Source organism: Triticum urartu, chromosome 2 (assembly GCF_003073215.2).
Source record: "Triticum urartu cultivar G1812 chromosome 2, Tu2.1, whole genome shotgun sequence".
Classification (NCBI taxonomy): domain Eukaryota; kingdom Viridiplantae; phylum Streptophyta; class Magnoliopsida; order Poales; family Poaceae; genus Triticum; species Triticum urartu.
Genome location: NC_053023.1, coordinates 723,346,148 through 723,417,328, shown reverse-complemented (window position 1 = coordinate 723,417,328; position 71,181 = coordinate 723,346,148). Strand labels below are relative to the sequence as shown.

At 48.2% G+C, this 71,181-nt stretch overlaps 4 protein-coding genes and 3 pseudogenes across 4 annotated transcripts; 3 read left to right on the top strand and 4 right to left on the bottom strand.

The window, feature by feature from the left end:
- Positions 1–23,045: 23,045 nt before the first annotated feature.
- On the bottom strand, positions 23,046–24,424 carry LOC125540139 (annotated as a pseudogene).
- Positions 24,425–35,963: 11,539 nt separating this feature from the next.
- On the top strand, positions 35,964–40,580 carry LOC125538222. Its single transcript, XM_048701496.1, has 4 exons — positions 35,964–36,238; positions 36,575–36,620; positions 39,952–40,026; positions 40,125–40,580. The coding sequence occupies exons 1-4, from the start codon at positions 35,964–35,966 to the stop codon at positions 40,578–40,580; spliced, it is 852 nt and encodes a 283-aa protein (XP_048557453.1).
- A 4,540-nt stretch (positions 40,581–45,120) lies between these two features.
- On the bottom strand, positions 45,121–47,498 carry LOC125540135 (phenolic glucoside malonyltransferase 2-like). The gene is made up of 2 exons (XM_048703726.1): positions 46,646–47,498; positions 45,121–45,901 (listed from the first exon to the last, which is right to left on the bottom strand). Exons 1-2 carry the CDS (start codon positions 47,294–47,296, stop codon positions 45,227–45,229), a joined length of 1,326 nt encoding a protein of 441 aa, XP_048559683.1. The 5' UTR covers positions 47,297–47,498; the 3' UTR covers positions 45,121–45,226.
- Positions 47,499–48,159: 661 nt separating this feature from the next.
- Positions 48,160–50,009, bottom strand: LOC125540136 (phenolic glucoside malonyltransferase 2-like). Its single transcript, XM_048703727.1, has 2 exons — positions 49,238–50,009; positions 48,160–49,154 (listed from the first exon to the last, which is right to left on the bottom strand). The coding sequence occupies exons 1-2, from the start codon at positions 49,886–49,888 to the stop codon at positions 48,480–48,482; spliced, it is 1,326 nt and encodes a 441-aa protein (XP_048559684.1). The 5' UTR covers positions 49,889–50,009; the 3' UTR covers positions 48,160–48,479.
- Positions 50,010–50,357: 348 nt separating this feature from the next.
- On the top strand, positions 50,358–51,061 carry LOC125538221 (annotated as a pseudogene).
- A 1,758-nt stretch (positions 51,062–52,819) lies between these two features.
- On the top strand, positions 52,820–55,251 carry LOC125538220 (annotated as a pseudogene).
- An 11,203-nt stretch (positions 55,252–66,454) lies between these two features.
- On the bottom strand, positions 66,455–67,836 carry LOC125534372 (FK506-binding protein 5-like). Its single transcript, XM_048697624.1, has 2 exons — positions 67,005–67,836; positions 66,455–66,902 (listed from the first exon to the last, which is right to left on the bottom strand). The coding sequence occupies exons 1-2, from the start codon at positions 67,620–67,622 to the stop codon at positions 66,795–66,797; spliced, it is 726 nt and encodes a 241-aa protein (XP_048553581.1). The 5' UTR covers positions 67,623–67,836; the 3' UTR covers positions 66,455–66,794.
- Between the last annotated feature and the right edge of the window lie 3,345 nt (positions 67,837–71,181).

Below are 71,181 nucleotides of genomic sequence, written 5' to 3'. Positions count from 1 at the left end.
CTTAGCCCCGTGTCCCTCCCAGCCCGACAAACATCTATCGAACCTGATGCGAGCGCATCACCTCGCGGGAAGAATAAAGCACCAACAGATCGTAAGGTGGAAACAGTTAGATGTGACATCCTTAAAAAACATCTAGATGTGAATTAGTCATTCTGTTTTGTTAAACAGTGAACTACCGAAACTACCCCTGATCGCAAAATATACTACCAGAAATCTGGAGTAGTATTTCCATATCTGGGCCATTCATAGAGAAAAATGAACGGCCAATATTCATCTGATGCACCGTAAAATGTCTCTAGATTTATGGGCCTCGCGCACTAAATCTTCTATCTTGACCGAGTTTAAATTCTGAAATCTTCCATATTATATGGCATGTGTACTTTCAGTCATATACTGCTATAGTAGAATAGAACAATCATCAATGTATAACGTGTGTCATTCTCCTACTCCTTGTAGTACGAGAAAACGGTGCAACGAAGCGCGCCCTCACGTATTCACTCATTCGAGTTCGCTTTACTTTGGGGAGCGTCTCAGCACGGCTGCTTGCTCAACTTGAGTACTTACTTGACGTTCGTCTTCCTGCTTTCTCTATGACGGACAACCACCATGGCCGCTGCTGCTGCTGCTGCACATGAGTTTCTGATGAACTCGTATGAATTGTTCCCTACTCTCTCTTGGCATGTGTCTTTGGTCCGTATGCACGGGTGAGGGAGTCCTGAATTAGGGGGTCTCTGGATAGTCGGACTATATCCTTTGGCCGGACTGTTGGACTATGAAGATACGAGATTGAAGACTTCGTCTCGTGTCCGGATGGGACTCTACTTGGCGTGGAAGGCAAGCTTGGGCAATATGGATATGCATATATCCTCCTTTGTAACCGACCTTGTGTAACCCTAGCTGTCGGTGTCAAAACCGGCGGATCTCGGGTAGGGGGTCCCGAACTGTGCGTCTAGGCCAGATGGTAATAGGAGGCAAGGGACGCAAAGTTTTACCCAGGTTTGGGCCCTCTTGATGGAGGTAAAACCCTACGTCCTGCTTGATTAATATTGATGATATGGGTAGTACAAGAGTAGATCTACCATGAGATCGGAGAGGCTAAACCCTAGAAGCTAGCCTATGGTATGATTGTTGTTCTGTATGTTGTCCTACGGACTAAAACCCTCTGGTTTATATAGACACCGGAGAGGGTTAGGGTTACACAAAGTCGGTTACAATGGTAGGAGATCTACATATCCGTATCGCCAAGCTTGCCTTCCACACCAAGGAAAGTCCCTTCCGGACACGGGACGAAGTCTTCAATCTTGTATCTTCATAGTCCAGAGTCCGGCTGAAGGTATAGTCCGGCCATCCGGACACCCCCTAATCCAGGACTCCCTCAGTAGCCCCCGAACCAGGCTTCAATGACGATGAGTCTGGCGCGCAGATTGTCTTCGGCATTGCAAGGTGGGTTCTCCACCAAATTCTATGTACCTGTTGAATAAAGTCCGGCTTCTTGTAAATGTTGCGCTCCTTGGCTTCTACGCCCAATAACGGCCGTCTCCCACATGTCAAACGAATATGAAAAGTCTGAGTGTTTTTACATCCACACCCCTAGCCGCGTAAATGGGCCACCCATTTAAGGGGACGAGGATTTAGATCCATACCACACCTTCTCCTCCTCGCGAGTGTTCATCAGAGCGCATCCGACAAAGGTCCATACCACCATGGCCAGCCGTCGCAACTCCTCCTTTCGGCCTTCTAGCCCTTAGCCTGGATATTGGGAGAGATGCTCCATCCCGCATAGCGAGCTAGTGACGCTCCAGACCAAGGGATTTCTCCCCCCGGCCTATATGGTCCCAGTTCGAGCCGGTCTTGCCATCTATAATGGCGGAGAGCAAGCGAAGAGTGCCCCTAATCCCTCCAAAGCAGAGCGGGTATGCCTCGTCCCTTATTTAATAAGAGGGCTCGGATTTCCAATCCATCCGTTTCTCCGGGGGCTCCTGGAGTTCTATGGCCTCCAGCTACACAATCTTACGCCTGCCTCCGTACTGTATATCGCGGGCTTCGTAGCCCTCTACGAGCTGTTTTTGGGTGTTGAGGCTCATTTTGGGCTGTGGAAAGAGCTATTCTGCCTTGTGTCCCGTTCTCAGAAGGGGTCAATATATCAAGTGGGCGGAGCCGAAGTGTGGCGCATCGCCGGGACCGGATATCTATCCGGAACCCCAAAGAAGGCGCCCGAGGACTGGCCTTCGGAATGGTTTTACATAGAGGACGTCCCGCTGCCAGATCCTGTCCAGATCGGCCTCCCTGAGTTTGACGGTGCTCCGCTAAAGAAGCGCCTAAGTTGGCGTCCACGGAGCCCTCAGAGGGAAAGTGACAAGGACGTCCTTTACCTGATGGGCCGGATAAGATTGTTAGCTCATTCCGGACTGACCATGATCGGGGTCATGGCCGCATGCATCATGCGAGGGGTGCAGCCGCTACAGTATAGAGGCCACCCCATGTGGGATTTCAACGGGGAGGACGACGCCACCCGCTACGGCCGTAAGGGACCGGATTCGGCTGCGGCCCTAACAAAGACCTTGTCCGCTTTGTACAAGGGAGAAGAGGAGGAATTTCTCCGCGTAAACCCACAGGGTGGATTTTCTATGTACAATCCCCCAAGCTGGGTAAGTGGTCACATTTACTTGCACATCCATTTTATATTCCCATTGTTAAATATTCAGTCTAACGACTTCAACGCAGGAACTGCGCCAGGCTGTTAAAGAAATAAACAGCCCTCCTCCACAACCCGAGGACCCAGGACGGTCCCTCGACCCGGCCTCTCAAGAGGATCCAGACTTATCTGTGGAGCTGATTGATGGAGTGTTCCATCAATTGAGCAAGGATAATGCCTTGGTTGCCATTACGGCCGATTACCCAGGGCTAATCCCGGCCTCCCAGGTAACTGAGATCGAAGTCCCAATACCCCGAATAGGGGTCCGCCCTCTCATGTTTTCAGTTTCCTGATTACAACCGAGCTTTGCAGGGGAGGTTTTTGAGACGGGAGGTCGAACCTGCGGCGACAAGCCAACGAGGGGCCGCAGGGCCCCGTGGGCAGAAAAGAGGTAGAGTCTGGACCGAGGCGTCAGCGCAAAGGTATGGCGCGCCCCCTTATCCCAAGTGTTATACCTTCAAGGCATATTAACACTCGTGCTCTCTTCAGGACAAAGAGACCTTGCCGGACTATATCCGGAGAGGCTGCCAATCGCGCCTCCACCAGCCAGGCTCCAAAGACTGGTCCGGAGGCGGAGGCGAACACAAGGCACGCACCGGACGCTCCTCCGATGGAGGATGTGGACAGGTTGTCTGCCACCAACTCTGAGGTGGAGAGTGCCATGAACCACAGGCGTCGTCGGACAATTCTTCGCGACGCGTGTTTCTCCCGAGAGGCATTAGATGCCTTCAATTCGGGAGATGCGTACCTCCGTGCCGCTCAAAATGGTCTAGCCAGAGCCACGGAGCAAAATGTAAAAGACATACGGGTAAGAAAATTTTGGTAATTATATATATATACCAGTAGCCCCCGAGACTTGAAACAGTTAGAATAACTGATTTAAGGATCATTTGTTATGCAGGTTCTTATAGAAAATAATTCCCTACTGTCCCAGGAGATGGAAGAGTGCAAAGCCCAACTTGAGGCCGCACTAGCCGCAGCAGGGGAGCCCAAGGAGACCCCCTCTGGTAATATACACTTCGAAAGATAAGTATTTTGCGAAGCACGGCATGGGTGCGAATCTGACAAATGAAATTGCAGATGGCGCCGGATTGAGTTCGGAAAGGCAACAACTCCTACGCCAGCTGAAGGCTAGTGAGAAGGTGCTGACAAAGGTGAGGCGGGAGAAGAACGATCTCCAAGATGCCAACACCAAGCTGGGCGTCGACCTGAAAGATGTTCGTGCCCATCTGTCAGACTCCGTTAAGGAGAATCAGCGGCTTCGGCGCGGCATATTTAGTAAGTGCTTGAACGAACCTTTGAAAAAAAGTTCGGCGGGGAAGTCGACTAACAAAGTAATGTCTGTAGGTGTGCTAAGAAGTCGTCCTGCAGAGGAGATGCCCGGTTCTACGGGTGACCTTCTTCCCGAGCTCTTGCAACTGCTCGAATGAGTTCGGCAGGCGATGCAAGGCGCCGCCCAGGCCTTGTGGCCATCCATCTCCATGCCCGAAGGTCTTGGAGAGCTTGCGGAGAAGCTAAAGGGAGCACGGCGGCGCTTCCGATTGTGGAAGATATCGGCCTGCTGTCAAGGCGCTAGGGAGGCCTGGGCCATGGTGAAGACGCGGTACACAAAGGCTGACCCCAACCACATGGCCGAGGTCGATCCTGTGGGGCCCGATGGGAAGGAGATCCCTGTAAGCTTAGTATACGGCCAAGTAGAATTGGCCGCAAAGTATTCCCAGCAGGACTGTAAATTAGACAGCCTGTTAGATGGTATTGAAGAGGAATACAATCAATCAGAATGACTATGTAATTTAATTGACATTTATAATGCCTTCTAGCCGGATTGTAGATCGTTTGTCATGGCCGACCTTTTTGCTTCAGCCTCGGGACCTGACGGTCTGGAGTGTGTCCGAATTCCCAGGCGGTTATATAAGAACCGGGGAATGCATGGAGACCACGCGTAGGGGTCATTAGTGCGTGAACAGACAAGTGCCCGACTAGTTATGTTATATTACATGGTTAGTAAGAAACATCTTCCAGGGAGAATAGTTCCGTTAGGGATTCCTTTCCCTGGGAGGCATGCCCTAAAGTGCATGCCCATTCTGCGAAAAAGACGCGGGAAAAAGCATCTGGGGGCGCATAAATAAATAAGTGAAAAGATCATCTTTTAGGTCACCAACCGAATATTCCCTTAAGAACGCTAGCTTTCGGCTTCACCCAGTCTGAGGTACACATCCGGCTGATCCGGCAGTAACAATCGCAGAGGTGCTCCCTTTACCGCCTAGACGAGTAATCGGGAACGTAGGGGTAAGCACAGGAGCCAGGCAACCCAGCTTGGCCAAAACTTAAGTCATATCGATGCATATAATGGTGAAATAAAAGGTACATGCGGAAGTGTAACACATGTGTTGGGCATGAAGCCCGTATAAATAAGCTTCTGTTAAAAGAAGCCCCCAGGTTTAATGAGTGCGAATAGCACGTCATTTGATGAGCCTTTAAAGGCTATAAGAGAAAGGAAGGGGAGAAGGAGAGAAATGTAAGACAGACAGTATATAAAAAATGGACAGAGGAAGGAGACGAACACAGAGTCCGACGCTAGGCATAGAATCTTCGGAGACGGGCTGCGTTCCATGGGTTCGGCTCGAGTCGGTTATCCGATGCATATCGCAGGCGGTACGCTCCACCAGTCAGGACTTGGTCAATTATGAAGGGACCTTCCCACTTGGGCTTGAGTTTGTCCTTTTTCTTGTCCGGCAGGCGTAGAACTAATTCGCCAACGTTGTAATTTTTGGCCCGTACTTCTCTGCTTTGGTATCTTCGAGCCTGCTGTTGATAGAATGCGGAACGGGCTTTTGCCACGTCACGCTCCTCCTCCAATGCGTCCAAACTGTCATGCCGATCGAGCTCGGCTTCTTTTTCTTCGTACATGCGCACTCGAGGTGAGTCATGAATTATGTCGCAAGGAAAAACTGCCTCTGCGCCGTACACCATAAAGAATGGTGTGTATCCGGTGGTGCAATTCGGCGTGGTCCGTAACCCCCAGAGTACGGAGTCGAGCTCCTCTACCCAGTGCGTGTTAGATTCCTTGAGGGACCGCACTAATCTGGGTTTGATGCCGTTCATGATAAGACCATTTGCATGTTCGACCTGGCCGTTAGTTTGTGGGTGATAGACGGAAGCATAATCGAGCTTGATGCCCATGTTTTTGCACCAGAGTTTTACCTCGTCGGCCGTAAAGTTCGTGCCGTTATCAGTGATGATGCTGTGGGAGACGCCGTAACAGTGTACAACCCCGGATATAAAGTCTATCACTGGTCCGGATTCGGCCATCTTAACAGGCTTGGCTTCTATCCATTTGGTGAACTTATCCACCATGACCAGTAAGTATTTTTGCTTGTGGGTTCCGCCTTTAAGGGGTCCAACCATGTCAAGCCCCCAGACCGCGAAGGGCCAAGTGATGGGGATAGTTTGGAGGGCGGTGGGTGGCATATGGCTTTGGTTTGCAAAGAGCTGGCAACCGACGCATCGTTGGACTAAGTCCTGGGCGTCTGCCCGGGCCGTCGGCCAATAAAAGCTTGTACGGAAGGCCTTGCTTACAAGGGACCGAGTTGCAGCGTGATGACCGCCGAGTCCGGCATGAATTTCAGCCAGGAGGTTCTGCCCTTCCTCTTCGGAGATGCACCTTTGAAGGACTCCGGTAGTGCTTTTCTTATAAAGCTCTCCCTCGTGGACTTTGTAGGAATTGGATCGCCACACTATGTAGCGTGCCTCATTTTGTTCCTCGGGGAGTTCCTGCCTAGTAAGGTAGGTGAGGAATGGTTCTGTCCACGGGGCGATGAGGGCCATTATTACGTGGGCTGAAGGTGTTATTTCATTGGCAGAGCCTCCGATTGTGTAAAAATGTTCGGTGTCGGGCAGTGCGGTTGGGTCCGGGCTGTTATTGTTCGGCTCCCCTTCCCATACTACGGATGGCTTGAACAGCCTTTCCAAGAAAATGTTGGCGGGGACTACATCGCGTTTTGCGCCGATGCGTGCCAGGACATCTGCCGCCTGATTATTTTCCCGGGCTATATGGTGAAATTCAAGCCCTTCGAACCGAGCTGACATTTTTAGGACAGCGTTGCGGTAAGCTACCATTTTTTGGATCCTTGGTCGAAGTCTCCATTTATTTGGGATATTGTGAGGTTCGAGTCCCCGCGCACTTCTAGGTATTGAATGCCCATGGATACTGCCATCCGGAGACCATGTAAAAGGGCCTCATATTCGGCTGCATTGTTGGAGTCTGTGTACATAATCTGGAGTACGTATTGAACTGTGTCTCCTGTGGGGGACGTCAAAACGATGCCAGCCCCTAGTCCGGCCAACATCTTGGAGCCGTCGAAATGCATGATCCAATTTGAATATGTGCCGTACTCTTTAGGGAGTTCGGCCTCCGTCCATTCTGCGACGAAGTCGGCCAAAACTTGCGACTTGATGGCTCGCCGTGGCTTATAAGTTATGTCGAATGAGAGGAGCTCAATGGCCCATTTTGCAATCTGGCCCGTTGCGTCATGGCTGTTTATAATATCATTAAGTGGTACTTCCGAGGCTACTGTTATTGAACACACTTGAAAGTAGTGTCGTAGCTTCCGGGATGCCATGAATACCGCGTAAGCAATCTTTTGATAATGCAGGTACCGTGATTTGCACGGAGTGAGGATAGTGGACACATAATAGACCGGCTTTTGAAGGGGAATTCGTGTCCGTCCGTTTCTCGTTCGACGATGAGCACTGCGCTTACAACCTGATGTGTTGCTGCAATGTACAATAGCATTGGTTCGCCAATGTTTGGCGCGGCCAAGACTGGGTTTGTTGCCAATATGGCTTTTATTTCGTCGAGTCCGGCCGTGGCTGCATCCGTCCATTCGAAGTGTTCGGTGCGCTGAAGGAGGCGGTAAAGGGGTAGGGCCTTTTCTCCCAAGCGGGAGATAAAGCGGCTTAGAGCCGCCACGCATCCGGTTAACTTTTGTATTTGTTTGAGGTCCTTTGGGATATCCAATTGTGACAGAGCTCGGATCTTGGCTGGATTTGCTTCAATTCCTCTACCGGATTGAGCTTGATGTCGTATGTTCGGAGGTTATCAAATGTGAGCCTCAAGTCGTCTACTAGAGATTCGACATGTCTTGTTTTGACGACCACATCATCTACATATGCCTCCACTGTTTTGCCGATCTGGTTTGCCAGACATGTCTGAATCATGCGCTGATATGTTGCGCCGGCGTTTTTGAGCCCGAAGGGCATTGTGTTGAAGCAGAATGGGTCGTATGGTGTGATAAATGCCGTTGCGGCTTGGTCTGATTCTGCCATCTTGATTTGATGGTAGACGGAATATGCGTCGAGGAAACACAACAAATCGTGTCCTGCGGTAGCGTCGATCATTTGATCGATGCGGGGGAGGGGGAAGGGATCCTTTGGGCAAGCCTTGTTAAGGTCTTTAAAATCAACGCACAGGCGCCAGGATTTGTCCTTCTTTGGTACCATCACCAGGTTTGCCAGCCAGTCCGGATGTTTTATATCTCTGATGAATCCGGCCTCTAATAGCTTTGCTAGCTCCTCTCCCATGGCCTATCTCTTAGGTTCGGAAAAAAGCCGAAGAGCTTGTTTGACAGGTTTGAATCCTTTTAGGATATTTAAGTTGTGCTCGGCCAGCCTGCGTGGGATTCCTGGCATGTCTGAGGGTGCCAGGTGAAAATGTCTCAGTTCTCTCGTAGGAACTCTCGCAGTGCGGCGTCTACATCAGGGTTTAACTGTGCCCCGATGGAAGCTGTTTTATTGGGGTCCGTTGGATGGACCTGGAATTTGACTATTTCGTCCGCCGGTTTAAAGGAGGTGGACTTGGATCTTTTGTCGAGTACCACATCATCCCTATTCACTGTGGAGCGCAACGCAGTCAGTTCCTTAGCCGCTAGGGCTTCAAATAGTGCCTCGAGGGCCAGTGCGGCTGTCTTGTTTTCGGCGCGGAGTGCTATGTCCGGATCACTAGCGAGAGTGACGATCCCGTTAGGCCCGGGCATCTTGAGCTTCATGTACCCGTAATGGGGTATTGCTTGGAAGATTGTAAACGCTTCCCACCCTAGCAGAGCGTAATAACCGCTGCTGAACGGAGCCACATGGAACGTGACCTCTTCGGACCTGTAATTATCCGGCGTGCCGAACACCACATCTAGTGTGATTTTTCCTATACAGCGCGCTTCCCGACTAGGGATTATTCCTCTAAAGGTTGTGCTGCTTCGCTCAATGCGGTTCTAGTCTATTTCCATTTTTTGAAGGGTTTCCTCATAAATGAGGTTCAATCCGCTGCCGCCGTCCATGAGTACCTTGGTAAGACGAAAGCCGTCCACTATTGGACTGAGGACCAATGCGGCTGGTGCTCGGGCTGTTCGGAATTTAGGTTCATCACCGGCGTTAAAGGTAATAGCCATGTCACTCCATGGGTTTATTGTTGCTACTTGGTAGACTTCGGCAAGGCTGCAGAGTGTCCTTTTTCGCATATTATTTGATGCGAAAGTCTCGAAGACTGTTAGTACTGTATTGGTGTCTCTGGGGTGGCTTTCTGTGGCCTCCGGAATTAGGATATCTTCGCCAATTTTGGCCACCTGCCGAAGTATCCAACATGCTCTAAGGCTATGAGTTGGTGTGGCGTCCTCTATACTATGAATTTTACAGGGTCCATTAAGCCATCCTTCCAGTACGGTTCCATGCCCTGTAGAGGGTTTTTGCTTTTTGGTGTTTGACCCGGGTGTCTGGCGATGATGCACCCTTTTATTTCGGACTGGGTTTGTATTCAGGGCCGGATCGTCCCAAAATTTTATTTCGGTTTTCCAGGCGCTTTCCATCGCACAGTACTTTTGTACAATGGACGCTAAGTCAGCGAAGCGTGTAATATCACGGCGACTTATGGCATTGAAGATTCCCTTGTCCGTGCAATTATTGCAGAAGATTGAGATTGCGTCTTCCTCGCGGCAGTCCCTTATCCTGTTCCTAACCAGGAGGAATTTGGCCCAGTAATGATGTACTGTTTCATCGGGCTCTTGCCTGATTTGGGATAGATCGCTTATGTTCGGGTGGGTGGGTGGAATTAAATCCGAAGCCTCACCCAATCTGAGGTTCAGAGGCCGAGGAATTTCTGAACTCGAAAATTTGGATTCCTGGATGTTGTCCAATGAATCCAGCCCGTCGTCTGACTCTAAGTTCAGGTCTTGAGTGATATCCTCCCCTCCGCGGGTATCTGGCTTGGAGGGATCGGGAATCCGGACGTAGCTAGTCCTTAAGATAGATGAAGGGTCGGCGCACTGTCCCTCTACCACGGCAACGTGATGGGTGACTTGGGGAGAGTTAATCTCTCTCAGATCGGGTTTAGGCCCAATCTGTCGTAATCCGTAGCGATTCCCAGGGCGGCGATGCGATCCAAGAGCTCGTTTATGGAGGAGAGCTCCATTGGATCTAACTGCTCGGCGAGTTCCGAGATGACATGAAGATTGTTTTCGATGGCTCGAGAGGTCATCGTCGGCGTGGAAGCCGAACAGGCGGTCATAAGAAAATCACCTAGCCGGAGGGTTTGGCCGATAGCCAAAGCTCCCTTAGCAACGGTGCCGTATTTAAAGACGGGGCGAGGCATCCTTCCTTATGGCGACGACACAGAGGAACTCTCAATGAAAGCACCAATGTCGGTGTCAAAATCGGCGGATCTCGGGTAGGGGGTCCTGAATTGTGCGTCTAGGACGGATGGTAACAGGAGGCAAGGGACATGAAGTTTTACCCAGGTTCGGGCCCTCTTGATGGAGGTAAAACCCTACGTCCTGCTTGATTAATATTGATAATATGGGTAGTACAAGAATAGATCTACCACGAGATCGGAGAGGCTAAACCCTAGAAGCTAGCCTATGGTATGATTGTTGTTCTGTATGTTGTCCTACGGACTAAAACCCTCCGGTTTATATAGACACCGGAGAGGGTTAGGGTTACACAAAGTCGGTTACAATGGTAGGAGATCTACATATCCGTATCGCCAAGCTTGCCTTCCACGCCAAGGAAAGTCCCTTCCGGACACAGGACGAAGTCTTCAATCTTGTATCTTCATAGTCCAGGAGTCCGGCTGAAGGTATAGTCCGGCCATCTGGACACCCCCTAATCCAGGACTCCCTCACTAGCCCCCTCCGTTGTCTATATAAACCGGAGGGTTTTAGTCCATAGGACGACATACAATCATACCATAGGCTAGCTTCTAGGGTTTAGCCTCTTCGATCTCGTGGTAGATCAACTCTTGTAATACCCATATCATCAAGAATAAATCAAGCAGGACGTAGGGTTTTACCTCCATCAAGAGGGCCCGAACCTGGGTAAAACATTGTGTTCCCTGCCTCCTGTTACCATCCGCCTTAGACGCACAGTTCGGGACCCCCTACCCGAGATCTGCCGGTTTTGACACCGACATTGGTGCTTTCATTGAGAGTTCCTCTGTGTCGTCACCATTAGGCTTGATGGCTCCCTCTATCAACGATAGCGATGCAGTCCAGGGCGAGACTTTTCTCCCCGGACAGATCTTTGTGTTCGGCGGCTTCGCACTGCGGGCCAACTCGTTTGGCCATCTGGAGCAGATCGAAAGTTATGCCCCTGGCCACCAGGTCAGGTTTGGAAGCTTAAAATACACGGCCGATATCTGCGTAGACTTGATCTTCAACAGATTCGAGCCTCTGCCTTGTGCGTCACGCGGTCACGATGAGTACGATTTAGCTCTACCATCAGACAGTGTTCAGGAGATCGCACCGGCAGCCGCTTCGACCCTCAAGTCGGAGCCAGTTGCACCGTCCATGGACGGGTGGATGGACCCCGCCACGGAGGCCTTACCCTCAGCGGCGATCGAGCCGAACATCGACCTTACCCTGCGCGAGAGCCGTGTTGTCAGACTGCCGGACCCTTCTCCGGCCACGGACTCCGAACCGCTTGCGCCCGTCCTAGCGAATCCGATTGGGCGCCTATCATGGAGTTTACCTCCGCGGATATTTTTCAGCACTCTCCCTTTGGCGACATACTGAACTCATTAAGGTCTCTCTCCTTGTCAGGAGGATCCTGGTCGAACTATGTCCGGCAGGATTGGGATGCGAATGACGAAGAAATTCGCTGCCCACCCACCACCCACTTAGTAGCCACTGTCGACGACTTAACCGACATGCTCGACTTCGACTCTGAAGACATCAACGGTATGGACGACGATGCGGGAGACGAAGAGGAACCACTGCCCACACATGGCATTCGACAGCCACCTCATCATACGATATATACATGATGGACACACCCAAAGAAGGTAATGGCGACGAGACAGCGGAGGATGACCCCTCCAAGAAGCAACCCAAGCGCCGACGTCAGCGGCGCCGCTCTAAGTCCCGCCAAAGCAAAAGTGTTGATACCGGCACAGGAGATAATAACACTCTAGATAGTGCCGAAGATGGCAACAATCCCCTCCCGCAAGATTTAGAGCAGGAGGATGGAGGAGCCAGCCCTCCAGAGAGAGCGGCAGATGGAGAGGCGGAGGATGATAATTACGTGCCCCCCTCCGAAGACGAGGCAAGCCTCGGCAACGATGAATTTGTCGTGCCAGAGGATCCCGTCGACCAAGAGCGCTTCAAGCGCCGGCTTATAGCCACGACAAATAGCCTTAAGAAAAAGCAGCAGTAGCTTCAAGCTGATCAAGATCTGCTAGCTGACAGATGGACTGAAGTCCTCGCGGCCGAGGAATATAAACTCGAGCGCCCTTCCAAGAGTTACCCAAAATGCAGGTTGCTACCCCGACTGGAGGAAGAAGCGTATGACGCGGCTGATCGGCCACCTCGTGGCCGTGATAGAGAGGCATTCCAGCCAAAAACTCAACCTGCACCCGACGCCATTCAAATAAAAAGGCATGGGGAAATACGCCAAACCTGCGAGACGTATTGGAGGACAAAGCAAAACATGCAAGATCGATCTACGGATCGCGAGGGCGCGCCACTATGGAAGACGATAAACGTCACGCCGGATACAGTAAAAGTAAATCTGGCCGGGCCGAACACAGCGGACAAGACCCATTCGAGCTGCGTCGCGATATAGCCCAATACAGAGGCGCCGCACACCCCTTATGCTTCACAGACGAAGTCATGGATCATCAAATCCCAGAGGGTTTCAAACCCGTAAATATAGAACCATACGACAGCACAACAGATCCTGCAGTATGGATCGAGGATTTCCTCCTCCACATCCACATCGACCGCGGTGATGACTTACACGCCATCAAATACCTCCCACTAAAGCTCAAAGGACCAGCGCGGCATTGTCTTAACAGCTTGCCAGCAGAGTCCATTAGCTGTTGGGAAGATCTGGAGGCCGCATTCCTCGACAACTTTCAGGGCACTTATGTGCGACCACCAGATGCCGATGACTTGAGCCACATAATTCAGCAGCCAGAAGAATCGGCCAGGCAATTCTGGACTCGGTTCCTAACAAAGAAAAATCAAATCGTCGACTGTCCGGATGCAGAGGCCCTAGCAGCTTTCAAACACAACATCCGCGACGAGTGGCTAGCCCGGCACCTTGGTCAGGAAAAGCCGAAATCTATGGCAGCCCTCACGACACTCATGACCCGCTTTTGTGCGGGAGAAGACAGCTGGCTGGCTCACAGTAATAACAAATCAAAGAACCATGGACGGCAATGGCAGGTCACGTTGAAATAAACATAAGCGCCGCATTAACAGCAACAATACCGAGGATACGGCAGTCAATGCCGGATTCAAAGGCTCTAAACCTGGTCAGCGGGAAAAGCCATTTAAAAGAAGCACTCCGGGCCCGTCTAGTTTGGACCGCATACTCGATCGCTCATGCCAAATACACGGCACCCCCGACAAGCCAGCCAACCACACCAATAGGGATTGTTGGGTATTCAAGCAGGCCGGCAAGTTAATTGCCGAAAACAAAGATAAGGGGCCACATAGCGATGACGAGGAAGAGCCCCGGAAGCCGAACACCGGAGGACAGAAGAGGTTCCCCCCACAAGTGTGTATGGTGAACATGATATACGCAATCCACACCCCCAAGATGGAGCGGAAGTGTGCGCTCAGGGACGTATATGCGTTGGAGCCAGTCGCCCCAAAGTTCAACCCATGGTCCTCCTGTCCGATCACCTTCGATCGCAGGGACCATCCCACTAGTATCCGTCATGGCGGATTTGCCGCACTAGTCCTAGACCCAATCATTGACGGATTTCACCTCACTCGAGTCCTTATGGATGGAGGCAGCAGTCTAAACCTGCTTTATCAGGACACAGTGCACAAAATGGGTATAGACCCCTCAAGGATCAAACCCACAAAAACGACCTTTAAAGGCGTCATTCCAGGTGTAGAGGCCCATTGCACAGGCTCAATTACACTAGAAGTGGTCTTCGGATCCCCGGATAACTTCCGAAGCAAAGAATTAATCTTCGATATAGTCTCGTTCCGTAGTGGCTATCATGCACTGCTCGGGCGAACCGCATTTGCGAGATTCAATGCGGTACCGCATTATGCATACCTCAAGCTCAAGATGCCAGGACCTCGGGGGGTCATCACAGTTAATGGAAACACAGAGCACTCTCTCCGCACGGAGGAGCACATTGCGACCCTCGCAGCAGAAGCGCAAAGCAGCCTCTCAAGGCAATCCACCAGTTCGATGTTTCAAGACCCGGACACCTTCAAGCGCGCTCGGAGTAATCGGCAACTAGACCGCCTGGCACGACCTGAGCTCGCGTAGGAATGCGGCCCCCACCCCAGTCCCAGCCAAATGGCGAAATCCGTGCCACGCGTACATAATTACGCGTTAAAAATACCATGGGCACAGGTGGGGGGCACAACTACGACATGCCCCAAGACGCGGCTTAAACCGCACTAGGGGCTTCCCTCTTTACTATCTTTCTCTTTTCAGGACTTTAATCTCTGGAAACCCTGACCGGTAGCATGATTGTCGAACACATGATGCAGCAACCAAGGAGGCAGAAAGCTACGTCACACCACGGAACTCCCAGGTAGATTACGATAACGAGTGAAATATTTGCTTTAATACTAGTCCTACTTTTTGCTTATCGCACTATCTGTATCATTCTGCTTTAACGCACCTTTTTGAATAAACAATGCATAACATTACGACTATTATTGCATTCTTGTTTTATATATGTGTGTGTTCATTAATGACGCCTTGCAACCGTACACTTTGGTACGACCAATACACCAGGGGCTTAAGTACCCCACATTATGGTGTGAGAAGTCCGAACACTTTCACAAGTGCGGCACCCCGAACTTATAGCATTATATGCATCAGCTCCGAATCATGTCTTTGGTCAAATGTTGGGTTTACCCGGCTCCTATGTTTTGGTACCTTACGTTCCGCTCTATCGGCTAAGGTAGCACTAGGAGAACTACTGCGATTGTGCCCCGGTTCTGCTGGGCTAAGCACCTCAGTAGAGAAAGCTAAAACTGACTGTCATGATAAGGCGAGAGACTGGTCGCTGTTCGGCGAGGTTTCGAGTCCCTAAAGACTTATGCCGCTTAGAGCGAGGAGCCGGTCCTGTCCGGCTTAAAGGCGTGTATCGCGCCCCGAATTCGGCCTTCCGAATACCAGGGGCTTCGCCGAAATTTGAAGTTATAGAATTCTATGGCTAAGTGAGAGCGATAAAGCATTATTAGTCCGGTTGCCTTGTTCGCTGTGCTGAGCACCTCCCTCGAAGGACCCAAAAATGGGAACAAGAGTGCTCAGGTTTATCCCGAACACCCCAGCACTCGCGACATGGGGGCAGAAGCCGAGGACTAGCCATCTCTCAGATTGGATAAACGGCCAAACAGAAGGTAATATTTTAAATTCAAACAAGCGTTGCATAGCGCATATGAAACAAGTTTTCATCATACAGGATTACACGGGCAAGTTTACTCAAATATTACATCCTTTGGACGTTCGTCCGCTACAAGATGGGCACCCTTCAGGACACCCTCATAATAAATTTCGGGGGTGTGATGCTCCTTGCCCTGCGGCGGTCCATCCTTGATCAGCTTCACGGCGTCTAGCTTGGCCCATTGCACCTTCACACGGGCGAAAGCCCGGCGTGCACCTTCGATGCAGACGGACCGCTTGACGACTTCCAGCCATGGGTAGGCATCCACAAGCCGCCTCACCAGGCTGAAGTAGCTGTTCGGAAGGGCGTTGCCAGGCCACAGCCGGACTATAAAGCCCTTCATGGCCTGTTCGGCCGCCTTGTGTAGCTCGACCAGCTGCTTCAGCTGGTTGCTCATAGGCACCGGGTGTTCGGTCTCAGTATACTGAGACCAGAACAGCTTCTCCGTTGAGCTTCCCTCCTCGGCCTGGTAAAACTGTGCGGCATCCGACATGCTGCGGGGCAAATCTGCGAATGCTCCTGGAGAGCTCCGGATTCGGGTAAGTAATAGGTAATTTATTTTCACATGCTTGCTTTGCATATAGAATGCCTTACCGCCGCTATTTTCTTCATCGCGTCAATCTCCTGGAGGGCCTTTTGGGCTTCGGCCTTGGCACTCTTTGCGCTCTCAAGGGCCGCGGCAAGCTCAGACTCTCGCGTCTTCGAGTCAAGCTCTAACGCCTCGTGCTTCGTCACGAGAGCCTGGAGCTCTTGCTGCACCTCGCCCACCCGAGCCTCTTGCCTTTCCCGCTCGGTGCGCTCCTTGGCCGCTTTATCTTCGGCCTCGGACCGCGCTTGCTTTAGGGTCGCCACTTCGGTCGTGGCCCCTGGCAAATTCATGATGATCCCGTCCTTTTGCAATCGCATTCTTTTTATACATATCCATAGACTAGGTACTACTTACCTTTGTTCTCCTCGAGCTGCCTCTTGGCAAGGCCGAGCTCATCCTTGGACCCTTTAAGGTCCTGCTTCAGTGCGGCGACCTCCGCAGTCAGTGCGGCAGATGCCAGCAGCGAAGCCTGCATACGCATATTGACATACTTATATTAAACTCCTGCGATATTGTTTGATCCTCGGTTCGGCTTTTCTTTGTGAACACCGAACAGAGCATCAGGGGCTACCGTCTATGCGGTAATATTTTTCCTATATTTTAAACACTTACCTCAAAGCCTGTTAGAAGGCTGGCACAGGCTTCATTCAATCCTCTCTTGGCGGACTGAACCTTCTGGACCACCGCACTCATAATAGTAAGGTGCTCCTCGTCGATGGAAGCGCTGCGAAGTGCTCCCAGCAGATTGCCCGGCGCCTCTGGATGGATAGAGGTCACCGGCATAGGTGTCTTGCCCCTCTTGGAAGGAGGCCGCCTGCCCGAGTCCGGAACCACTGGAGGTTCCGGCGCGGTGTTCGGCTGAGGGCCGAACTCGGAGCCCTCAGGGGCCTTGTTCCCTCTGCTCCCGGAGTCCGGAAGGTCGCCTTGAGGCGCCTCCGGGACTGTCTCCCCTCGACCCGGTGCCTCTTGAGACAATACCTCGGTGTCGTCCGCAGGGCAAGGGGAGGTGGCGGTCGGAAGTGGATCGTTGTCCATATCCGACGAGCCCAGGGAGCCGTCCGATGATACATCGATACGGGCTCGTGGCGGCCTGCATAATCATATTCGGCGTTAGGGGAAGCAGTGCGACAAAGGAATTCTATGAGTTACTCTGGTATCCGAATACTTACGACTTCGCCAGGGGTTTGGCCCTGAGAAGCCACTCGTCTTCGCCTTCGGCGGCGGTGGTGGAACTGTCCAGAAGGAGAGTCCTTCCCTTCTTGGACCCTTCGGCCTCCCCAGTTGGGGCGCCCTTCCTTTTCTTGTCTCCCCCAACTGAAGGGGGAGCATCTTCTTCTTCCTCCTCGTCTTCGGGGAGGAGTGTGTCGCAGAGTTATCAGATGATGGAGTCCGATGACGCCTGGCGTCGGGAACTCTTTCGGGTTCCCTTGGCCTTCTTGGTCTTCTCCGGCACCTTGTAAGGAGCCGGAGTCAGCATCTTCGTCAGGAGAGCGTCTGCTGGGCCTTCGGGCAAAGGAGCCGGACAGTCAATCTGTCCGGCCGTCTGCTGCCAGTCTTGTCAAAGGTACGGGAGCTTAGATCCCGCATAGAGTCAAACTATGAAAAAACAAGTATCCTGTGAGAGGTAAAACAGCTTACCGCGTTGGCTTGGCGCTTCGCGCAGAATCCGCGATCCTCGGTAGTAGGAGGGGGAACCTCGGCACCCTTGAATAGCACCTTCCAGGCAACCTCGTGAGTTGTGTCGAAGAGCCTGTTCAGAGTTTGGTGCTGGGCCGGGTCGAACTCCCACAAGTTGAAAGCCCGTTGTTGGCACGGGAGGATCCGGCGGATGAGCATGACCTGGACTACGTTGACGAGTTTGAGCTTCCTGTTCACCATGTTTTGAATACATGTTTGGAGTCCAGTCAGCTCTCCGAACTACCCCAGGATAGGCCTTTCTCTTGCCAGGAGGTGAGCCGCGTGGGGATGCCAGATCGAAACTCGGGGGCCGCTGCCCATTTAGGGTCACGCGGCTCGATGATGTAGAACCACCCCGATTGCCACCCCTTTACGGTCTCCATGAAGGAGCCCTCGAGCCATGTGACGTTGGGCATCTTGCCCACCATGGCGCCTCCGCACTCCACCTGGCGGCCGCTCACTACCTTCGGCTTGACATTGAAGGTCTTCAGCCATAAGCCGAAGTGGGGCTTGATGCGAAGGAAGGCCTCGCACACGACGATAAACGCCGAGATGTTGAGGATGAAGGTCGGGGCCAGATCGTGGAAATCCAGGCCGTAGTAGAACATGAGCCCCCGGACGAATGGGTGGAGAGGGAATCCAAGTCCGCGGAGGAAATGGGTAAGGAACACTACCCTCTCATGGGGCCTGGGGGTGGGGATGAGCTGCCCCTCATCTGGGAGCCGGTGCGCGATGTCGTCGGGCAGGTATCCGGCTCTCCTCAGCTTCTTGATGCGTCCCTCCGTGATGGAGGAGACCATCCACCTGCCTCCCGCTCCGGACATGGTTGGAGAAGGTTGAGGTGGGAAGTGCGGACTTGGGCGCTGGAGCTCGAGTGCGCGAAAATGGATGAGCAAAGGAGGAAGAAGGCGTGGATGAAAAGGTGAATCCCTATCCCTTTATATGGGTGGACGAAACTATGCGTCCTCACTAGCCTGGTAAAACTCGCTTATCCCCCAAGCGCCGTAATCGATGGCGCGGTTGGGTTACCCACGCCCGTATTGATGAGAATCCCGTAATAAGGGGGACACGATCTCTACTTTGACAAGACGTGTCAAAAAAAACTGCCTCGCGTTATGTGCGGGGCTAATTAAAGGAAACGGTTCGAATAATCATCGGGCCATGGCATAATGTCGTGTTGCCAAAACAAGTCAGCAAATTGGAATTATGGAAATACTATTATCTCTACGGTGGTATGTGGAACTTATTTTACAGGGTTGGACACTATCCTTGTATTCAAATTATTCTGTGATGTGTTTGGAGGAGGAACCCGCCTTGCAATGCCGAAGACAACACTGCGCACCGGACTCATCGTCATTGAAGTCTGGTTCAGGGGCTACTGAGGGAGTCCTGAATTAGGGGGTCTCCGGACAGCCGGACTATATCCTTTGGCCGGACTGTTGGACTATGAAGATACGAGATTGAAGACCTCGTCTCGTGTCCGGATGGGACTCTACTTGTCGTGGAAGGCAAGCTTAGGCAATACGGATATGTATATCTCCTCCTTTGTAACTGACCTTGTGTAACCCTAGCCCCCTCCGGTGTCTATATAAACCGGAGGGTTTTAGTCCGTAGGACGACATACAATCATACCATAGTCTAGCTTCTAGGGTTTAGCCTCTTCGATCTCGTGGTAGATCAACTCTTGTAATACCCATATCATCAAGAATAAATCAAGCAGGACGTAGGGTTTTACCTCCATCAAGAGGGCCCGAACCTGGGTAAAACATCGTGTTTCCTGCCTCCTGTTACCATCCGCCTTAGACGCACAGTTCGGGACCCCCTTCCCGAGATCCGCCGGTTTTGACACCGACAACGGGTTAGATGTTTCTAGTCCGTTGTATGTCATTTGCCATGTTGGTAATCTTGTGATGATGCTAGGCTGGATTAAGCTTAATCGAAAACCTTCCAATTTTCTAACAATCCAAAAGCCTTATCCATTCAGGCAATTTTCATTAACTGGCTTTGCTACTACTATGAAATCAAGCCCATTTAAGGGTGCTCACTTCAAGAGATAGCAGACCAAAATTACCATCTGGCTCACTGCTACGAATGTGTAATGGGTTTCAGCTAGCACTCTGATGGGGGCACTTACTCCTGAACAGGACAAAGCTTTCTCAGATGCCACTATAATCTTTGTGGATGTCGTCATTAGTGTGTTGGGTGATAGGCTGATTGATGCATATTTACATATGTGAAATGCCAAAGGACTGTGAGATGCACTTCAATCCAAGTTTGGCACCACATATGCTGTTGTGAAATGTATTCTGTAGACCAGTCTAATGACTATAGGATGATTAAGAACCGTTCTATGGTTAAACAAGCCCATGAGCTTTAGTGATGGCAAAAGAACTTAAACTCCTTACTTGTGTGTTGTCTGATAAGTTTATTGCCGGGAGCATTGTTGTTAAGATTCCTCCTTCACGGAGGAGCCACTTCTCTAAAACACCAAAAACTAGAGATCTCTGTTGAATTTTCATTGAATCTTTTTTCGATGAAGGGCGCTTTTATTAACTCATAATGTAGCATCAAGTGGATACAAAACATAATGGGCGACACCCGACCTCTGCATAGCTAAGATGCACACAACCTTAACGAAGAGTCTAGCAAAGTATATATATATATAAAAACGACAAGTTGGCAACAGTAAAGCCATATGAGTCCAAAACTATGCCAATGTCGACGAAGGAGGTGGACCGATCCGGAGATTATGTTGCCACCCATGTTGGGTAAAAACCAATGTTTTGAATAGCGGGCTATGGAAAATAGCGGCGGGCCTGTAAATCAGTTATAGCGGAGCTATAGCGGGTTAAAGCGGACTATTTGTGAAGGCGACCATTTAGCGGCACCTTGCTGAAAAGGCTATAGCGGGCTATAGCCGGCTATTTAAAACTATGGTAGAAACCTCCTTGGCCACCCGCTCCAACCGCATACACACCGCGTTGAACAACGATTCTCATTGAATCTTTGAATGTTGAAGAGAAGGTTAACATGACACACGAGCTAAGGGATACAAGTTGCTCCAGCCGTAGCAAATGATTTGTAAAAACATGGCGATATCAGAGGGTGACTAGCATCACCAGCCGTTGGAACTGAACTGCTCGACACAACATCACAAGTATGACTGGACTTGAAAGAAAAGGGGAAGAGAAGAGAGGACATCATACCTCGGACCTGTAGGCCGTCCGTCGGGACTGGCTCGGAGATGTCACTGGAGACCGAGGCGACCAGCAGTCCGCATGCATCAACAAGCAGCAGCTCCCATCTCCTCGGCGTCAATGGCAACCATAGCACCGTGTCTCTCTTGCGCCATGTCGGGGCAAGAGAAGGGGGTGGATCGGAATCCACCCGATGCGACCTCCATGGCGCTACTGGCGCTGCCGCCGCCGTAGAAGGATGAAGACCGGCCGTAGTTTGTGCCACAGTAGATTAGGGTGCAGCCGCTGGAAGCACCGACGACAAGGGTGGAGTAGTCACTGGGAGTGGGCGATTTGCATCTGCTGACGTGGTAACGCCTCATCGGATGGAACACATAGCATGGTGCGCAAGCTACCGAGAACAGACTCCTAGTCTGTAGAAAATTTTAACTTTTTTCAACCGAAAGAAAAAACATACATTGATACGAATGATATTAACGATAAATCTCAGTCGACTTAGGATAATCAAATCCACGTAGGAACATCTCAAAAAAAATGGCGCCTGCTAAGCGTCATCCGGTTGGTAACCAAGAAAAATCACCCGCCCTGTTCGCCCTACGATCTATGGGAATCGGACCGCTCAGATTCACGTGGGTGCTGAGGCGTAGGCTTTTCACACATTACGTGGGCGCTGGGACTACAAGGCTGGTTATACACGTCGTTACTCGCCTCCATGACCCAACCAGCTACTACTAAGGCATCTACGTAGTCAATGTAGAAAAGCCTCCCATTCCGTTCAGCTAGGGGTCGTCCACTAGTATCCATGCAGCCTAGTTCTTGCGTACATATTTGACACTTTGGATTGGAAGTCAAACGATAGAGCAACACGAGCTGTTGCGGCTTCATGTTGCGACCGCGGCCTGACCTCCTCGACGACCAAGGTGATACTACGAGGCGTGTTGCAATTGTGGCTCGACTGCTTCAACAAGCACGGAGATGCTACGAGCCGTGAAGTGACGGCGGCCCGGCTGCTTCGACGATGTTGCGACCACATGTTTCAAAAGACATGGCGATGTAGCAATGGCCTTCTTTGAACAGTCGTGGTGTGCTTCAACGACATGCGTCGACGGACATGGTAATGCTACAATGGCAGCCTGGTTGCTTCGATGATGTTGCAACGGCGTGCTTGGACGGGTGTGTGGGTGCTTCGACGGTCGTGGCAGTGGCGTGCCTTTTGAACGGCCACGTCAATGTCGCGACGACGTGCTTTTGACGACCACCTGGTTGCTTCGCTGTTGCGATGGTGTGCTTGGATGCCGTGGTGGGTGCTTCGGCAGCCGTGGCGGCGGTGTGCTTCGAACAGCCACGTCGATGTTGCGTCGGCGTGCTTCGACGGCCACCCGGCTACTTCGACGATGTTGCGACGGCGTGCTTCGACGGCCGTGGTGTGTGCTTCGGCAGCCGTGACGACGACGTGCTTCGACGACCGCCTAGTACTTTGACGATGTTGCGACGGTGTACTTCGACAGTCGTGGTGGGTGCTTCGGTAGACGTGGCGGCGGCTGCTTTGAATGGCAGCGATGCTGCGACGAAGGCTCGGCTGATTCGATAATACTGCAACAGCGGTCCGGCGACTCCGATGATGTTGCGTGGCGACGACAAAGATGATCACTGGCCAAGCATGCATTGCTACTGGAAGTGTTTTGCTATACATGTGTAGCTATACATGGCAAAGCACTACGTGTGCACAAGTAGGAGTAAGAAAATGAACATTTAAATTGACACAAAGAACGCTCAGCTTCAGGCCCTGAGGCTGGATACTACCACGGCTACGCGGTCGTGATGGTATGGCCTACTATCGCGGGTGGTGGGCAGAGAGGCGCTCCGAGCCACACGGTTGTCTGGAATCGGACGTCACCAGGCACGGATGACAAAGCCAGGAAATCATCCGGCTGTTTTGAAGCGTTTTCCCAAAAAATATCCACATAGGAAAATAATCAATTGATTTTTGTTTAACTAAGTAGCTCGAGGAAGTGAGACTTGAACAAGTCCATTTGCGCCGGTTGCAGCAGTGACACGGACACCTGCACCCCGTGGCCGTCTCCGGCACACATCAGCGCGATCTGACCGTCATGGTTCATCCTGATCGGCTCCGTCCGCCTCGGCTTCCCCCACCCGAAGTCGGCGTCCTCGTATGCCCTGAAGCGCGGCGAGCCTGACATGTTCATCAGGCGGTCCGTAGGGCGGCCCGCCCACCTCTCATCTTGCGAACCTCCTCCCGGACTGCCGATGCTGCAGCCGCGAGGGCGAACTCGCCGCGGAGCTCTCGTGCGGGGAGGTTCACGAAACACGGCCAGAGGCACACGCCGATGTACCCCTCCCCGACGGGAGGGTCGAGGCGGTCGCGGGCGTCGGTGAAGAAGAAGAGCAGCACGTCGTCGTCCGAGGCGAACGGCTTGCACCGGATGAAGCAAGTCCATGCCAGCGCGGCGACAGCGGCGAAGGTGGACGGGGGGCGAAGCAGGGGCGACGCGCCGTTGGCTTCGCCGAGACGGACGATGTGCTGCTTGAGGCGTTGGATGTCCCGTTCATCCAAGGTGAACGTACGTCGGGTGAACCGTGTGCGTTCATCTTCGAACCACGCCGGCGGCGCCGTCTGAAACGCGTAAGATTTGTCACGTACGTCACCTACGAAACACTAAAGCACAAGCCGAACATTTGAAATGGCATACCACCGGTAGATTCGGCGCGAACTTTCTCAAGACGTTCCTGGCCAGATCTTCACCACCGGGGAGTTTGACGAGCGAGCGGTCGAAGCACGGTGTCTCAGCCGGTGTCTCGCCCCAACACGCCGTCGCCCACGCCTTGACGAACGTCCACAGCGACCGCCCGTCGACGACCGCATGGTGCACCGTCAGCCCGACCGCCACACCGCCCTCGAAGCGCGTGGCCTGCACGGCCAGAACGGGGGTCGGCAGCACGCCCATGTCCACCTCCGGCACGAGCCGCTCAAGCAAATGCAGGTCGTGCTCCTCGTCGCCGGCGAGGCGGCGGATGTCGGCGTCGGACTCCGCGACAACGAACCTGACGCCGTCGGTGGCCGAGCAGCTGATGGCGACGTCCCCCGTTTCCTCGAGGTAGACGAGCTTGCCGGCGAGCGGTGCAAAGCTGCCTAGAGTCGCGGAGAGGGAGGACCGGAGGGACTGGAGAACGGCGTCAAAGGGCGGCATGTCGGCGCCCACGTAGAGCAGCACGTGCTGCAGCACGGGGAAGACGACCCACCGCGCCTCCAACGCTGTGAGCTTGATCGGCTCCGGCGGTGGCGCGTCCGTCTCCGGCACACTGACATAGTTTGAGTCGATAATTGTCACCGGCGACATGGCGCGTCTCCCTGTGCAAGCAGCGGCGCTAGCTTGTTCCAGTGGATGATAGGAGCTGAGGAGTGAGGAGAGAGGACGGGTACGTGCACGGCGTCTCTTATATTTGCTCCTGTATACTCCCAAGCCGGTGAACCAAAATGAACAGGATGCACATTTCTATTTTCAGTCGATCGACATAACGCAACTTAATTGTGGGGGACATACTCTTTTGAAACTATGTGCACCTGCAAACTCTCATATATATACGGCTCGCGTAGCAGAGGTACTTCGAGAGTGAGCTGTGTGGTCACTCGAGAATCATTATACAAAACTAAATGCAAAAAGGAAAAAAAAGAAATTTCCCAGAATACCCACGAGTGTGCGTATCATATAGTATTAAAGAAGAGAGGAGGAAGAACCCTTCACAGTTATGTTACAACGCTTGTGACAATGCGTTCCGCGGCCATCCACCTATGAACTCTGACTACTCGCCATTCGCCCACTCCTGCGTCGTCGTGAAGGCCAGGCCAACTCTCCTTGCAGTACACCCACCTGCCTCCATACCTTGACTTCGCTCGCAATCCGGTCCAGCAGTTGTGCGAGACAAACTGACGCCCCATCAAAGACGGATGACGTTTCCATGCTTCCACAACTCCCACATGGTAAGAAGGCAAATGGGGCGGATCGTCTTCGAGTGCCGCCCACTTGCGCTCACTATCCTGCAGTGCCTCGTCCGGAGTTGGCGCGCCATGCAGTCCGGAGGCCTGCCCAAAGATGCGAAGGATGGCCTCGCATGCGACCAAGTCTTGCTGCTCGGGCTTGATGAAGATCGTGACGTCGTCAGCAAACATTGAGAGCCGCTGCTTCAACCCCGATCGTGCTAGGGGTGTGAGAATGACTGCCATTGTAGCCTTCCGAAACAGTCTGTGGAGCGGCTCCATGCATAAGATGAACAACATTGGGGAGATCATTTCCCCAGGTATTCCATTCACTGCAATCCTCGTGGTCGATGTTGACAGGATGCCGCAGACCCAAGCTCTCCCCCGTGGTCCAAATCCCATGTGCTCCAATACCTCCAGAAGGAACGGCCACCGTATGGTGTCAAATGCCTTGGATATGTCGAGCTTTAAAAGCACTATGGGCTCTCTCAGGGCATGCATACGACGTATCGTGCACTGCACAAGCATGAAGTTGTCGTGGAGAGACCGTCCGCCACAAACGCACTTTGATGGTTCCCCACTATATGTGGCAGCTCCGCCGCTAATCGAGTTGCCAACACCTTCTCGAAGATCTTGACTGCTCCATGGATGAGTCTCGCCGGCCTATAGTCCTTCAATTCCGCCGCCCCCATCTTCTTGGGCAGGAGGGAAACGATCGCCTTGTTTATTGACGACAGACCGCACATGTCACCACGGAAGAAGTGCTCTAATGCCCGCATGAAATCGTCCTTAATGATGTGCCAACAGGAGGCATAGAACCGCCCCGTGAATCCATCCGGCCCCGACGCTTTATCGAGTGGCATCCCCTTCACTACTTTCTCAACAGGGCCGGCCCTGGAGCATGGGCAGAGGGGCGAAGGCCCAGGGCCCAGGTCGGAAGGGGGGCCCATGATGTAGTACACATATAGTATAGCCCAGTAAAAAAATAGACAAGGGAAAAATTATGATAGGAAGAAAACAAGATGGGCTCGGCCCATCAGATCGCCTGGTAATGCGTAGCGAAGCGTCGCGCACGCAAGTCACAGCCGCTCGATGCACGTATACGTGTGAAACAAATCAATCGGAATGTCTGGCTTTTCCTTTCTTCTCAAAAATAAAAAAATGTGACTTTTCCTATTCGTCGCTCGTCGGTTCTTCTTCGTCGTCTCATTAGCCCGTCGCTCCGTCGTTCCTCGCTCGGTGCCTCAGCCGCTCGTTGCCGCCGCGGCACGTAGCAATCCGACAACTCGGCCTTCCAGCAATACGGCAATACATATGTATGCAAACGCAGGTCCGTACCCAATATCCATGTTCGGATGTTCCTGATCCATTCATCCATCCCCAATTTCAGTAGTTTCTTTAATACGTATATTAAACTATTTATCCATGAGTTCATCCCATGAAGTATCTATTTTTTTATGTATAATTTTCTAATTCAACCTTTCATAGTATGTATTCAACCATCCTAATTTTTTGTCATTATGTGTACATGTTTAGGGTTCTGATCATCCGATCTATAAATTTCTAATTCGTTGTCTATTCTTTGCTTCGTAATATTAAGACATTAGCATGCCATGTTGCTTAAGAAGCATTTGTCGGGTGCTGAAAAAAGAAAAAGAAAGAAAGAAATACATCTAAAAATTCAACCACTGAAGGGCTCTTTGACAAACCATTTTACATCTTCAAGTATTGTTGATGTCAGTGAAGAACATAGGCAAGGAAGTTAATCTCGAGCATGAAAATTCAGATGTTAAGGTCAATGAAGATTGTGAAAGTATACAGAGGAGCAAATAAATTTGTTTCCTATTTGAGATAATCATGTCATGTTTGTTTTATTTTCCATTATCCAACAACTATTGTAGTCAAATTTCAAACTAAAGATGTGTGGTTGAAAGTTTACATTTAGTATTATGCAAGTGAAGTTATATATATATATATATATATATATATATATATATATATATATGTATCACGCAAACACATACATATACAACACACACACACACACGCAAACACATATATATAGGAAAATGGTTGTGTACTCCTGGGAGTACGTACTCCCGCTCCTCATATACCATATAGATGAATCTTTTATATCTTTTTATTATTTTTAACATACTTCATTAATAATTATTAGATACCCAAAATGAGTTTCATGAAAAAATTTAAGTGAGTCTATATATTTTTAAATGTTTACGTATATATTGATATATATTGATGTGTTTGTACGTGAAAAAGGTATATTACAAAAAATACGTCGCAAATGCTATTTTTTTCAACAAAACTCGTATTGGGGTATCTTAGAATATTTAATGAAGTATATTGAGAATAATAAAGAGGTATAATTAATGCGTAAACATTTATGTATATATATATATATATATAGGACTCCTCTTCTGTACTCCTGGGAGTATGTACTCTCATCCTCAATATACCTCATATATAGGACTCCTCTTCTGTACTCCTGGGAGTATGTACTCTCATCCTCAATATACCTCATATACGCATTAATTATACCTCTTTATTATTCTCAATATACTTCATTAAATATTTTAAGATACCCCAATATGAGTTTAGTTAAAAAAATATCATCTGCGACGTACTTTTTGTAATATACCTTTTCACGTACAAACACATCAATATATACGTAAACATTTAAAAATATATAGACTCACTTAAATTTTTTCATGAAACTCATTTTGGGTATCTAATAATTACTAATGAAGTATGTTAAAAATAATAAAAAGATATAAAAGATTCATCTATATGGTATATGAGGAGCGGGAGTACGTACTCCCAGGAATACACAACCATTTTCCTATATATATATATATATATATATATATATATATATATATATATATATATATATATATATATATAGGGGCCCATGTCATCGAGTACGAGTCCACTTCTTCTGCAATCTCATCATGGCTAGTCAGCATCCATCCCTCTGCCTGCAGTGTCAAAATGGCATTCTTCCTCTGCCTGTGGCATGCCTGCCTATGAAAGTATGCCGTGTTTGCCTCCCCTTCTTTTAACTGTAACATTTGCGATCTCTGTCGCGCAATCATGCGCTGCAACGATGCAAGGCCGAGCAATTTCTTCTTCAACAGTTTGCGTAGACTATGCTCCTCCCTTGAGAGTTCTCTACTGTCCATGGCTTGGTCCAGCCTCGCAATGACCTCAAGGGCGATTAAGGTTTGCAACTTCGCATTGCCAATCCACCGATCACTCCACCTTTGAAGGGCCTTGGCTGTGGCCCGCAGCTTGTTGTCTAATGCAAGAAAAGCATTCCCCATCCCGGCAACCCAGCAAGCCGTCTCAACGGTCTCGAAAAAACCCTCCGCCTTAGGCCAAAATGCCTCAAACGGAACCGATTGCCCATGGCCATATCCGCGTGCAAGTCAACTAAGAGTGGGCAATGGTCCAAAACTGCCGATCCTAATGTTGTGAGGAGGCACGCTGGGTGGAGGTCCTCCCAGCAGCTCGACGCAAACACATGGTCGATCTTCTCAAGTGTGGGTCTCTGCCGCTCATTAGACCACGTGTATCTCCTCCCGTTCAAGTATATCTCTCGAAGCTCAAGGCGATTTATCTTGGACCAGAACCTGGCCATCATCCTATGGTTCACCGCATCGTTGCTCTTGTCCTCGGGATTGATCAAGAGATTGAAATCCCCTACCACCGTCGAGGGACCGACATGCAAGTCTCGGATGTCGAGCAGCTCTTGCATGAATTCCACCTTAGCGTCACTGCCCTGTGGCCCATAGACCCCGGTGAGCCACCACTCGGTTCCCTCGATCGACTTCACCAGGGCCGTCAGCATGTTCGTAGTTTGGTGCGGGTTGGATACCGCCACCACCGTGGTGTCCCAAGCGATCAAGATCCCCCCTCGTGTGCCGACGGCCGGGAGGTAGAAAAAGCTCTCTAGTCTATTACCAAGGCAATGCCTGATGATTTCGGATGATACAATTTCTAGTTTGGTTTCTTGGAAGAAAACGATGGAGGGGCACACACTTGCGGCGACTTGGAAGATAGCGTTCCGCCGCGCCGCGGAGTTCAAACCCCAGACATTCCATGCCAACAACTTGGACGGTTGTGAAGCCATCTGGAAGGCCCACCAAGCCACCCGTGCGAGGCAATCAGTGCCCCGCCTCCACCTCCGCTTCGTCGTCCTGCATCGGCAAGATGGATGCATCCCAGCCAAAAAGGGCTAGGATCGCGGCGATCTGCTCGGACGTGAGTGGCTTGGTGAAAAGCTCCGTGTACATGAGAAGTGTTTCATCTGATATTTCCTCGCATTCGTTCGCTAACCACAACCTGCGCATCAACACCCGCTGCTGCTTACAAGCCGCAGACTCCTTGCCGACACCCCTGGCTAGGCGCGCACTCCTCCTACAAATAAATAAATTCACAAGTACATACACTTTCAAACTATTTCACAAGCCTCAGAGCCATATTACCTACAAATATGATTGTCCCCAATGCTACCGTCACGTGTAAAGAATTACATAGACACATTTCACCCAAAAATATTACATAGATACATGTACTACAATAACTACACGAGGAGTTGATGGATGATTCAGTAGTTGCTGCTGCCACTACTGACTTTTCTTTTCTTGAGATGGTATTAGCGAACTGAGACTATCTCACATGATAATGTTCTTTGTGGTGAAATTAACAGTTTTTTCAGCGATGTTCGTTCAGTCGGAGAAGACATTCCCATTGGCTACGAAGGTGCGGGAGAGTATCTTGTGCTACCGAGGCTCAGGTGCTACCATGATACGGGCTCCTGGTCCGTCGGATTCTCATATCGGACGGAATTTGGAAGTTGTTGGATCTGCTGGACCTATGTGTAATTTTTGGACTCTTGAGAGGCTTTTTTGCAATTGTTGCAGAGTTACTGGAGCAATGGGCCATCTGATATGAGAATCTGACGGGCCAGAAAACCGTATCACAGTAGCACCTGAGCCTTGATAGCACTAAATATTTTCCCACGAAGGTGCCTGTATCTTGAGATGATGTGCCAGCCTAGTCTCTTGAATATGCTCATAGGGATAGGATGTGCGTGTGTTCGTTCATATGATGAGAGAATTCTTTATTTAACACTGTCTTAAAATTTGTTGCCTTATTTGACACTCAAAACTTTTTTCTTCCTTGTATAACACTGTGTCTAAATTTTATGCCTTTTATGACACTTCCATCCATCTAAAGCCATAACGGTGTTAAATGACACCTGAAAAGACCTATTTACCCATCGTGTGATAGATGACCTAAATTTGTGTGTATTCAGTGATAGAGGGAACGAACACTTTCAAACTGCTTGTGTGGAGCGTCGCGGTAGGCAACGAGGCTGTGCCTCGGCTTCGACTGGACGCTGGCCGCCTGGCTCCTCTGGATGAGATGGAGTACAACACATAAGCAGATGAGCAATACGTGTGTGCTCGTCGATGCGCGAGGATGGACTTATGCGAGCGATACATGCGTGAGGATGGGCTTGTGCATGCAACATTCCTGAAGATGGTCCTACGGCAAGCTGCTGATACATGGGTGGCCAGCACGCGGGTATTTCAATATGTACGCGTACTTTCCGGCTACAGGCTAATCAGACTGTACGGTTGCCAGCACCCAAAAGCCACGAGCCCAACTAATATGCATGCAAATACTAGCACCAGGCCTGACTATCACGTAAGAGTACGTGAGCAACCTAATATGTATGTACCTGCTCCCACCTACCATGGTTTATTTTGGTACCTGCTTCCACCTAACGCTGAGCCGCGTAGAATCAAAAAACCTGGTTCTCAAAAAAAAAAACCTCCTGCCGAGTCCCCCACCCGCCCCCACGCACTCCAGGGCCTAACCTCCCGTCGCACCCAAGACAAACGAACGAAAAAAATCTATGAAAATAAACCAGCGAAAACAAACCGGCGAAAATTAACCAGCAAAAACAAACCATAATATCTATATTTGTATACAAGGCCACAAACTCAGATTACAGGTACCAATGTAAAATTTAATACCTGCTTTACAAGTTAACTTTTCTTCTTGTTTACCAGGATCATTAATACTTTACATGCATGCAAAGAAACTGAGTGAAGGAAGTAGCTGGCTATCATTATGACTACATGCATGCAACTATTAAACAAGTTGTTAGTACGAAAAAATATCATTAACTTTGCCTCGATTACTGTTGGTGGCCTTGTATAGATGCAAAATGTATATTTCATAGTGACCTTGTATATAAAAATGGAGGGAGGACCATATTGTCACCCCGCAACGCCCTGGTTGACACAAATCAGATTGTTATGATAGATCCATACAGCAAGGGTTCCAAGGGGAAATTTAGTAAGTTTGAACACACCGTCAAATCTATGAAACACAATCTTCCATTTTGGTGATCTTCCATTTTGCATCATTACTTGTTGAAAGTTTTTCACAGAACCAAAGAGATGCACTATGCATTTTGGATCAATGGTTTAAATTATAGCAGTTGCGCTTAAAAGAACATAATTAATTCAAGACCATAATATCTGACAATGTATTTAATTCAAGGTAGATCCTATTAGCTATAGTGTCAACCAAAAAAGTTTTTCACAGAACCAAAAAGATGCACTATGCATTTTGGATCAATGGTTTAAAATATAGCAGTTGCGCTTAAAAGAACATAATTAATTCAAGACCATAATTAAGATCTGACAATGTATTTAGTTCAAGGTAGATCCTATTAGCTATAGTGTCAGAACAAAAGGCAAATCAGTAACCTGTTCCATAAAAGGTAGATGCAAATTATATGGCTTTCACAGAACTGAAGAAAAGGTTTGGTTACATTGAAGTGAGCAACGAACACATACCAGAATTATATGGCCTTCAATCAATCAGATTTGCACCATTTCTCAATCAGATTCGTACCTATCAATGATATGACAAAGAGCAGTTTCACCACCCTACAGAAGAGATGGTGCAGAAGCAAATGGTTAAACGATTATGATAAGACAGTGTAAAGCAACTGAATGATAAACTATGATAAAACTTCAAGTAAACTACCATCGTGTGCATGCGCCATCTCTCTTGCTTTCATCTTGCATCAACTCTCTCCATCGGAGTCAGGTTTTCTTTATGCTTCTTCCAGACCTCAAAAACACCATGGCCAGACACAAATAGGAAATTATTAATCATATGGTCCCACCAATTTCTTAAAGATACTTCCAAAATTTAGTGATGATGCAAAATTATTCATCATCAACTACCCCCCAAACCTGCTATTCCAAAAATTATTGAAAACAGGCAACAGTCATTTCATGTCAGTTCTCTGCCATTCCATAGGTGCGTATGGGTAATTCAAAAAGCAAGGCCGGTGAACATCAACGAGAAGAGGACGTAACTACAGGTATGAAGCACTCTACCAGTGATACGTGCATTTCTGACAGTGACAAACTTTATGCATAATGTGTTGCAGGCCTTACGAGCGGGAAAAATGTTGAAGAATACAATGCAACCATCATACCCGTAGATGAAAAAGTTGACGATAGTTACGCGACGGAACCCGGTATAATTCTGTGTGAAAAATACTAAGAAGTGGTGCCTGACGTGCATTTCTGACAATGACAAGTTGTATGCATAATGTGTTGCAGGCCCTACGAGCGGGACAAATGTTGAAGAATACAATGCAAGCATCGTACCCGTAGCTGAAAATGTTGACGCTATTTACACGACGGAACCAGGTATAAGACTATGTGAAGATTTCTGAGAATGTTGCCTGCATACTTTGTCGCCTATGTATCATTGGTCTTGTATTCATCCTGACTACAACTCTACAGATGGATCAAGGCCTGGAGACCATCATGATGCTTCGTTGTCGACTCCGAGTAATCTAACACTCAATTATGGCACTTATGTAGCACAAGATTCTTATGGTGCAGACTCGTCCGCGTTTCATGTGACATAGTTAATAATTGAGACCGTTCACCTTCATGTACAACATACAACATTATTTGTTGATTGGTAATTTGTAGGGCGGGAACCTTTAAACGGCGGGATGCGGTCGTATTATGAGAATAATAATGATGGTATGACGAAGCTACGAGATGATACTCAAGGTATTCCTAGGCATGCTTATCGACCTTCCAAACCGACGTCTTCGGTAGCGGATCAGTGAGGTTTATGGGCTTTCTGATTTTTACTTATAACATGATGCAGACGACACAACTTCCGAGCAGCATGAAACTAGAGCTGTATTTAATGAACGCAAAAAATACACTGTGGAAACAAGGGAGCAGTTCAACGCACGGAGGCGTGCGGCTTATCAGAAGAAAAAAAGAGGAGGATATTGTCAGGTTATGAGAGGATCAGCCTTCCCTTGCAAAATCTGGTGAGTTGTTTAACGTAAGTTTGCTGGCTACTCTTAGGTTGATGTGCAGAAGTATAGTATGGAAGGTATTCGTTGTAGTAACCTGAATGTGATCTAAGTGATTTGTAAACCCCACCCGAATATATCTGGCCTGAGTAAACATAACCTGAATACGCATAAGATGAACAGATAAACCTATTGCTCATAATTTTTTTTGTTCACTAACTCTCATACTTGTGGTACATATGGTAGACCATAGGGATCTTATCAATGCACGTAGGCGGGCGTCTTATCGCAATAACAAGTCAGATGGTTTAAATAACCAACAAGACGATGGGCAGTCTGTTCGCCGCCGGACTCTATGTGATATCACAAATGTTCAAGAAGATGGGCAGATAAACAAACCCACACGAGATTATCATCAGATGAAAATTGATCTTGGTCCCCTTAGTGTTTCAAGTAAGACTATTTTATGATCATCTACTGTTTGTACATATGTATTCATGTTTCAGCCATTTAAATAAATACTAACCAAGCTTGTTGAATCAGATAATCCAGCTAGCTCGGACTATACATCAGTCTCACCTAATGATGCAACATACCCTCGTGAAGCTACTGTCACATAGGGTGTCATTTGTGTGAAAGATAAACAAGGTAAATTGATTTTACCTTCTCCGTGATCGTTTGATGTCAAGTTGTGTTTTTTCCTTTGGCTTTTTAGAGAATGACATGAAAGGCACCATTAGATGACTTGAATGACACCAAAGAAAACACGCGAAGAACAGAAGAAGATCGCAAAAGAGACCATAGAAACGCCCTAAGGAGGGCTGCCTATCGGCGGAAAAAACATCGAAATGTCCGAGATGAAAATGCACAGGTCCTTCATTTATCAGGTAAGCTTAAAATGTTTTAACCATTATAGTCAGTACCGTCATAACCATTAAGCATTAATATGTTTGGACAACTTTGGTTCACCAGACAACCCAACTAACTCTAACTATACATCATTCTCGCATGATGCGTCAACATTTCCTGCTATAACTACGGTCACATCTGGTCTCATTAATGACAATGATCTACAAGGTAATCATATTGTGCCTACTCATATAGCAATTGCTGGCATGGTTCTGTTTTATTCTCTAATTTTCGGGAATGTCCTGAATGACACCAGATGTAATCTTGAATGACACCCAAGAAACAAAGCAAAAAACGGATGAAGAACGCAAGAGAGAACATAAAAACGCCCAGCGGTGAGCTGCTTATCGGAGGAAAAAGGATAAGCTTATCGAAGATGAAAACAAACATCCACTTTCGACATCAGGTAGAAGCTTACCTTGAGTTTCACTTTCGACATCAGGCCCTAATATCCTTGATGACACTACCCCCACACGCCTTAAAAGAAAATTGTTCTAACTATGTTTTGAAAACATTGTTCAACCAGCCAACCTGAATAGCTCCAGCATTACAGAATTATTGCATGAGGAAGCAACATTTCCCCCTTCAACTTTACACGCGTCTGGTGTCACCCATAACGTTGTTCTAGCTAGGAGGCAACGTGACAATGAGCGGAAATGTAAATTAACAAACGAGCAAAGGGAGCAGAAAAACGCATGTAGCCGAGCATGTTATCAGAAGAAAAAGGACGAAGTAACAGTGGATGTCAGAGAAACACTGAATGAAAAACTACGATAGAAGTGCGTGCAACGCCGCAAAAGCATGTCGGTGATTGAGAAGGGGGAGTCCCATGTCCGCAACGCCGCAAAAGCAACGTCACAAAAGCATGAAAGAAGGAAAAACACCCCGTGCAAAGAATGCATCGCAATCCCATTTCCAGACCTAGCAAACTCAACCTCTGAATGTCCTGCTTCCCCAAGCCACGCATCACCCGTCTCTCGGGCTGCGGAAGATGATTCATCTGATGGCGACCCTAGGACAAACATGCCGAGTTACACTGTCGATGCTGATGGTATGAAATTGCTATTGTCACTTTCTTATGCTCATTCTCAGCAACCCTGTTCTAACATGATGTTGTCTATTGTCACATTCGGCACGACGACAATGCAGAAGACATCGATGTATTCCTAAGCGGCACCATGCGCGATGAGCCGACAGCATCCGACTTGATGGATGAGGAGTACTACATGTTTCACAACAAGGTATGGTCAACTCTAAACTAGGACATTGTGGAGCTTTATTGTAGTTAGAATTATTAGTTATTATTGTTTTGAACGTTGTGTTTCAACAAATGCCCGTAGGATCCGATAATGACATATTAGATGATGACGAGGAAGCGAGCATGTCTAGCGCTAAACCTAGCAAGATTGATCCATTTGACAGTGTCTACTCAAACATCCCAGACAGCACTCACATCCTGAAACTCGCCGAAAACTTCAAACACTACAAGGCCAGGAAGTTTGTGTCTGAGATTGGTGGGTTCTGCTGTCGCAATGGCTAGATCGAACTTAAGCAACTGGAACCAATCCCAGAGCTGATGAGGCTATGGTCCAGCATGGATGTAGATTTTATACATTTTCGAGAGAACACACGGTTCTTCAACGGGCATTTCGCCTTCACAACCCTTGGCGTTAGCCTTGATGAAAGCTACACAAACATGAAGTCTGGGGTGTACACATTCCGGGCACACGGCACCATCTACTACAATGTGCATTCGTTCGGGCCTAGCTCCCGTCCAGAACATCTGCAGTTGTACTTCTATGATGACGACCCAAACCTAACTCATCGTAAGGTGGCCACCAAGCAATTAGACCAGGATGTCGTGAAGAGGTTAGTAGACATACTCAAAGAAAACAACAATTCAGGAGTTTGGGTGTACACAAGGACAACCTCGATGATTATAGGATAGACCTAAACACCGATAAGAGGCTTGACCAAAGAAGATATAATAGACCGGTGTCATCTGAGGTCGCTGCAATTTGGGTTGAGGGCAATGACCTAGCAAAAAGGTTTGACCGGAGGATAACACTTTGTGGTAACAACAACAAAAGGCATAGTATACGTGTGACCTCAGGAGCATATGACCCGTTGTATTATCCCTTATTCTATCCAAGGGGGGAGCTAGGTTGGCATCCGAAGCTACCTAAACGTAATGTTTCTTGGGAGGTTGTACAACATCCTCGACTGGGCCATGATGATGAGGAGGATGCAGGTATGTCGTTTGTGTCCCATTTTGTTACAAATAATATCTTATTTCTCAAAAGAATGCTCATGCTATGGTACTCAAACATGTGCAGAGGGGAATAGCAGGTTATGCATCTCCGTGAGAGACTACTACTGTTACATGCTGCAAACACGGCCTGCGATCTTCAATTCCATATTCTGTGGAGCACGCCTGCTGTAGCAATGGGCGGTTGACACGTACATCAAAATTAAGAGTTGTCGGTTGAGGTGGTACAGGAAGAACCAGACGCAGATCTGTGCCGACTTGTATAAAGGAGTTGTTGATGCGATCACATCGGGGGAGACGCGAGCAAGCACTGTTGGGGTAAGCATAGTGCTCCCTGGGACTTACCCTGGTGGCGACCGCGACATGAAGAAGAGACATATGGATGCCATGGCAATTGTCCATACATACGGGAAGCCTGACATCTTCTTGACCATGACTTGCAACCCTAAATGGGAAGAGATAACGAATGAGTTGCTTCCTGGTTAGACGGCGCAAGACCGACCTGATATTGTGGCTCGCTTGTTCTACGGCAAACTAGAGGCTATGAAAGACATGTTGCTCAAGAAGCATATCCTGGGTGTTGTTGTTGCTTATGTATACGTAGTCGAGTTCCAAAAGAGGGGCCTCCCCCACGCACATTTTTTGTTGATCATGGATTCAACATATAAGTTTATCGTCCCGGAGCAGTATGACCGACTCATTTCTGCGGAGCTCTGAGACAAGCAGAAGTATCCGAAATTGTATGCATTGGTGGTAAAACATATGATGCATGGACCATGCGGTGCTCTCAACCTGAAGAATGTTTGCATGCAAGATAATGAATGCAAGTGCAGATACCCGCGGCCGTTCAATGAGAACACGGTACAAGGCAAGGACCCATACCCAGTTTATCGACGTAGAGACGATGGAAGACGTGCTAAGGTCCGAGGGAAAATGTTGGACTACCGATGGGTTGTGCCATATAACCCTTACCTTCTACAGATGTTTAATTGCCACATCAACGTTGAGGTCTGCTCTAGCATAAACGCCGTCAAATACATTTATAAGTACATTTATAAGGGTCATGATAAGGCTTCTTTCAGCATCGACCAGCCCGACGCCGATGGTAACATTGATGAGATCAACAGATACGTTGACGCAAGATGGGTCATCCCTTCGTAGGCTATGTGGAGGATATTTGGCTTCCCACTGTGCGCCAATTACCCGCCTGTCTTGCAGTTGCCTCTTCATCTCCCGAATATGCACAGGGTTGCATTCAATGCACAGGCTGACTTGAAGAATGCTGTCTCCTCCGAAAATGCTTCAAAATCCATGTTAACGGAGTATTTCAAGGCTAACGAAGAACACCCTTGGGCAAGTCATATATTGTACAAGGATTTTCCCGGAAGCTTCACGTGGGAGAAGAGAAAGAAGTTCTAGAAGCGGCGGGTGGAGCGTTTTCAAGTAGGTCGTATCGTGAGGTGCATCACATCCCTCGTGCACATGTCCCCTCAGGCTGGGATATCTAGCGTGACACGGGGTCAAATGTAGAGAGGAAAGACGGTTGGGGTACCAGCAACTATGAGATTCTGCGGGCAGAACAACATACTAGCATGTTGGTGCAAACTTTGATTATCAGTTGCCGGAGATGGTCGTGAAGCATATCCAAGCATGGGACAAGAAGCCACCACCACCTTCAAAGGACCAAGCATGAGGAGTCTACAGTGTTATTTATATATCTTAGTATGTTAGTTGTTGCATTGCTCCTTATGAGCATTTATCAATGTAATCGTTCGGAGTCAAATAATGAATGGTGATTATTTTGCTTGTTTTCTCTTATTTATGCTCGATGACAATGTGATTTTCAATTTTCTTTTATTTATCCCAGCAAACATGCTATTGTCATTTTCTTTTATCACTACACGTTGAGAAGAACAGAAGATTGTCTTAAGTTGCATGTTTGTTCTCAGCCCCATGACATGTTTTAGCAATGGCAGCATCGATACAAGTGCTTACTCGCAAACTATTTAGATAGCAAAAAAATGTATGCCGATATATTTAGAACTGAACGATATACATCCTAGGGTTGAACTCCGTTTCAGTTTTATTTGGTGCAAGATTAACTAACTTCCGTCCCACTACAAATTCGTCTCAGTTAAAAATAATAGTTCGAATGACTCTGTACACGATATTAAAAATAGATGTAATTACGTTGCTGAGACACCTACACCATTGTCCAGCTAGCAAGCAATTTTGATAGAGCTGCTCACGGTTCTATCAAAATATTTAGTGCGTGTTGTTGATGCTTCAAAATAATTTAATATCTAGAAACTGTGGTTTTTAGAATTTACTGCCAAACACAGCAATTACGAAATCAGAAAAGGCTGACTAAAGAAACATTTTAAATTATATTTCTCGACATGAAGCCATCATTGGCATAAAGCCGACACACAAACAAATTTCGACTTATGTTCACAATTTCATTTCATTTCATTTGAAGTATTAATAAATCCTTAAAAAACTCTGGGTTGCATAATAACTCAATGCTTTGTACTTATGTTCAGCACAACTTATTTGCAAAATGAAACAATATCCTGTCTTTATGACGTCAAATTGCACGCAATCAAGGCAAAGTATACTTTGTTACACACATAAGGAAAATAAACTTATCTTATTCAAGCATGAGACGTAACATTGGTGCATTAATGGAATATATATATTACATGACTACCCTTACGGTAACAGGGTATCTCCTTCATTATATTGAGATCCACAATTATTGTGTTACTAAAAGTAAATAAACAGTAATTATTTGGATAGTCGCCTCGATTGGAATCAGATCCTTATTTGTTTGATTACTATAAATAATAAATTGTGTTTATTAAGTTGTCTAAGATTGATCAATCTTTATTTGGTTTCCAAAGATTGATCAAACTTTCTATTGGACAACTAGAGCCCCAAAACTAATTTTTGAAAGTTATTGCTTTTCCCGCCGCCCACTATGGTAATATATAAATGCCACGCACCACCATACACGAGCCTCCATATTTCTACACAGGTTCAACAATATCATCTACATCCTCTACGACTATGGTGATCTCTTACAACTTGACAAGAACTAGGAGGGTGATGGTAAATCCGCCGGCTCCTATCATCCCTCATGTAGAAATCCCTCCGATGAACAGCCAAGATCTATCAATCATCATGTACGTTGATTTGCCATCGCGCTCGTTTATTTATCTCATATATTAATTCTATGCTATGCAGGAACTTGACTTTCCATAACGTTGACATGGAGCATATATAACATAATTGTTGGATCATTCGTGCTAAGGTGTTGTGGAAGGCCCAGATCAAGGAGAATGCAATGAGAAACCAATACCTTCGTTGTATACTACTTGATCAGGATGTAAGTCATTACTCATCACCACATATAGCACTTTTTTTAGTATGCAGATGTGTTAACGAGTTTCTCAACCTGATTTTTTAATGATAAAATATTATTAGGGAACAAAGATGGAAGCAATTGCCTACATCAACCAAGCATTCAGCTTCAACGCCGTGCTGCAGACCGGGATGACATATGACTTCACTTCCGTCGGATTCAACCCCACGGAAATGCTAGATGGACATTTTTGGTATATATGCATGGAGTTTGTCATCGCACTACATTCTAGGACCGAGGTTAGCATGTCGGCCCACAGGATATCATCGACAATTTGTCCACCGTGCTTCCCACAGCTCGGGGCCATATTGTCGCTACGGGACAAAACCATCACTGGTGCAGCACCTTCAGCTTTGTTATTGCACATTAGTCCATACATAGCATTGTCTCATTATGATTACATTTTTTCAGATGTTGTTGCTATTCTTGTCTATGCTGGTAAGATACAACATCAGTGGGATTCAATATATAGACGACATGTCCCTTTCGTTGAGATTGGCCTCATGAATTTTCGATAAGCTCCATTCAGTATATGAGATTTTCATATGGTTATTTTAATTTTACTATTGTTCCCTACGCCTAACATTTGTTTTTGTATGTAGACGGGAGATAATTTTTCTACGCCTAAGTCAGGAGCATGTTCGTCGTCACTTGTACCATTTGCAACGCACAGAAAATCTCTTCGAGAAGATTGATGTTACTTACGTACAGTTAAATTGGGGGGATCAATGCCTGCAAACTATGAGGGAGAGCACATTCTTCTTCTCTCCTGAAATTAATGATGATGATCATTATCTACAAGGTAGGGTTTCTAAAGTATTTTTAATTTTGTGTCATTGTGTTATTTTATGTAATTCTGTAATAAAGTTGTCATTATTACTAACACTTATTTTTATCAAAGATATCCACGAATCCAGCCTGATGACTTATGACGAAGCAATTTCTTATGTCAATGATTGCGTTCAAGCCAGGAAAAATGGACGCTAGAGTAATTTGTGTATCAACATGGTGCATGCAACATTTCGTTGCCAAATGTCGTTATATCTCTTTTTGGTTTAATAGTGTATTATAATCAATAAAATAGTATGATCAAGTGTCAGCATTTTTGCTTGTCAACTTATAGTGATCCCCTTTTGGCATTATGCTTCAATGTATGATACACGTACTCCTATTCAAATATTTGGTTTTATACAAAGGTGAATTGTTTCTTTTCGCTAGGAATGATAAAAATATATTATGCAATCGGAAGATATTATTCACTCATAAATTCTGAGAATGATCTGGTACGTCCGCAAGATCTGATACATCCACAACATTTCCTAATTACAAACAAATGGCATTAATTAAATGGCTTTCGATATTTGGAAGGCAATATTAAGTCTCCATAAATATGACACACACACACACACACACACACACACTTATTGGCTGGTGAATAGGCTACGCCCGTTCCTCAATGAGATCATTTCAGAAACGCAAAGTGCGTTCATCCCGGGGAGACTGATCACAGACAATGCCATAATAGCCTTCGAATGCTTTCACAAAATCCAGCACAGCAAAAACCAGAGGGACACCTATTGTGCCTATAAGTTGGACTTGGCAAAGGCCTATGATCAGGTTGACTGGAACTTCTTGGAGAAAGCACTCCAGAAGATGGGTTTTGACCCAAGGTGGATTAACTGGGTGATGATTTGTGTAAAATCAGTGAGGTATACAGTCAGATGCAATGGTGAATTGCTGGAACCATTCTACCCTTCGAGAGGCCTCGGACAAGGTGACCCGTTAAGCCCCTATTTATTCCTTCTTGTGGCTGATGGACTTGCTACCTTGCTAACCAGAGAAGTGGCCGCAGGGAGCATAACCCCAATAAAAATTGCGCGGGGGAGCCCGGGAATATCGAACCTGCTCTTTGCAGATGACAGTCTCTTGTTTTTTAAGGCATCGACGGAACAAGCAAGTAAAGTGAAGGATGTCCTCAACACATTCCAAAAAGCAACCGGCCAGCTGCTCAGTCAGGATAAATGTTCACTTTTATTCAGTGAGGCGTGCCCGAGTCTAGAGCGAGAAAGCATAATGAACACACTGGGAGTGGTTTCTGCCTCCTTTGAGAGCAAATACCTTGGGCTCCCAACCCCAGAAGGAAGGATGAAGTATGAAAAATTTGTTCCAATCATGGACAAATTCAGGAAGAGATGCAATGACTGGAATGAGAGGTTCATGTCCCAAGCAGCGAAGGAAGTGAATGTCAAATCAGTTGCACAAGCCCTGCCAACCTACCCCATGGGAATATTCAAGTTTAATCAAAGCTTCTGTGAGAAGTATGAGAAAGTTATAAGAGACTTCTGGTAGGGGGATAAGGAAGATAATAGAAAGGTTCACTGAATGTCTTGGGATAACATGACAAAAGCAAAGAGGAATGGAGGGATGGGCTTTCGAGACACTCACCTGTTTAACCAAGCACTCCTCGCTAGGCAAGGGTGGATGATTTTGCAAAACCCTGACAGTCTTTGTGCACGTATACTAAAGTCAAAGTACTTTCCCCATGGCAAATTACTTGACACAGTATTCAGCTCTGATGCTTCCCCGGTTTGGAGAGGAATTGAATTTGGTCTTGAGCTACTCAAGGAAGGCCTCATTTGGCGTGTAGGGGACGGGAGGAAAATTCAAATCATAAGAGACCAGTGGATCCCGGGGAACGAGGGGCTTAAGACAGCTACCTTCATTAGAAGATCGCGACTCCGATGGGTGAACCAACTTATCACCCCAGGGACACGGGAATGGAATGAAGAGCTGGTGCGACAAATCTTCCACCCTTTTGACGCGGATGAAATATGTAAGATAAGAATCCCAGCAAATGGAATAGAGGATCATGTGGCATGGCACTATGAAAATACGGGTATCTTTACAGTCAGTAGCGCGTACAAACTCGCGGACAACCTGAGAAGAAGCGGAAGAAACCAGGCCATGAGCTCCACAAGTGACCCAGGAGATCGTAGCGTTTGGGATGCGATATGGAAAGCAAGTGTTCCTGAGAGAGTGAAGATTTTTGGATGGAGAGTGGCCACCGAATCCCTGGCAACAAAGCACAACTCTCTCCGTAGAACACTAGTGAAAGAAGATATCTGCGATATCTGTGGAGTTGAAAAAGAAGATGAGTTCCACGCTACTGTGTCATGCACCAGGAGCAAGGCACTGAGGCACGCAATGAGAGACCATTGGAACATTCTGAAGGAGTCTCAGTTCTCCCGCACGGGACCGGAATGGCTGCAGAACCTGCTGTTGGCCAATTCCAAGACGGTCAGAAATAAGATACTACTGATCCTATGGCAGAGTTGGAGTTTAAGAAATAATATAATCCATGGTGACAGAAAGGACACGGTGTCGGGAGCAGCCCAGTACCTAATCAGACTGAATGATGAACTAACAAGCGGCCAGTACAAGCCGGAATCGAGCCCGACGGAGGAATATGCTCGCCTGTTCCCTGACAGGCTATGCAAAACACCAATGAAGAAGGCAGGTCATTGGACCGCCCCAAATCCAGGTATGGCAAAACTGAATTGTGACGCAAGTTACTACGAAGAAACAGGTGAGGCATGGGGCGGGGCAGTGGCCAGGAACCATCGCGGAGAAATCATGGCTTCGGCAGGCCGACGTTTGCATCGCTGCAACACAGTAGAGGAAGCGGAAGCAGCGGCAGTTCTTATGGGCCTGACAGAACTCTCAAACCTGTTCAGTGGAGGCTTATTGCTTGAGATCGACTGTGCCAGGCTAGGACGAGACCTAGCGACACCGGGAACCTGCAAATCAGCTAACCGTGCCCTGGTTTACGATATCAAGTTGTTGATGAGAAGATTTGCAGTGTGCAAGATCAGCGTGGTCGGCCGGGCGTTAAACACCGTAGCCCATGAATTGGCAGCAACATGTCGCAGAGAAGGTGACTTCTCCCTGATAGGTGTTGTACCCCAAAACGTAGCACAATTTGTGACATCTGATTGTACCCCTACCATGGTGTAGTGTAAGCCATGGTTCTCAAAAAAAAAATGTATGTACGTGTAAAACTAATCAAAGATGAGCTACCGCATGCATGTACTTGTGCATGTTTGCTTCACTGTATATTTTGCATTCATTTTATTTTTCAGTAATTAAATTCTCTTTGGTACAAAATCACGTCGAACACCATCCAAATAAAGTCACATATTGAAGCTAAACAACAACGTAAATTTTTGGTCACATACCCCATGAGGGGCAAATTGGTCTTTTCATGTGTCATTTAACACCGTTAAGGCTCAAAATGGATGGAAGTGTCATAAAGGGCATAAAATTTAGACATGGTGTTATATAACGAAGAAAAAAGTTTTCAGTGTCAAATAAGGAAACAATATTTAAAACAGTGTTATATAAGGAATTTTCTCTCATGCGTGTGTGTATGAGCGTCTGTGTATGTGCAATATTAAGAAAAATATTAACATCGATTCCTTCAGCTATATCTCCCTAGTTATTTTGTATTCTTATTATCTAAACCACCGCAAATTTGATAAAAGAAGAATTGAACACAAAAGAGTTGTACATTTTCAACTGTGTATCGCCTGCTCAATTTCGATTTATCATTTTCTAATTTTGGAGCTCTCTCGTTCAATTATGATTATTCAATATTGGATTTGGTTCATTATTTTGATCAGGTCAACTATTTAGATTGGATGAAGAATTTCTCAAATTAATCAGCAACAATCAGGTTGTAATAACACATTAGTCATGTGCACTATTACACCGCCTAACAAAAGAAGCGTCTACATTTGATGTAGCCACCAACGTAAGAAATTTTCCTACATATAAAAAGTGTACGAGCTAATTAGCAGATAACACATAATCACATAAGCAAGAAAGCCCATTGAGACATCGCATTATAAAAAGACATTTTATCATCTTCGACACGTGCCAAGTCAATTTTTGTCTTTATGAAATCTCAACCACACAAAGTGCACGGAGAAGCACGCTCAGCCTTTCTAGTAAGATAAAGAACCAACAACTAAAGATCCCCAACTTCGAAATAAGGATCTCTTAGTTAAATAAACAATTCAATTATAATGTATAAATAGTCTTTATAAAACATTTGTGTGTACTGTTTTGAATTGACCTAAGTAGGTCTTTTTGAGAACAAAAATTGTCACTCAAGTAGCGCCAGTAAGTTAGATTTGAACTCGTCCATTTGTGCCGCTTGGAGGAGTGCCACTGAGACCTGCACACCCCGGCCGTCCCTGCTGCCCATGAGTGCCACCTGACCGTCCGTGTTCATCCTAATCGGCTCTGTTCGCCTTGGCTTCCCCCACCCGAAGTCGGCGATCTGGTAGGCACTAAAGCCCGACGATCCTGATATGTTCATCAGCCGGTCCATGGAAGGCATGGGATCGAACGAGAAGAAATTCCACCCAGCGATAGGGTCTTCCTTCATCTTGTTGATCTCGTCCTGGACCGCCGACGCCGCAACCGCCAGGGCGCGCTCGCCATGAAGCTCCCGGGCGGGGAGCCTTGCCAAGCACTTGGTGAGGCATGAGCCGATGTACCCCGCGCCGACGGGAGGGTCAAGGCGCTCGCGGATGTCGGCGAAGAAGAAGAGCCACACGTCGTCGTCCAAGGAGAAGGACTTGCACCGGGCGAAGCACGTCCACGCAAGCGCGACGACGGCCGCGAAAGCAGACGGCGGGCGAGGCAGGGGCGTGCCGCCCGACTCATTGAGGTGGACAATGCGCTGCTTCAGGCGTTGGATGTCTCCTTCGTCCAAGGTGAACGTTCGGCGAGTGAGCCGCTTTCGGTCTTCGAAGACCGATGATGCTAGTGCCACCTGCGGTTAGGAACATGTAAGGTGTCAAATGAGTAATTCTACACCTATGTAATTATTTGTTACGTATCTTAGACTAATCATAATGAAGAGTAACTTAGACTAGTAACATATGAGGAGCCATATGTTACTAGTCTTTGTGAGGGCATTTCCAACAGGAAGCCACAAATTTCCGCGGACAAGGCCAGTCCGCGGACACGGATGCGAGAGGCCGTCATTCAACCGTAGCCGCATACATTTTAACAACAGTTCGAACCAACCGGATGAATCCGTTCAGATTTCATATAAACATGTTTTTCTTCATCATATTATCTATTTTGTCTTGTTATCGCTTATGTTACTCTTACTATGGGTAGTCTTACCGGGGATGTGAACATGTGAAAAGATTTGATTGGAGAAGAATAAGGCAGGAGCCCCACCCAGTTAAATTGAGGGGAGGAGATTAGTTTAAGTAAGGAACTTTCACACTAATCTGCTCCCCTGGAAATGTAGCCAGTTTGTAAGTCTAGCATTTTCGGTGTCAAATACACCAAATTTTCAGAGAAGTTTCTGAAAGGTGATGGGACCATCACTCCATCTACAGCAAAATTGATCTAGATTTTTCACCTCAGTCTTTCGGCGTCTCTGTACGTACTGTATAAGATTGTGATTGGATGTGCTACCTTTCTGCTCTAAAAGTACTCAAATTCAACACGAAGACATCAAGACGCTTAGTAGTAGTATGAAACAGACGAAGCACGTACGTACCGAGGGCAAATTGGGAGCGAACTTCCGCAGAACATCACTGGCCAGCTCGTCGCCGGCGGGCATCTTGACGAGCGAGCGGTCGAAGCACGGCGTGGCGGCCGGCGTCTCGCCCCGGCACGCCGTCGCCCACGCGTCAACGAACGTCCACAGCGCCCGCCCGTCGGCGGCGCCGTGGTGCACCGTCAGCCCGACCGCCACGCCGCCCTCGAAACGGGTGGCCTGCACGGCCAGCACGGCGGTCGGCAGCCGGTCCATGTCCACCTCCGGCACGAGCGCCTCGAGCACGCGCAGGTCGTGCTCCTCGTCGCCGGCCAGGCGGCGGATGTCGGCGTCGCACTCGGCGACGACGAACCTGACGCCGTCGGAGGCGGAGCAGCTGATGCCGACGTCCCCCGTCTCCTCGAGGTGGACCAGCTTGCCGGCGAGCGGCGCGAAGCTGCCCAGAGTGGCCGCGAGGGAGGAGCGGAGGGACTGGAGAATGGCGTCGAAGGGCGGCATGTCGTCGCCGGCCTCGTAGAGCAGGACGTGCTGCAGCACCGGGAAGACGACCCAGAGCGCCTCCATCGCGGTGAACCTGATCGGCCCCGGCGGCGGCGCGGCGGTCTCCGGCACGCCGACATAGGCCGACTCGACGATCCTCACCGGCGACATGGGGACGACGGAGCAGATCGGGAGCTGCGCGGTCGCCGGTGAGGATTATGGAGCCGAGCGTGCGCGCGTGCGGACGACAGGAGCCTGCTACTCGCAGGCGATGGACATGAACATTGATGATGATAATGATAGATATAATGCGGTGGCACTAGGCGTGCCAGCGGTATCAAAAACTGGTGAACCGGAGCGATTTTATGATCCTACGAAAGCCTCAGCTGGGCAACGCGCATGTGGTGGTACCCAGAGAGATAGAGAGAGAGAGAGAGAGAGTGTCGAACCCAACCACGCAACCTGGGACACTCGTCAATCACGACTTCACTTTTTGTTTGACGAGCAGTCGTGGATTCGTGGGGACGCCCACCGATTGCCATTTTACGTAGTGTCAGCGATGACGTCATTTTCCTCAACAGTGATCTTCTCACGTGTACTGCTATTTTCGTCCTCCATCAAACATTTGAACCTAGTACTAAATTTGACTTTGCCCGAGAAGGCGTCCATATGTGCCGGTGGTACATGAACGATTTTATGGTACACGAACCTCAGCTGGTGCCCAGACCCAGAGGAAGTGTCAAACCGAGCCACGCAACCTGAGACACCGGTCAACTACAACTTTCCTTTCCATAGACGAGCAACAGTGAGGCTCACAGCTTATGGAGTGCCAGCCATGTCATTTTCTTCAGTAATGATATTCATAAGCGTGTTTCTATTTGCATCCTCCATCAAACATTTATAAGCCTATTAATTTGAATTGACCCAGATAGGTACTCCCACCACCATTTCTTTTCTACTTCGCGCATAATATTTGCTTGAAATTAAACTATAAAAAGTTTGACCAAATTTATATTTAAAATTATCAACATATATAATACAAAAGCTATGTATATAATATAAAAACTAATTTGATGATGCATCTAACGATATTGATTAGGTACAGTGAGTGCTTGAAACTTTTCTATAAAGATGAACCAACTTTGCAAAGTTTAACTTCAAAATTTTATATGCAAACTATAAGGAAGTGTTCGAGAGACCTCCAGCTCTCTGAAATCTCTGAACCTGTGGAGCTCCTTTTTTCCCACTCCGTCATTTTTAGCTACAACTCCGCCCACTCCCGGTGCGAACTTGAGGAGTGAAGAGTCTCCAAACATGCCCTAAAGAAACGAAACTAGTACTTGAGAAAGAATCGTCACTTGAGCAGCTCGAGGAAACTAGACTTGAACGCATCCATATGTGCCGGCTGGAGCAGCGACACCGACACCTGGACGCCCTGCCCGTCCCTGCTGCGCATCAGCGCCACCTGACCGTCGTGGTTCATCGTAATCGGCTCTGTTCGCCTCGGCTTCCCCCACCCGAAGTCGGCGACCTCATATGCTCTAAATCCCGACGAGCCCGATATGTTCATGATACGGTCCAGGCAGGCATCGGGGATGAGCGTGAAGAAGTTCCACCCGGCAACAGGGTCCTCCTTCACCTTGTTGATCTTGTCCTGGACCTCTGACGCCGCGGCTGCCAAGGCGTGGTCACCACGAAGCTCCGGCACGGGGAGCTTCGATAGGGACCCGGTGAGGCACGCACCGATGTACCCTGCATCGACGGGCGGATCAAGGCGGTCGCGGGTGTCGGCGAAGAAGAAGAGCTGCGCGTCGTCCTCCGAGGAGAACGGCTTGCACCGGGCGAAGCACGTCCAGGCGAGCGCGACGACGGCCGTGAAAGTTGACGGCGGGCGAGGCAGGGGCGCGCCGTGGGATTCTGCTAGATGGACGATGCGTTGCTTGAGGCGTTGGATGTCCCCCGCGTCCAGGGTGAACGTTCGACGGGTGAACCGCTTTCGTTCTTCAACCAGGGACGACGGTGGTGCCACCTGCGCATAAGAATATCGATTCCTCTGAGCCCACGAAAATCCCAGTTCGAACGTCGAAGACATGAAAGAGAGCAACCACGTACCGAAGGCAAATTCGGGGCCACCTTCCGTAGGACGCTCCTGGCCAGCTCTTCGCCGCCGGGCAGCTTGACGAGCGAGCGGTCGAAGCACGGCGTCGTGGCCGGCGTCTCTCCCCTACACACCGCCGCCCACGCCTCAACGAACGTCCACAGCGCCCGGCCATCCGCGACACCGTGGTGCACCGTCACGCCCACCGCCACGCCGCCCTGGAAGCGCGTGGCCTGCACGGCCAGCACGGGGGCCGGCAACTGGCTCATGTCCACCTCCGGCACGAGCCCCTCGAGCACCCGCAGGTCGTGCTCCTCGTCGCCAGCCAGGCGTCCGATGTCTGCGTCGCACTCCGCGACGACGAACCGGACGCCGTCGGAGGCGGAGCAGCTGACGCCGACGTCCCCCGTCTCCTCGAGGTGGACCAGCTTGCCGGCAAGCGGCGCGAAGCTGCCAAGAGTGGCCGCGAGGGAGGAGCGGAGGGACAAGAGAATGGCGTCGAAGGGCGGCATGTCGTGGTCGGCCTCGTAGAGCAGGACGTGCTGCAGCACCGGGAAGACGACCCAGAGCGCCTCCATCGCGGTGAACCTGATCGGCCCCGGCGGCGGCGCGGCGGTCTCCGGCACGCCGACATAGCTCGCGTCGATGATCCTCACGGGCGACATGGCGGCCGGGGTGGGGTGACGGAGGTCGCAGTTGCCAGGTAGAATTGCCCGCTGGCTATGGCGAGTGGGTGGAGCTGGGCACCACACGGATGCACCGCGCCTTCATTATATTTGGCAGTACGTACGCCAGTCCATGTGCAGGCAGGACATACAGACCACACAACTTGTCGACGGAGACGGATCGGACGATTTGTAATGTACCGGGAATCTCCGGTAGATAGTCCTCCGGTGAATCTGTGCCGCGCCATGATACTGCAATTGACACTACCTAGGACGTAAAGATAAAGGCCACGTGCCGGATACACCAAAACTGAGAGCATCTCCAACAAATGCGGCAAAAGGCGCACCCGCATGATAAAATTTAGTTTTAGCGCGCGCCGAATGGTTCCGCGCGCTCTAGCGGTGGCGGGATCTTACCGCACGCGGGAGAAAGCGGCACGCGGCGCGGTAGATTTGGCGCGCCTATAAAATGCCGCGCTCGCCACGCGCTCTTCCCTCGCAACCTCGCCGCTTTGCCACCTCGCCGCTTCGCCGCTATCCGCGTCACCATCGCGCCACCATGCCGCCGCGCCGCCGGGGTTCTTCGGGCTACCCCGGCATCCGTGAGCGCCTCAACGGCTGGTACTCCGCCGAGATCCGGTCCGGCGACGTCCGGCTCGGCCTCGGGTCGTTCCGGAGCGCGTACGAGGCGGCCCGCGCGTACAACGCGGCGGTGTGGCGCTTGGATAGGCCCCGGTCGCAGATGAACTTCCGGAACGTCTTCACGCGCAAGCAGGCGCAGCGCGTCGCCCCTCCGCCGCGTCTCATCACTGACATGGACCGTGCCGACCACGTTCGGCGCTGCCGTCGCCTCCTCATCGCCGAGGAGGACGAGCGAGCCATGGCGGAGTGGCGTCGTCGCCACCTGGAGGACGTCGCCGACGAGCGTGCCTACTGGGCGGAGAGGACGGCAAGGCGCCGCGCGGAGCGGGCGGACCGGCGTCGGCGGAAGGCATTGGCGAATGCGCAATGCAATATCGTTGAAGCGGTGGGAGGTCGATCTTCACGTCAGACGATGAACGTTGGGACGACATATGGCTCGATACCTCGGACAACACCGACGAGGATGGTGATGATGGTAGCGACTTGGAGTAGTTTCTATCTATGTATGCCGTAGTAGTTTCTATCTAGTTGCACCGTAATTCTATTTATCTATGCTTTCAAACTATCTATCTAGTTGCATCGATGTAAAATACTTTGTATCGTTTTTTATCTATGCAATTTATCGTTTTTTATTATCTTAATATTTATCTATGCTTCCAAAAATGTTGTAAAAATGAGCGCGCGTGCTGCATTTTTGCGCATCTTAGTGCGGCTGCTGGAGTCAGCGCTGCGCGCCGCGCCAAATCAGGCGATGGACGCGCGGCAAAGCTGTTTTTTGGGCGCGGCGTGTTTGGGGTCTGTTGGAGATGCTCTGATGAAACAGCCGAAGATGAACGAATAATAGGTGATACAAAAAGCAAAAGTAAGAGAGAGAGAGAGTCAAAAGCAATGCTGCACCTACACAAGGTTAGGTAAGGTTTTTACGTAAATGCTTATGTGGAGTTTTGCGATTGTGGGGTCACCTGCACCTACACGTTTTCTTTTGATGAGCAACGGTGGGGAAATTCCACACTGCCAACGACATGCTTATCGAGTGCCAGCAATCAAAATCAGTGGGGGTCATTGTTAAGTGTTTCCCTTTTCTAAAGGGAACCGCTACGCGTCCGCCGGCGGATGTGTTAGAATCATCCGCCGCCCGGGGAGCCGTTGGATTAGCCACCTAACAGCCGTCGGATGAAACCACCGCCCACAACTGACCAGGTCGTTATTTCCTGCAACAGTCGCTCTGTTTTAGAAACAGAATCCCCTGTCCGCCGTCCATCAGGCACAGCTCCGCCCAAGCGCGGTGGCACTCGCCACCACCGCAAAAAATTGCTGTCGCCGACGCGTGGGGGCACCTAGTCCTTCAGCGCGAAATTCCTGCAACAACATGGCGCACCACATCGCGCGGCAGATGCTGGGATCCAACGCAGATCGAGCTCGCCGGGGGCCGCCTCTTGGAGAACAGCCGCGGCCGTCGTTCTCAGCTCCGACCGCGGCCGCGGGGCTTCCTCCGCGAGCTGGAGTATCATCCTGGTTCACCAACCCTCCGGTTGTGTTTCCTGAAACAACTTCTACCAGATCAAATCAGGGCAGCTGGGTGAGTTTCCTGACTCTGAAAAAACATGAACACTTGTGTGTCTCTGAAACTCATTGAAAACCTATGTATCAGAAACATAGCTAGAATTTCCTATTTGTTTCATGTGTGTGGCAGCTAGAAATTCAAATTTGTTTCGTGTGTGTGAGTCTCTGAAAAAACATGAACACTTATGTGTCTCTGACTCTGAAAAAACATGAACACTTGTGTGTCTCTGAAACTCATGGAAAACCCTATGTATCAGAAACATAGGTAGGATTTTCTATTTGTTTTATGTGTGTGGCAGCTAGAAATTCAAATTTGTTTCATGTGTGTGAGTGAAACCAAGGCAAATACCAAGCACACATGTGTGCTTGCTCTATCTCTCCAAAACATGATCCTCTCTGTTAGTTGATATTTATCAACCTATGATACGATTTTGAATGTGTGTGCTTATGTGAGAAAAGGCCATTGACTGAAAATTTGTGTGTAAATGAAGCTGAAAAACCATTGATAAATGTATCTGTGTACCTGAATTTCTGAAACAACAAATATAACTGTTGATAGCAACTATAGGAAAATAATACTTTCAACCAAGACCTCTCTATTTACATGAAAAAACATGTGCCTTATTTTAGGGAGCTGGTGCTGAAGGGGAAGAGAGCTATGTCCAAGAGAACTTTTCTGTCGATAATCATGAAGATTCAGAGGGATTATTGCATGCTGATGATGTGATGCAAGATGATTCAGATGATGGAGATGTTTCATCACAGCCACTATCACCCTATGTTGGCATGGTGTTTGACACATTTGAGGATGCCCAGAAATTCTACAATGAGTATGCCTTCAACTTGGGATTCGGCACACATATATCTTCTACAAATTACAGCCAAAAGAGAGGACAGAAGCAAGAGGATGCAATAATGATCAAGAGGGTCTTTGGGTGTGTGCACGCTAGAAAGCCCGATAAACCGGAAACAAGTAGCACCTCAGAGAGCATTGCAACAGACACAAGCAACTCCAGCAGGCGCCCTGGTACTGAAATGGATGTGACAAGAACGCGTCAGAAAAACAGGATTCTCCGTCATGATTGTAAGGCACACATGATTGTTGGGATTAGGGAGGGGAGATTGACAGTCACTTGCTTTGTTGCAGAGCATACACATCCACTGATGCAACAACCAGAGCGTGTTAGATACTACCGCTCGCACCGCAAAATACCTGCTGAAGATTACGAACTCTTGTTGACGTTGCATGATATTAACCTGTCAAATTCAGATTGCATGAGTTTCCTTGGTAGGATACATGGAGGTGACCCTAGGATACTGCCGTACGTGAAGAGGGATGTTGCGAATGAATGTGCAAAGCTTCGGGAAGCGATAACACAACAGGACATGGATATGACAGTGAAGTACTCTGAGAGGAGGAAGGTCGAGAATCCAGAGTTTTTCTTTGCGAAGCAAAAAGATCCTGCAAGGAACTCTGTCACTGCATTGTTTTGGGTTGATGGGAGGACAAGGGCGTTGTACCCGAAATATAAAGATTGCCTGTTCTTTGACACAACTTTCTGCACTAACAGATACAACATGCCCTTTGGTCCTATAGTTGGTATCAACAATCACCTCCAAACCATTTCACTCGGGTGTGCTTTGTTGCCGGATGAGACTATTGAAACGTTCAAGTGGGTCTTTGAGTAATGGATGGTTGCAATGGACAATGAGCATCCAAAGAACATAATGACTGACCAGGACCAAGCAATGGCAACAGCTATAGAGCAGGTGCTCCCAAATACTTGCCTTAGATGTTGCAAGTTTCATGTGTTTGGCAACGCGCGTTCTAAGTTGGGGAGGCTGCTTAGAGATGAGGCGTTTGCAGATGTGTTTTGCACTTGTATTAACAACTCTGAAACGGTTGAAGAATTTGAGGAAACATGGCAGCACATGTTGGAGTGTTTCGAAATTGCTGAAAACAAACACTTGAAGAACATGTGGTGAACAAGACATACGTGGGCTCCAGCGTACTTCAAGAACAATTCTTCCCGTTCACAAGCACGACAGGCAGGTCCGAGGGGCTGAACTCATATTTCAAGACAATGATTCGTCCAGCTGATTCTGTATGGAGGTTTGTGCAACAGTATGAACTGTGCCAGGAAACTGTGCTTGATCGCGAGGACAATGCTGGGTTCACTGGTAAAACGACGGCTCCTCCACTATACTCTCGGTAGGCCAGCTTCACTATACCAAAGCAAAAAAATCCAAAAAAATATTTTTTTCATGATTTGTTTTGAGAACTTTGCTTCCTTTTGTGATGTTGCAGATACAATATTGAGCGCCAAGCTGCTGATTACTACACACAGAACGTCTTTGGCAAGTTTCAGAAACAAGTGACTGCGTCTACGGGCTACATTATCAACCAAGACGCTGAGTACCAAGGGCGAGGCCTCATGTTCAATCTAACATCAAGCTTATATGAGAACCCAAAGCTCTTCTCTGTGCGTGTTATGATGGATGAAGGGGTGTTCCAATGTAGTTGCCACTACTTTGAGATGAATGGCCTGGTTTGCGCCCACATAATAAGGGTGATGGTGCACCTCAATGTGCAAGTTATTCCACAATAATACTTGTTGGAAAGGTGGTCCGAAGCAGCAACAACAAGCATGGCCAGAACTGGGCGATTGCTGGAATTTGGGCGCCCCTCGACAAACACGCTCAAATACAACTCCTTGTGCCGAAGGTTGACATGGCTCGCCTCTGATGCATGTTGCAATGATGATGCATACAAGATATTAGATGAAGCAATAAAAGTTCTTGAGCCTGCTATAGCAGCGGCGAAAAGAGGGGTACTGCCAGAACAACAAGCAACGCAGCGCAGTGAACCCCCAAAGCAACCTGCTACTGCAACGGGAGTGTTGAGTGATGGCTTACCACAGCCTCAAAGCACAGAGATGCTACGAAACCCAGCGCGTGTCCCAAAGAAAGGCCGACCAACTGAAAGAGAGAAGAGGAAGAAGACTCTGGTGGAGCAGCTAGATGATAAGCATAAGAAGAAGTCAAAACAAGAAGAGAAGAAGCCAATGCCAGCAGTGAGCCAAAATCTGAAAAAAGAAGTATTCGCTGCAAGTTCTGCAAAGAAGAAGGTCACAACGTGCAGACATGTGAACCCCTAAAAGCTGCAACAAAGGCGGCAACAACACCGCCTACATGTCAATTTTGCTCCGAGGTGGGGCATACTGTACCAACTTGTGCATACTGGAGAGCCATGATGACAAATGATCCAAGAAATGCCCAAGCAACGCAACTCAACCTCTAGGAAGAAAAAAATGAGAGAAAAGACTTGGGAAAGTTCTTGGTCCTGTTGAAGGATGTTTTGCATTTTCTTTTCAGACTCACTACATGTGCTTGAGCAAAAAACATACATAAATACTCTTTTTTGCAACCTTGATGATGTATTCAGGTTCTATTCCAATTTGAGACATACAAAAAGATAGCTCACATTTTTGTTACAAGATATGTTATGTGTGTCCTGGATTTGAGACATACAAGGTATCTCACACTTTGTGTCGTAGTTTTGAGGTCTTTGCCATATTTCCAATAATGCTTTGTTTCGTGAATGTACCATTTGCATATACATGAATGTACCATTTGTTTCAAGTTGCGACATCATATTTCCGGTGCTTGCCAAAAAAGCTATTGTATACATGGATGCTTCTACATGGCATGTGTTGTTATGGGTAGGACACCTTATTTCAGAAAACCAATAATAAAAAAAATGCAACATGGATAGTTCACATATCTGCATGGATAGTTCAGAAACACTAGTCATTTTCATTCATCTCTGCATCAGCATGATAGCACTCAAGTTCACATTGACAGCACAACATGGGTGATGCTCCAGTATTTCAAAATAAAAAAGAGGAAAAAAGGGACATGCCCCAGCATGATACATGCTCCAGCTTGGGTTCCACAAAAGATAAAGTAGATGGTTAACAGCATCTTGCTGTTTCTAGTTACACAAAAATGATGTAGCGCATACATTTGTCCACAAAAAAAGCAGTCTAAAACTATCTAGGAAACACTTTGCTCCGATTGACATCTTCTACGAGCTACTCAACAGTTTCTGAAACTCTTCGGCTGAGTTGAGTGTGTTTCGAGGGTGCTTAAAAAGTTTCGCTGCAACAAATGATCGGAATTTGAGCAACGACCTCGTGTCCTGGGCATACAACAAGGGAGCTTCGTAAGTTAGTTAGGAGAAAAATTGAAAAACGTGATTACCATTAGAAAACTAGCTAAAATGGAAACAACAAGTGCTCCGAAAACAACAAGTTATTTAGCTAGTATTGTTGCATAGCAAAAAGGGAATACCGCGCTGAATGGTCTCATCCCCCTGCCAATTAGATTCTCCATGTATAGAATAGCAAACAACCCACAATCAAACCTGCCAAAATAAAAAAAAGTCACAAAATACATATAAAATTTGCTCACTTGACAACAAAACATAAAAAAGTTGTGGATGGACACATGAAAAAAAGGAAAAGGAAAAAGGAAAATGGTCAGAGAACAATACGTTGTTGACTGTTGCGGGTACCCATTCGGGCTGAGACGATCAAACTTGTCAAAGTCAAGGTTCCATGGGTTTTGTTCTCTGACCAAAGTCTTGAAGTTGGCTATCTACAAAATTTGATATTGCAAAAAGATGGATTACACAGTTGTATCTTCTATGATTGGTACCACAAACAACAAAATTTATATAGAGAAAAAATGAAAAAAGAGAAAGGAAAGAGGTGTAGCGTCCATACCAGATTGCAACATGGCTTCTCAAGGATGCTGACATAGTCAGGGTCATCACCCCTCGAGTCAAAGACGTTGAATTGTTTGTGCATCAAGTTTGCAACCACAACTGCCCAGTGTCCGTCCTTGACAATGGTGAAGAACAACTGCAAAAGTAAGAAACAAAAAATAACTTCAGAAAAACAGAGCATGTTGCGCTAGGATAGCTTTGATGAAAGAACAAAAAGTTTTTTACTTGATCAGATTTCATGATGTTGTTTCTTTCACATGCCCTCTCAAGATCTTTGCTGCAAGAACGTGTCTGAAATGAGCTTGGGTCCATGGCAAGCTTGGACTAATGCAAAGAAGAAGGTATTGGTTAGAAAGATATGGAAGTTGTGGGCAGAAACTCTATTGTGAAAAATAAAAAATGCATAATTGACTCACGGCTGTATGCGGTGAGAACGCAAACTTCCTAGGTTTGCTTTTGCTATACATTTGCTCGATGTTGAAGCTTTCAACATAAAGTGACATGACCTCATTGTTCAAATGTGCTCGCTTTTTTAGCCCGTTGCTAAAATGCTTGAAAGAAACATCAAACCCACCTATCCTAATGAATGGAGGTCTGCATGTTGCAAAAAAACAGTGGCTCGGTTAGTGGCAAACAAGTGGATGGAACGAACAATTTATCAACACAAAAAAGGGCTAAAACACACTTACAAGGGCTCGCCTTCTGGAGGGTCCTTTATGTGGTAATTTGTGCAACAGTATTGCTTGTATATGGCATCATCGGAAGCATTAACTTTGATCTTCTTCATCCTCTTCAGCTTCGGTGCGTTTTCTGGCGATTTTGCAACTCTCTTGTGTGTGGCTTCTTCGCATCACGTTTTCCCCCTCTGCTCACTTCAATCACCACCTCCTCTCTTGTCTCAGCTACTCCTGCTTCTGCCCCACAATTGAAAAATAAAAAGAAAACAGAAACAAGATGAGAAAAAATAATGGTTTGGAGCATGAAAGTGCCAAGTTTCTGTAAACAAAACAAAACATGGGTTGGAGCACAAAGTAGTTGGGGAGAAATGAGTGCAATAACCTGCAGGGCCTGTCGAAATTGGAGGACGTGTTGCGATGGGAGTCACATCGTAAACTGGCCCAGCTGAGGTAGCCGGAGATTCACCAAACAAAGGGCTCCTCGTACGGATCGACAAGAAGGAGTCCAAATCTGCAACAGAAGTTTTTGCTGGGAATGTACGAACTTGAGGAAACTCCTGAAATAGTAGATCATCATCACTCCCCGGTTCAAACAATCCAAAAGAAGGTCTGTCTTCAAGCGTGTCTGGCCTCCTCGTCAGATTCACATGTGCGAAGCTTGGGCTGCGAGGAGGCTTAAATTTAGTGCCGTTTACCTTGCTTCCTGAGTCTTCTCCCCTACCATTGCTCTGATCATTGCCGTTGTTTTGACCTACTTCCACTGCTGGTTGCTTGGGCTGTTGCGGAGATGGTAGAGGGGCAGTGGCTGGTTGCTTGGGCTGTTGCGGAGATGGTAGAGTGGCAGTGGCTGGTTGCTTGGGCTGTTGCGGAGATGGTAGAGTGGCAGTGGCTGGTTGCTCGGGCTGTTGCGGAGATGGTAGAGTGGCAGTGGCTGGTTGCTTGGGCTGTTGCGGAGATGGTACAGTGGCAGTGGCTGGTTGCTTGGGCTGTTGCGGAGATGGTACAGTGGCAGTGGCTGGTTGCTTGGGCTGTTGCAGAGGCGGTACAGTGACAGGATGAATGTTGGGCTGCTCCGGATGCTTGGGTTGTTGCGCAAAAGGTTCAGTTGCAGTCCCATCAGACATGCCTGCAGCAGAAGACCCCCCTGGTACACTGAAAGTGATGCCTTCACCTTCGGCTCTCTGTCCATGAATGCTGCACTCAGCTTTGTGTGCCTCAGACAACATTAGGCCCATTCGCTTGCAGTACATGCCTTGCAAGACCCTCCCAAATGAGCTGAATGCAACATTAAGTTCTCTGGCATGGAGCTCTTTGTGCTTATTAAATATGACTTGCATCTGTGGGGGCAACTGCGATGCACGGAAACAATGGCATTAGATTGGTAGGGACAGTAGTTTGTAACATGCCAGTGAAATGAAGATGCAAAAAATATGAAAAAGGAAAAAATGAGTTGCGAGAAAAAACCACCTCTAACTCCTCGATTGTTGGCAATGCATGGAGCCACTCCTCCAAAGAGCTGCACACGTCGTCACCACTCTCCATGTTAGATGGAGGCGGCTCATGCACATGCTCTGCGCTCCCATTGGTACCCCCTGTGCCAGCGTGAGGTGGGCTTTGAGAACCCGCATCTGCTCCCACATGTACATTTTCTTGCATGTGGGAGCTCTCAGGAACATCTGGAGTGTGTGTTGCACCCCCAACAGCACCCCCTTGGTCGCTGATTTCCGGCAATTCCTCTGTGACATGTTCACTGGCAGCTCCTTGGTGATGTTGATCTATATATGACATGAACTCAACTACTGCGTACGGTGTACTGGTCCTGAACTGCATTACAAAGACGAGAAAATAGTTAAGAATTGCAACAGACAAATGTCTTCTATATAAAAATAAAAAAAGCAAAGTCTTTCAGTTTCAATCACTTATTGGACGCTTTCCAAACCCATCATCCAGGGTGTCCACTGCGACAACAGCATAAAAGTCTCTTTCATGAACAAAACAAGCTCTAGGAAGCGAGTAGTTGATGGTGTGATCAACTAAGCATCCTCTTGGCACATCAAGATGGTCCATGTAAATTATCTGCAAAAAAGACACAAAAAAGAAAAGAAAACATCAGCGCCTCAAGAAAAAGATTTGTTGTTGCAGATAAAAGGAGTGGGATGTTACAGGAATCAAAGGGGGTGTACCGGAAGCATTGGTATACATCCACCGATGAGAAATTACCCTCTACCCTCATTCCTCTTATCTTGGTATTTTTTAACTTCTCTCATCACATCACACAGGATATGCTCATCCCACTCGAACTCATGGACCATACTCATATCTCGTAGGGTGTAAAGATAATCTAGGGGGACCATGTTTCCTGTCCCAGGAGCTAGGACCAAAGCGAGGCACAGTAATACCCATGACCTCTCGATGGTGTCATCATCATCTGCTTTTGATAAGACGGAAACTGCGGTGGCTATCAGAGCCCTATCCCCGCCGCCCAGATAAACTTCATGGAAATCAGCTTTGCCCCTCTTCCCAAACTCTATCGGTCTGCTACCAGATGGTACATTGAATATCTTCTTAACCATGTCTTTTGAAAAGTGGATCTGCTTGTGGTCATTAATCCTACAATTCATAAAAAAAATCAGTAGATGTTGCGAGAATAAAGAAAACAAAAGGTGTTATGCAACAGAAAAGAAATACAAAAAAAGCGAAGATTACATACTTCAGCACACGATTCTTAGGGTCAATGTTCATAACAATGAAATCAAGAAGCTCTTCAGGAGGAGGGACCAAAGGAGATATAAACAGCAAATCCCCGAAGCTGGACTTGCTTATTACATCTCTCTTTTCCCCTTTGATTTCATTGGCTATTTCACGCAGCCGCTTTACCGACCAACGAGTTTGGAAGATAGGCATGCTGCAAAACAAGGTTTGAAAGAACATTAGCTAATCCAACTAATTTCAGATAAACATGAGCTAAAAATTCATGGAAATGTATTGGAACAGTAGCTAAAATTTCAGAGAAAAGATTGTAGTTTCAGAAGCAAAAACTGAGTTCCCTGTGCTATAAGCTAGCAGTACAAACATTCATGTAGTTTCACAAACATAAGCTACAGACATAACCTACTAACTAGTTTTAGAAACGTAAGTTTCTCTAAAAAAATAGCTAATGTTTCTGAAATTACATATATGTTTCTCTGAAACTACAAACTGGATAACTGCATTAGCTACAGAAGATTTGAACTAAATAGAAATTACATATATGTTTCTCTGAAAAAACAAAATGGATAACTGCATGAGTATTGGAACAGTAGCTTCAGAAAAATGAAACAAGGGGATCCTATAGAAATTGCACGCTCCAGAAATTCAGAAACACACCTATGAGTTTTCACAACTATGCGAGTTGGCTGCTTTGAGTTTCAGTCCAACGAAGGGCTGTTAATCATGCATTTCGCGAAAATGCAATGGTTTCCGCAACTAGTTGATCAGGCTCTGAATTCTGTTTTAGACGCTTTTTGTTCTACTGTTAGTGTTAACTGAATTTAAGCTTCAAAAGGGGTGTCTGAATTCTGCAACAAGTTGGTGGCTCTGAATTCTGTTTTAGAAGTTCCAGTCCAGCTTGAAAGGGTTGTCTGAATTTAAGCTTGAGAGATGTTATAGTCAGCTCGCTTGTTGGTCAGCTGCATTATTTGACTAGGTGAGAGCACGTCTGCTAATTTGTAGCAGCAATAAACTGAACTAACATTTCAGCAACCTAAAACACACATATCCAATGAAAAACCATACGTATGTTCTATAATTTTGACACTGTTTCGTTCCTTCGGGAAAATGCATGCTCAAGCAATCAAACAGGGAACACAAAATCAATTAGTGCAAGTTGGGGCCCGACAGCGAGCAGTAATAGATCACGGCGGAAATGCATCACGCGGTGGGCGGGACGAACAGCAGCCTGGGTGGAGCCGACGAGATGGGAGTATCTTGTTCGGGGGGAGGGGGAGGGTTGCCCGATCCATACCTGTCAGCCACCGCCGAACCCGTCGTCGTCGTCGCCACCGCGGAGGATCTGCGTCACCGCCCCCGCCGCCCAACGCCCCGCGCTGCCCGCAGCCACCCGCCGCCTCCGCCCAACGCCCTGCGCCACCCCACGCCGCCGCCCTCCCCTCACGAATCTAGCCGCGTACCCTAGCCCTCTCAGTCGATAGAGATGGTCAGTTGATAGAGTCGATAGAAGAGATGGTCAGTTGCAAGAATAACTATACTGAAACAATGACTCTGTTTCAGAAACGCACGCGCGTCGCGCAGAAGCGGGGAGGTTGTCATCCGTCCGATCAACAGACGATCCGATGGACGCGGAGCCGGCGGATGCGGCGCAAGTGATCAGTCGGGTGAAGGAGAGCTTTTCCTTTTTCTAAAAGAAAATCTTCACGATGTGGGGTAGCTGACCCCACAATAAACACACAGCAACGCCACAGGCCAGCCGTGTCATATTTTCAAAGTGTACAGAAAGACGTGTATAGACTATCTGTATTAGGGGGGCAATTTTTGACATGGTGTTTGGTGTCCTGCATTGGCAGCGCTGATGCAACTACATGGTGTTTGGTTGCATAGATGTGATTAAGAGTTAACAGTTACACATAGCACACATATTTATAGTATAGTGCCTTGGCGGCTGCAGTGGATGGTAGCCGTGGCGCCGCATTCGACACGACAAGCATGAAGTCATGGGCGAGCCATCTAGTCGGCAGCGCGGCGAACTAGTTGCTAGCATCGTCGCCGCAAAGAAAGTCTGTGTGGAGGGACGAATAGGAGGGCGCTAAGACAGAGGACGATTGAGGAGAAATGCAGTGTGTGCGTCATGGCGGTTTTAGTGCAGTAGGATGTGGGAGATGAAGCTGAAAGGAACGACGATGGTGACAGTACAATAGGACGCAGACGAGGAGGGTGAGAGGAACGATGTCGGCAATGGAGCTAGTGCAGCATGACGTAGGAGAGAAGGCCAAGAAGAATGACCCCGATGACTGCTTCAATGTAGTAGGACGCACGAGAGGAGGCCGAGATGAACAACGGCAATAATGACACCTGTGTAGTAGGATGCGGGAGAGGTGTTTCTAGAAATAACGCTGACAGAGACGCCGGTGTAACAAGACGCGGCGGAGAGGTCTAGAGGAACAATTAAGAAGTGTTCAGGAGAAAGATGCAGCTCTAGTCGTCTATAATCATCGAAACGGAAACGTGACACGAAAATCCTCTCTCTCCCACCATCTAATATCTCAAGAAAGCGTATCCTGCTTGGCATGTTAAACGGACACGAGCAAAAGATATGCACAAACGGCACGGGCTCGCAGTTCATTCGAGCACACACAAGACTAAGCTGAAGCAAAGCCTCGCAGTTTCCACGCGGCCGGTTTAGCCCACACATGTGAAGAGTGGCAATTCCATTCCATACACGCAACCCACCAGGACTCAAATCTTGGTGCTCGCATTTATCCTGAATTTATTTTAGGAATTTCGGTGATACGTTTTCAGTGGGAGGAGACGTTCCCGTCGACTACGAGGCGCCTAGGGTGACTTCGTAAAATCTTAACATGATATGCCGGCTCAATCTCTCGAAGGTGCTCATAGGGGTAGGATGTGCGTGTGTGCGTTCATAAGGATGAGTGTATGCGCGTGTATATGAGCGTTTATGTCTGTACTGATGCTAAAAAAAATACACACAACCTGTCGAATCAACTATGATGTCATTTTCTTCTGTAATGATGGATTTGAAAAGCCGTACGGAATAGTAAGTGTGCAATTTTTTTGTTGATTTTTGTTGATAAGACAAAACGCTTATATCATTTGTGATGACAACCATAAGAAATGCACGAGGCTCCTCTTGCGACAGAACGACTAGTGTTCTTCGACTTACTGGTTAAAACATGTGCTGCCATATTGGCTTCCCTAGGATAAAATTCAAAGGAAATATCACGAAAGAGGAAGAAACAATCGTCGTAGGTCGCTGCCACGGGCCCTACTAAATGTCCACCATTCTTCATGATCATAAATTCCGTACAATCAAAATTCACCACCACCCTATTGCACCTTACAGAATTTGCTAGGGCAAGGTTGTCCCGCGGAGCCATCACCTCCGCCGTCATTGCATCACCGACAACGTCAAGTCTTGGGTTTGAAGCGGTCACAAAGTAGCCCCGGTCATCTCTAGGAACAACATCAATTCTTCTAGTGTTACTCTCAATACCAAAAGCCCCATCTACATTACGCTTCACCAAATTCTCCTTTGGTCGAGTCCAACCATGCCTAACAATAGAGGTACTGTTCTTCTTCTTCGCCCTCAAGGAGTTGCGAAATATAGTGAACTATGCTTTTACGAGCTTCGAGTTCATAATACCGAGGCACGGGACACACGGTAAGCCTACACAGACTTCTTGGGTGGCGGCCTACACAAGGCCCATGTTCTTCGCTCACCAAGGATAGCAACATCTGTACAGCAAGACTAGTTGACGCATGTGTGCGTCAACATTTGTTTTAGGGGAACCTGACATTTTTTTCACTGAAGACGAGCCAAATGGGTCGGCTCACTTTGCTCTGGGAGTTGTTTCTTTAATTTTCTTCTTCTTCTTCTTCAGGTTTTTAATCAGTTCTCACCACCCCCCCCCCTCCCCCGCGCCAAATGGTGTTTGTTTTTTAAGAGCTGAATATTTTAAAAATCAACTAAAACAAAAAAATATAGTTCAGAAAATTGTTCAATATGTGTTCTAGAAAAGTTTAGTATACATTAAAAAATCACCGTATAATAGAAAAAAAGTATAGTGCCTATTAAAAAATGGTCATTGTATAATTTTAAAAGTTCATCATATATTAATGTATATAGCAGAATTGTCCATCATACATTATATAAAATGTCCCTTCCATATTTAGAAAATGTAAATCGTATATTTAAAAAGTTTAGTGTGTATTTGAAAAAAATGTTCACCGTAAATTGATAAACATTTTACTATATATTGCAAAACCTACATTAAAAAATAAACGTGCATAGATAAAAAACAGAAGAAAACACAAAATCTAAAAAAAATAGAAAACGAAAAAAACACGAAAACAAACCCGAAACGAAAAACCACACACACACAAAAACAGAAAAAAAGGAAACAGCCGGAAAAGGCCGGCCTGTCTGGAAGCTGGCTTTAGCGTTTGGGCCTGCGCAGCAGCCCATGCAGTCGCTCGCTCGGCCGCGGGCTGGTCCGTTCGTTCCGCCGCCGCACACACGGCGCACACGGAGAATTCGCGAGTGGAAACGCTTCCGTCCCGTAGCAGACACGGCGCACACGGCCGGTAGACAGCGAAACCACCCTCCTCCCGGTCCCGGCGCCGGCGGCCGGCGAAACACCATCTCGGTGCGGGTCTGCAGAGAGGCGACGAGACGGGGGCGGCATGGCATCGGATGTGCGACCGCTGCACATCGTCCAGATGAGAACCGTCTCTTCCTTTTCTCGAATATGTAATAAGCCAGTACTACATTCTGCAATCCCTGTCTGTATGTATATTTAGCTGAGGCCTCTTCTGCCTTTGGTCCCTTGTATGTACTGGTACGCTAGTACATAAAGAGGATAAGAACAATGGTGGATGTCCATGTTGTGCAAGAGACCCCACTAGGCCATTTTTGCAGATGTCATTAGTATGTTTTCCCAGCTCTGGTGCCAATATATGGACCGAATGAAGCATGGATCTGAACCTTCGATTGGTCTTGTCTGCAATGCTTTTTTTTTTTACTGAAACCAAACTGCATTCTGTAGCCCAATGATGCAGATAAGCGTGAAACTATTGTTTTGTTTTATTGGCTACATCATGGGATTTTGGAACCAAACCAGATACTGGCCGGGCTGTGTTGCCAAATGTCTGGCAAGCCATTTGGCTCAAACCAAATCCCATAAAAATTTGGTAGGGCTAGCTGGGCTCAAACCAAACAGTGGGTTCTGCCTTCGATTTGGTCGCTGCCCTTGTAATTTCATACTGGTATATTTCAAGCCCTTTTGATTAACTTGCGATGAAAAGTGCAGCAACAATTTCTATTCACCTGGCGATCGCATGAATGGTTCAACAAAGTACCGCTCGGTACTACCGCTACGCTACATGCAAAAGGTGCGTCGTCGGTCGTCCACGGGCCACGGCACTGGAGTGAAGTACTGCGACTGCGTGCTACACACCGGGGCCTTTTGGACTTTGCATCTTTGACATATTCTCTTTTTCCCCAAAGGTAAAAAAGTCTAGCGGTATGTTCTCTTTTCGGGGCGGTTAGATTCGTCGTCTCATTGCCTTTTTTTTATCAGGGCATGCCCATGCACTGGTCAGTACACTTTGTTACGGCTGCCTGATGAGTGATCTGATGACCCTGCCGACTGCAATGCCTTTACATCTGGGCTGGCTCTAAAGCTGCACGTAGCGCACTAGCTACTCTAGTTAGATGGTACTCCATCATGTTACTACCTTGCTTAAGATTTCTCTTGCAATAACCTACTCCTACTAGTATGATTTCCGTTGGAATCGGATGATCTAGCGGTCTCCTCAAATGGCCGACATGCAAACAAGTCAACCGAGTCGACCAGGAGTCCAGGACTGAATACTCCAATTCCAGTCGAATAAAACAAAATGAACAGACACTCATACGCAATGCACCCAGCGATGATATAGTTTTCTCTTCCTCCTTTTCCATACCACCTGAGAAACAGACCGACTGACTACTGTAGGGTGTAGCTAACAGCCAACTTTAGCAGTCAAGTTCAGGTTTGCACTTTGCACTTGCAAAAACACAGGCAAAACATACCAACAGAGTATAGAAGAACAGTACCAACACAGAGTTTCTTACTGAAACACGAGACCACCGACACGGGACAGCACATCACTTGAGCAACAGACAAAAAGGCTGTAGCAGTTAACTACCAACGTCAGCAGATAAGTTGAGCAGGTTTCAATCAGCTTACAGAACACAGACTGCAGCAAGAGCTGTGCTAACACAGTAACACACAGTAGTTCTTACTCTTAATCTTATGGCAAGATGTGATCAGTCAAAGTCTACGTGAAGAACGTCAGCACTTAATCTCTTGATTATCCAGACACTTTGCTATACACACAAACAAACAACCAAAGGTCACCTGCTTTCCCAAGTTGACAGCCTGCGAGATTGAGACGACGTACGTACGTACGTGCTCCATTGCCGCCGCAGATGCGTACGTAGTGCTAGCAAGGCTGAACGCTAGTTGTGGCTTCCTCCACCGCCGCCGCGCCCTTCCCTCGGGTTGCCGGGCGGCCGCGGCCTCCTCACCGCCCACATGCTCACGATCATCTCCCGCACGTAGAACCCCTGCAGAAATCGCGTACGTGCGTGGCCAAGAGCTTCGTCGTCAACTATGGAGAATAATCCGGAAATGAGAAATGCTTGCAAAAAAACTTGGAAACTACTTACTCTGTCAGTGGTCTTGGAGCTGGAGATCTCCCTGGTCCTGACGCCCGCCGCCTCGCCTGCTTCTTCCCGTGACGAGTTAAGGGACGCGGCAGGAGCGGCGCTCGGCCTTGTGCCGCCGCCGCCGAACCAGTCGGCCATGCCCATGCACCAGGCGTAGGCACGGACGAGGTACCGCAGCAGCAGCGAGCACGGGTGCACGAAGAGCGACGGCGACTCTTCGCTGGAGCTCCTCTCCGTCCCCTTGTCCTTGTCCTTGTCCTCCGCCGCCTCCTCCTTGCGCTGGTCGGTGAGCTCTTCAAACTTGTCCACCTCCACCTCCACCACCGCCCCCGCCTTGCGCTGGTCCGTCAGCTCTTCAGACTTGTCCACCTCCGCCACCACCACCGCAACCGCCACCGCCTCCGCCTTGTGCTGCTCCGTCAGCCCGTCAGGCTTGTCCTCCTTGCGCTGATCCGTTGGCTCTTTGAGGTTGTCTCCCTCCTCCCGCTCCGCCTCCTCCTCCTTGCGCTGATCCGTCGGCTCTTCAGGCTTGCCCGCGTCCGCGTCCGCCTCCTCCTCCTTGCGCTGATCCGTTGGCTCTCCCTCCACATCCACCTCCAGCTCCTGGTGCTGGTCCATTGCTCCTCCGCTCCGCTTCTTCCCAGGCGCGCCGCTCAACGGGGTTGGGGGCTTCTGGATGGGTTGGGAGGTGTTTGTGTGCGGTGTGGTCTACTGTTTCGCTTTCTTCAACTTTATTCTCCAATCTTTTTCCTTGAGGAGAGGATGGATTGGGTGCCGTCGATGCGTTCGAGGGCAGTAACTCCCCTCTGTCGCCGATTCATTTCAGACAGGCCCCTATTTATTGCCATGGAACTCGAGCAGGTGAGGCGAGGCGAGGCTGGGATTTATCTTGTCTTCCAGGAATGCCCCTCGAGGGTTTGAACCAGTTTCGTAGACTGGATTTATGTCAATGCGACTCCACCGTGTGCCGGACCGGAGGGAGTGGTGAGCTGGGCATGGGAGACCGGGAGGAGGCCAGGCCAGCCACCACCTGCTGCCGCACCACGATAGAAAATTTTTAGTAATCCGGAGAATGTCGATGGATGCCGAGGACAAAAGCACCAAACAAGCTGCGAGGCATTGAAGAATCCTCCTCGGTTCACCCACCCAGGTTTACTTTGCGCACCTGCCCACCTCGCGTCATTCAAGATAAACGCTGTTCTCTCGGGTTTAAGTGAGATTCCAGGCGTAGAGATCGTGTCCTCTTGTCACCTCAGGAAATTCTCTTCTTTTGTAGGAGGAAGTAGGGTTTGGTGGCGTGATCCAATTCGAATCGCGCGCATGTTCATCCCTGCCGAGTGCCGACGTCCGTGTGAAGATATTCATAGAGATCAGAGTCTCCACAATGCGGGCGGGGTGCTGTAAAATAATATGAAAGAAAAGAAAAATAATCCGGAGAAAGTCCATCGATGCCGAGGACAAAAGTACGAAACAAGCTGCGAAGCATTGAAGAATCGTCGTCGACCATCCTCAAGATGCACCTACTCCTGCCCAGGTTTGTACCTGCCCACTCGCGCCATTGAAGATAAACGCTGTTCTCTCGTATTTAAGTAGGATTCCACGCGCAAACCGCCTTCTCAGTTGTCACCCAAAGAAATGGAAGGCTTTTTTTGGTAGAGTTTGGCGCCTAGATCGAATTCCAATCGCCCCTTGGTTCCTGCCGACGTCGGTGCAGGTATTTTTGTAGTATAGGTAGTACTGAAAAATGGAGATTTGTTGCATTTCGGAATGTCCATTCCATTTTGAAAGCGTCAAAGGTGGCGGTGTTGGCAGCATAAATAGTCGCGGAGTATTGATGAAGATTGTTTGTTTTTGCCCGGAGGGAGCTGGCGAGTGATGACCTGTGTAAGTGTGCATTAACGTGCATGGTTTCTGTTGCTAGCTGTTGCTGGCCGGTCAGCATCTCCTTATTTCAGCATTAACGTGTGTAGTACCGTTGAATGTTGCCTTTCGAAGACCATCGACAGGATCAAATGGACAGGCTGCTTAAGTCTTGTTGAAATACTGGTGATGGTCAATCTATCACATGAATCAGACACATTCCTTTTGAAGTTGACTACTTTTGGGGTCTTCACGGTCAAATCCATGTATTTGAACCTAATCAAAGATGGGCACCCTTTACACCACGGATATATTTGGAAACTGAAAGTCTGATTAAAAAAAGATCCATGTGGTATTTAGATCGCAAGATCATTTTGACAAAAGATAATCTGAAAGAAAGGAATTGGCAATGATGCACTAAGAGCCTCTACAACCGAACTTGGCAAATCCGGCCTCTCAAACGCCCGCAGACGCGTCCACGGGCACTGACCGGGCACCTCTCAAATGTTGCGCCGTACATCCACATACCTTAAATTTCGATCCTCAAATCCATGCAGGTCGATCATATGATACAAACTGTTCGAATCAAAGTTCGAAACAAAGTAAAGCAAATAATAGTTCAACAAATCAGACATGGCAAAATGAAATCAATGTCTGAGCGTATGGCCTCGGATCACTGGCTCGGCGCCTGCTCCAAGCGGAATGCGTCCTGCTCCGCCTGCATTCGGCTGCCTGCATCCGGGCTTCTTGCTCTGCCTACATCTGGGACGCCTCCTCCGACTGCATTCGAGCCGCAGCTGCCCTCGCCACCTCATACTTTCTACGGTCGTTGATCTCCATCTTCTTGTCCACAAGCCACTTCTTCGAATACTCATCATAGAGGGTCTCGTCCGCCAACATGATCCTCGCATCTTCCACGTCCCGTGCGAGTTGCGACCTCTCCTTCTCAAGCTCTATGTTGTCAAATGTCTTGGCCTTCTCGAGCTCCCATTTGATCGCCGCTTATTGCTTCTCCAACTCGATCTTCTCCCTCTCAATTTCGAGCTTCTTCTCCGCCCTCTTTCGGTCCCACTCCATCCTTTCCTTTTACGCATCCAACATGAGCTTGTACCTCTCCTCCTTCTTGTTCTTCCTCACTGAAAAAATGCCCGTCCATGTTGACGACATTTTGGTAGCCGCTACATCAGAGGCGACACATGAGTTTTCCCACTTGTTTCCCATGACTTGGCAGTTGTCCTTTGGCATGGTGGCTTTTCCATTCTCCACGACAATGTCATCCTCTTCATCGTCCAACCCAATTGATTTGTTGGAGCTTGAGCCATCATTCCTCTTCTTGCCTGACTTGAGGTCAGCCACAACTTGGTTCCACTTCGGCTTGCCATTCAATATGACCTAGCAATGGCTAAAAGCAAATGGCTTCTTCTCCACCTCGTGATACAACGTGGCCGCCACCGCCGTCTAGCGAACAACATATGTATGAGCACGAGAATGCAAACACAAGAAGCATATGCAATGGACGACAAGATGAGGCAATCGAGCTTAGGACAGTTGCGACTCCCAACCCACTTTGACGTTGTTTGGTCACTTGTGAGTAGTAGCCGACGTACTTGTTCACTTCCCCTTGAATGATCCGCCAACGATGTTGGAGAGATGCCATATTGCGAGTGGTCATGATAGGATGCGGCACCACATACTCCTTTTGCTCGTGGCACTCCTTCCAAATCTTCGTCCAATAGGTGTCCCCTTTTTGCTCGGTGCCGCATATTGGATTCAACATTGTGGCCAACCAAGCTTTGACCAACAAGATGTCCTCAAATCTTGAGAATGCCAGACCTCTTGCCTTCGGTGTCTTGGTCTTCTTCTTCTTCTTGCTCGGATTGGGATCGGGTGCTGTCCCAACTTCAAATGCGGTGGCGGCCTCCAATTCATACTCCAGTTCGGTCGGTTCTTCATTATCATTGATCATGTTCGACAAGAACGCCTCCTACATGATTCAAATTTGCAAGCATTCATTATGAGAAAATGAACTAGTGGTCTATGCTAAAATATGACCGGACAAGAGTAAAGAAAACGTATCGACTCTTGTTCGGTCATTCCGTCGAACATGTTCAGGGCAGCCCAGGCACTGCCGGAGCCTGTGTTCATCCGCGCCCGAACGAGCTGCGGCGAGTCAGACACGTTGACCGTCGGCATCTGCGTGGGCGGAAAGCCCTCCAGAATGGCCCAGTCGGCGCTCGGATCATCCTGTGTCCCAAAGGGGGCGGACAGCGTAGTCCACATAGGCGCTTGGAGGGAAGGGTGCGGGGATCCGGGCGCG

Excerpts from the sequence above, each read along its gene's own strand:
- LOC125538222 (XM_048701496.1), top strand. The coding sequence starts at position 35,964 with ATGGATGTAGATTTTATACATTTTCGAGAGAACACACGGTTCTTCAAC. Across the intron at positions 36,239-36,574 it reads GACCAGGATGTCGTGAAGAG|GTTGTACAACATCCTCGACT; the intron begins GTTAGTAGACAT and ends GTTTCTTGGGAG. Across the intron at positions 36,621-39,951 it reads TGATGATGAGGAGGATGCAG|GTGTTGTGGAAGGCCCAGAT; the intron begins GTATGTCGTTTG and ends ATTCGTGCTAAG.
- LOC125540135 (XM_048703726.1), bottom strand. The coding sequence starts at position 47,296 with ATGTCGCCGGTGAGGATCGTCGAGTCGGCCTATGTCGGCGTGCCGGAG. Across the intron at positions 45,902-46,645 it reads TCGCTCCCAATTTGCCCTCG|GTGGCACTAGCATCATCGGT; the intron begins GTACGTACGTGC and ends TCCTAACCGCAG.
- LOC125540136 (XM_048703727.1), bottom strand. The coding sequence starts at position 49,888 with ATGTCGCCCGTGAGGATCATCGACGCGAGCTATGTCGGCGTGCCGGAG. Across the intron at positions 49,155-49,237 it reads TGGCCCCGAATTTGCCTTCG|GTGGCACCACCGTCGTCCCT; the intron begins GTACGTGGTTGC and ends TCTTATGCGCAG.
- LOC125534372 (XM_048697624.1), bottom strand. The coding sequence starts at position 67,622 with ATGGACCAGCACCAGGAGCTGGAGGTGGATGTGGAGGGAGAGCCAACG. Across the intron at positions 66,903-67,004 it reads GCTCCAAGACCACTGACAGA|GGGTTCTACGTGCGGGAGAT; the intron begins GTAAGTAGTTTC and ends CGATTTCTGCAG.